This window comes from Ricinus communis, chromosome 8 (genome assembly GCF_019578655.1).
Source record: "Ricinus communis isolate WT05 ecotype wild-type chromosome 8, ASM1957865v1, whole genome shotgun sequence".
NCBI lineage: Eukaryota > Viridiplantae > Streptophyta > Magnoliopsida > Malpighiales > Euphorbiaceae > Ricinus > Ricinus communis.
The window spans coordinates 22751280-22823368 of NC_063263.1; the positions used below are offsets into that span (position 1 = coordinate 22751280).

Sequence of the window (72089 nt, forward strand, 5' to 3'; positions counted from 1 at the left end):
ATAAAAACAAGAAAGGCAGCATCTTCACAGTCTTCTTTGCTCTCATCAGGCTGGCTTTCTTAGGATCCAATAATACATATAAATTCAAAAGAAATGGATATGTATATATATGACAAGGAAGAGGTCACTTTCAAAGGAAAATTCAAAGCTCTGAACCAGCAAGAAAAGTCATTCTCAGGACCAAGTAAATTTCTGACAACTTAGTGGCACCTTTCTTTAAAGAAATTACAAAAAATGAAATGGTTAGGTATTCAATTAATTTCAATGAACAACAATGTAATTGTAGATGGCTTTCTTTCATCAACTTGGAAGCAATCATTATAGGCCCAAAATCTTTGTCCTACGTTATGATTAATATGAATATCAATTAAAAAAGAGATGGGTCCATCCATATAATATCTTTCTTATTTAATCACAATGTATTACAGTCTTCTCATATTATATCTAAATAATAATATCAATGGCAGTAATATGTTGACCTTTTGTCTAGATTTCCTTTTCGCACCATAAACCACTTACGTTGGCTTGTCATAAAAAAACGAAAGACTCGTTCGAAATTGCTGTCCCATGATTTTTTAAATTAATAAATTAAATTCTTATTTTTAATTTAAAAACAAAAGGGTTGTTAGTATCAAATTAAGGCTTATGTACAAGAAAATAATTACTGTCCAAATAGATGGCTAATTTGTTGTTAGCTGATGGACTATAGCCTGTGTGGGGATAAATAACATGTGTATTTTTATGTCGATAAAAATATATAAATGAAATTCAACGATCTTTCTTCGCATGACACTGCTGTATATTGATTATCATAGAAATTCAAAGTAAACTATAAAAGTAAAAAATATTTTTTTTTGAGAGTGAAATGTCTCAAGGTCAAATGTTTTTTGTATTAGATGAGTTTTTTTTTGTTAAAATTTTATAACAAATATAAATAGATAATTACCCCCTATTATATAGTCCATGGCTCATTAATCCTCTTATAAATAAAAAAATTATTATAATATTTATTATTATTATAATTATTATATGTAAAAGATTAATAATTGAAAAAATTAAATCTTTTAACGAATTGTTCAAGTTTGTTTTAGCTCTTTATTCTGTTTTCAAATCCGTCTGAGGCTGATATGCAAGAGGTTCTTGATGTGGTGTCTTGTCGTGTATCTGTTGAGATGAATGATCGCCTTGCAGTTCCGTTTAGTGATTTGAAATTCAGGAGGCTCTAAAGTAAATATATCCTACAAAGTCTCCGGTTTTCTAGCTCTTTTTTACCAATGATATTGGCACATTGTGGGCAAAGATGTGTGAAGGTATGTCTTAGTGTGCTTAAATAATGGGGATTCTATGCAGTATGTAAATGAGATTGTTATTGCCTTAATTTTGAAAGTGAAGTAAGCTAAGAGAATCACAGATTTTCGTCCAATCAGCTTATGTAACGTCATTTATAAGTTGATTAGCAAATCTTTGGCTAATAGGCTTTGTGGCTGCTTAGATGTCATCATCGATGAGGCAGAAAGTGCATTTATTCCGGGTAGGCTAATATCGGATAATGATTTGGTTGGTTTTGAATGTGTGCATTTTCTGAAAAGATCCAAGAGAAAGAAAAATGGTCCAATGGCTTTCAAATTAGAAATGTCCAAAGCATATGATCGCGTGGAATGGTGCTTTGTGGAGCGTATGATGCTAAAATTGGGAGTTTGAGATTCTTAGATTGGTAAGATCTTGGCTTATATGTTTTCAATTAATTTTTCTTTCTCTATTAATGGCATTATTAGTGGAAATGTTTGTCCTTCTAGGGATTGAGATATGGGGATCCTCTCTCCCCCTATCTCTTTTTCATTTGTGCGGAAGGTCTTTCATGTCTCAATGATAATGTAGAGAATTTGGGATAGCTTCGGGGTCTTGAGTTTGGTGGGTTGTGTCCGGCTATAATTCACCTTTTCTTCATTGATGACAACCTTCTTTTTTGTAGAGCAAATGTGGAAGATTGTCAAACAATAAAAAAATCCTCCAAATGTATGGTACAACCTCAAGACAAATTATAAATTTTAATAAATCGGCTCCCACTTTGGAAAGGGTGTTTTACCATTGGTTTGAAATTGTAAGAATTTGAGCCTTTTTTGAACAGAGAACAGAGCTGATAAGATCACAGCTATAGTTGTTTGAAGAATGAGTCCAAGTTTGTTAGCTAGTTTTTAGCACATGTGAATAAGTGGCACCTAGTCAAATGCAATTAGTTGTTTTTTATTTGTTGAGTCCTAATTTCCAGTTGCAGTAGCTTTATTTTCTGAAAGAAGTTGTTATTTTTCTTGTATTTAAGCTTCACCATTTCAGCAATGAAATACATCTTCATATTTTATTCAATATTCAACATTGGTATCAGAGCATTTCATTCTTAAGGGCTGTGAGTTTGTGTGCAAAACAAGAGTTAGTTTATGTGAGCTTAAACACCTGAGAGTTAACACCTAAACACTTAGAGAGTGAACCTCCTTGAAAGCAAAAATGGCCTCTAGCAATTCAAATACACCTGCTATTCCAACACTCACAGGTGAAAACTATCAACTTTGGGTAGTAAAAATGAAGGCTTACCTGAAGTCATTAGGTCTTTGGGAAATAGTTGAGCATAATACACCAGTCCCACCATTAAGAGCTGATCCAACTATAGCTCACATAAAGTACCATGAAGAAGAAAGGATGAAGAGAGACAAGGCTGTCACCACCATTCATTCAGCCTTACCAGATTGTATTTTCACCAAGATAATGCAACTGGAAGCTGCAAGAGACATTTGGGATGAACTTGAGAAGCAATACGAAGGTGATGCAAGAGACAAGACAGTCAGAATTTTAACTCTTAAAAGAGAGTTTGAATTATTGAGGATGAAAGACAACGAAACAGTTAAGGATTACTCCACCAAAGTGCTAAGGCTTGTCAATCAGATGAGACTCTATAGAGAGAATATCCAAGACTACAAGGTAGTAGAAAAAATGTTGATAAGCTTACCTGAGAAGTTTGAAGCCAAAATAGCCGCAATAGAGGAATCATATGACCTCACAAGGCTGACCATTTCAAATCTTGTTAGTAAACTTCAAGCTCAAGAGGCTAGATCATTTATGAGAAATGGAGCTGTGATGGAGGAAGCCTTCCAAGCAAGACATTACAGCAATCAAAAAACTCATAGTGGCCAAATCAAAGTTGACAAAAGAAATAAAGGCAAGGCATCTGCTGCACCAAGAGGCACATTTCTACCATGTGGAACATGCAAGAAAACAAATCATTTGGAAAAGGATTGTTGGCATAAAGGAAAAATTCAGTGCAGATTTTGCAAAAAATGGGGACATAAGGAGGTGGATTGTCGAAAGAAGAAACACCAGCAAGAGCAACAACCACCAACTCAACAAGCCAACTACACCGAAGAGCAAGAGCCAATCGAAGATCATCTATTCATGGTGACAAGAAATGTAATAGCTTCAAGATAAACCTAGTACGTAGACAGTGGTTGCACCAGTCATATGGCAAACGACTCAAATCTCTTCACCAAGTTGGACAGAACTTACAGAGGGAGTGTGAAACTTGGAAATGGGAAAGTTCTAGATGCAAAAGGAAGAGGTACTGTCACTTTACAAACCAGAAAAGGTGCAAAGCAAATCCTTGATGTCTTGTTCATTCCTGAACTTGACCAAAATCTATTAAGTGTGGCACAAAGGATGAAGAAGGGTTATACTCTTTCTTTCAAAGAAAAATTTTGCATCATGTTTGATGAAAATGGAGCTGAAATTGCAAGAGTTGCAATGAGAAATAACAGCTTTCCTATATGTTGGGATCAAATAACCCATTCAGCTTTTGTAGCAAAGCATGATGATACACAACTATAGCATAAAAGATTCAGTCATTTCAACCTGAATGCTCTTAAACATATGCAATCTAGTGGAATGGTCTCAAATATGTCAGAGATAAGTGGTGAAAGCACTGAAATCTGCAAGGCATGTCAATTAGGAAAGATTCACAGAAAACCATTTTCTGAAGCTGGTTTTAAAGCTAAGGTAAAACTTGAGCTCATCCATACTGATCTATGTGGTCCAATGAGGTGTTCATCTCTCAACAGCAATCTTTATTTCATCTTGTTTATAGATGATCTTACACGGATGACATGGGTCTACTTCTTGTCTAACAAATCTCAAACTTTTGAAGTGTTCAAAATGTTCAAAATTCTGGTAGAAAATCAAAGTGGCTGCAAAATAAAGAAGCTGAGATCAGATAATGGAAAAGAATATATTTCCGGCAAATTCAACTCATTTTGTCAAGAAATGGGGATCAATCATTAACATACTGTAAGTTATGCTCCCGAACAAAATGGCGTAGCGGAGAGAAAAAACAAAACCGTGATGAAAATGGCGCGATGCATGCTTGCTGAGAAGTATTTGCCGAAATCTTTTTGGGCGGAGGCTGTATACAATGCAGTTTATCTCTTGAATAGATTACATACAAGAGCTGTTCAAGATATGACACCAATTGAGGCTTTCACAAGTGTAAAACCTTCAGTCAGTCACTTGAGAATTTTCGGGTCACTATGTTATGTACATATACCAAAAGCAAAACGTACCAAGCTTAATATGAAAGCTGAAACTGGTATCTTCTTAGGTTGTGCATCAATGTCTAAAGGTTATAGAGTTTATAGCTTGGAGACAAAAAAAGTCATTGTTTGCAGGGACACTCAAGTTGATGAGGCTGCATATTGGAATTGGAATACTAATGAAGTTCGAAAAATTCTCAATATCAATGAAGATATAGAGGAAGCTGATCATACTCAAAAATCAGATTCAGAACTTGATGCTCCAGTGCTAAGGACCAAATCCTTAGCTGCCATTTATGATAGGTGCAGTTTTATCGTAGCTGAACCTTCAAGCTTTGAGGAAGCGTCACAACTACCAGAATGGTTAGATGCAATGAAAGTGGAAATAGCCATGATTAACAAGAACAACACATGGGAACTTGTTACAAGACCAAAACATCGACATGTCATCAGTGTCAAATGGATTTATAGGTCTAAAATAAATCCAGATGGTTCCCTCTACAAGCATAAAGCCAGATTGGTAGTGAAAGGCTATTCCCAGTTGCCTGGAATTAATTTTGGAGATACATTTACTCCGGTGGCAAGACATAAAACCATACGGATGCTCATAGCACTTGCAGCACATTTAAGATGGAAAATTTTTCATCTAGATGTAAAATCAACATTCTTGAATGGTGAGTTACAAGAAGACATATATATTGATCAACCCCAAGGTTTTATGGTTGCGGGTCATGAAAATGATGTTTACAAGCTTAAGAAAGCTCTATACGGACTAAAACAAGCTCATAGAGCCTGGTACAGCAAAGTGGATGCTCACTTTATTAGTCAAGGTTTTTGTAAAAGCCAAAATGAATCAACTCTTTATGTGAAAAAGGTTGGCAACAGAAAATTACTTGTGTCATTATATGTTGATGACTTATTTATAACTGGTAATGATTTGCTTATGGTGGAGGAATTCAAGAAAGTAATGATGCAGATTTTTGAAATGACCGATCTTGGAGAAGCCAAATAGTTTTTGGGTATGGAGGTGCATCAATCAAATGAAGGAATTTTCTTTTCTCAACAAAAATATGCAGACACCATACTTAAGAAATTCAAAATGGAAAAGTGTAAACCAGTGACAACTCCACTTGTCACAAATCAAAAATTGTCCAAGAATAATGGAAATAACCAAGCTGATGCTTGTACTTTCAGAAGTATAGTTGGCGGCCTACTTTACTTAACTGCAACCAGACCAGATATCATGTTTCTAGTAAGTCTTTTATCAAGGTTCATGCATTCCCCATCTCAAACTCATCTTTGTGCAGCAAAAAGGGTTCTTAGATACTTGAAAGGGACTCTTGATGAAGGTATCTGGTACAACAGGCATAAAAATATAATTCTTGAAGGATATGTTGATAGTGACTGCGCAGGTAGCGTTGATGACTCCAAGAGTACAACTGGTTACATTTTTTTATTTGGCAATGGAGCATTCTCTTGGAATTCGAAAAAGCAAGATGTAGTGGCTCAATCCTCAACTGAAGCTGAGTATATTGCAGCAGCAACAACTGTAAATCAAGCCTTGTGGATTAACAAAATATTGGTTGATATTGCTTAAGTAAGTCGAGGTCCAACTCAGATTTGGTGTGACAATAAATCAGCTATTTGCATGGCAAAAAATCCAATATACCATGGAAGAACTAAACACATCAGTGTTAAGTATCATGCTCTTCGAGAAGCCGAAAAAAATGGGACCATTGAAATGAAACATTGCAGATCTGAGGAACAACTTGCAGATTTACTGACAAAATCATTACCTGGTTCAAAGGTTGAAGAATTGAAGATTAAAATTGGTGTAGTCAAGAAAAGTCTCAAAGGAGGTGTGTAAGAATTTGAGCCTTTTTTGAACAGAGAACAGAGCTGATAAGATCACAGCTGTAGTTGTTTGAAGAATGAGTCCAAGTTTGTTAGCTAGTTTTTAGCACATGTGAATAAGTGGCAACTAGTCAAATGCAATTAGTTTTTTTTTGTTTGTTGAGTCCTAATTTCCAGTTGCAGTAGCTTTATTTTCTGAAAGAAGTTGTTATATTTCTTGTATTTAAGCTTCACCATTTCAGCAATGAAATACATCTTCATATTTTATTCAATATTCAGCAAAAATGAAGTATTAGAATGTTTAGGTGTTCTTCAAGTCCCTTGCCGTGAGCGCTACTTGGGTCTGCCTTCGGTTGTTAGAGAAAATAAAAAAAGACAGTTTTTCAAGTATATAAAGGATAGAATTTGGTAGAAGCTTCAGAGTTGGAAGTGTAACTTAATCTCACTTGCAGGAAAAGAAATTATTATTAAGGCAGTTATTTAATCTATTCCATCATATGCTATGCAATGCTTTAGGCTTCCTAAGAGTCTGATAGCTAATCAATAACCTTTGTAACAAGTTTTGGTTGGACAGCTCTAATGAGAAACGAAAGATTCATTAGTCAGCTTGGAATGCTATTTGCAAACCAGAACATTATGGTGGTATGGGGTTTAGAGAGCTTGAATATTTTGATAGAGCATTATTGGCAAAGCAATGCTTAAGAGTTCTCTTCAATCTAATTGTTTACTTGCCAAAGTTTTGAAATAATGTTACTTTGCTAATAATGATTTTATAAGTGCTACTTGTCTTAGAAGGTCCTCTGCCACTTGGAGGAGCCTAGTTTGGGCTAGAGATATTGTAAATAGGGGTTCAAGATGGCGAGTTGCAAATGGGAGATCTATTTCCATATGTGAGGATCATTGGATTCCTAGAGAGATTTCTTTCAAAGGCAATTCCCCTCCCATCCTTGGCCCTCGTGCAACGGTGGAAAATCTTATCACTGTAAGGGAGTTGGAATAGAACTTTAATCTTTGATGTCTTTCTTCCAAATGATGCAAAAGCAATCTTGAGCATTCCAATCAGCAATAGGGGGAGAGTGATTTCCTTAGATGGCACTATGAGAAAAATAGTCAGTTCTCTGTCATAAGTGCTTATTGAGTGGTTTATGATTTAAAGAGAGATGCCTCTTCATCAAATTCTCTTGTTATGGCAGCTTGGTGGAAATCTCCGTGGAAATGGAGAATTCCTTCAAAGATAAAAAATTTAATTTGGTATTATTTTCATGGTTGGATTCTTACAAATGCAGCTCTTGCAAAAAGAGATATGATGGTTGATACTTCTTGTTCTATCTATTCTTATCCTCTTGAGACTAGTATGCATGTGTTATGGCTGTGCGAAAGTGCTATAGAGGTTTGGGATTATTAGGATAAAAAGGATTTAATCAAATGTGATGAGGGCTGGTATTGTCCTAATTTTTTTGTTAATGCTTGGAAAATTTTGGATAGAGGGGATTCTAAGTTCTTTTATATTCTGATGTGGTTCTTATAGAATAATAAAAACTGTTATATGCATAACAACACTCGTAAGAAATTTTTTTTCTTTGGCAAGGGATTGCAAGCATGAACTAAAGAATACTACTCATTTTGTACAACCTAATAGAATTAGCAGGTCCTCTTTATGGAGATCACCTGATGCTAATACTCTAAAAATGAACAAGGTGGCTCCTGTTCTTTCAAAAAGAGCTCTGATGTGTAATGCTCCTATGAACACTTGGTAGGGTGTTGTCCCACCTGATATCTTTTTCATGTATCAGCTGAAAAAGAACAACCCTTTCTTATTTGAATAAGGAGTACTTTTATTTCAAAAAGAAAACTAAACCTTTTAAAGATATGTAAACATCTGATGCCTCATAATCCTGCTAGCATATGCTGCAACCCACCCTTTTCACTGCACCATCCAAGTTTAGTTTCAACCAAGAAGGAGGAGGACATGACCATCTAATCATAATCTCATCCTACTTTCTCCCACCATTCAGCAAGGCTAAATCATTTTAGCTTCCAGAATTTCATGAACTCTAGTGTAAATACTCCCTAGTTTTTGTAAACACTGAATTTTAGAATCATATAGTGAGAGGCTTTTAGAAATCGAATGATGTTTTTTTTTTCGACTTTCATGAAAATTGAAAAAGTTAAAATCGGGTGTTGATTTGGTTAGATTCATGGTTGACCTGGTTAAAGCTTATTAGTAGGATCAAAAACTTTAAAAACTATAGTCAAATTAAGATTTCCTCGAAAACCAAATTGTAAAGCTGTATGGCAACGTGAGTAATGTCGTGAGGCATTAATCATTGTTGTAACACTAGAAAATTCTTCATGTTTATTTATTTTACTTTGATTTTAATGTTTGTCTATTGTGTGATATGTGCATGATTGATCTTTGGATTAATGTGCCTTTATTTATGGTTTGGTTGTATGTGAATTGAATTTAAGTAAATCGGATAAAACCTAGAAGAAGAAATAGTAAATTTCGAATGAAAAAGGATTAAACTGTAATTTTTCTTTTTTATATCCATAATTTATTCTTTTTCTCTTTTTTGTTCTTTATACTCTCTCTTTCTTTCCTTTTCCCCCTCATTTTCTCTTCTTACTTTCTTTCCTCTCTTTCTCAAATTCTCAACACACCCACAAACCCAATTGCAACACTCATAATCTCAACCTAGTTTATCATCAAGAACTATCATCAACATCATCTTTGAAGCCAAAGAAGACCCCTTTCTCTCTTTGGTAATGTTTTCTCCTTTTGGGTGCAAGGTTAGTACCCTTAGTCCCTTTTTACTTGGGGAATATTAGCTTAAAATGCATTTATTACATGTTTGAAATGTTGAGTTTGTGTTAAGAATTTATTGATTTCAGTAGGAATAATTATAAAAATAGTATGTAAACTTGTTAAGATTTGATAATTAAGTATTTAAACGTTTAAATGTGTGAAATCGGAAATTACTAATTGAACTTCTTTTTTCAAATTGAAGAAGAATGCTTTAATAAAATATCTTGGGAAAGGTAGTTTTGTATATTTTGTAGGTGATTTTGAGAAGCTTAACATAAATTAAGAAGAATGCCGAAAGAAATGAACTTCTCAAGATCAACCTCAAAATAATGAGTCCTTACCACCATCTTAAGAAGAAGTATCTCAAGAACTTCAAAAGCAATTGAGGGAACCTAAGGGACATCTTCAAGGAACAAATCATAGGTGATCCTTCAAGAGAGTGTAAGTACTAGATCTTATTTTAAGCATTTAGATAATAATCTTACACTTATTTCTCAAATTGAGCCAATGAATATTAGTGAGGCTCTTAATGATGAACGTTAGGTAATTGCTATACAAGAGGCATTTAACCAAATTGAGAGAAACAAGGTTTGAAAATTTGTCCTCAAACCTAAAGACCATCCAATTATGGGATCTAAGTGGGTTTCTAGAAATAAGTTAGATGAGCAAGGTTCCATCACTAGGAATAAGACTTGATTGATTGCTAAAGACTATAGCCAGGAGGAAAGCATTGAGTATGATGAAATATTTTCTCCCGTTGCAAGATTAGAAGCAATTAGGATTTTACTTGCCTATGCTTGCGACATGAAATTTAGACTTTTCCAAATGGATATAAAAAATGCATTCTTTAATGGCTTTATTGAAGAAGAAGTGTCTATGGAACAATCTCCCATTTTGAAGACTTTGATTTTTCAAATCATGTATTTAAATTGACGAAGACCTTGTATGGTTTAAAACAAGCTCCTAGAGCTTGGTATGATAGGCTTAGTACTTCTTTTTTGCAAAATGGATTTACAAAAAGGAAGGTTGACATAACTCGTTTTGTGAAAACACATAAGCATGATACGTAAATTGTCCAAATTTATATTAATGATATTATATTTGGTGCTACTACTGAGTCTTTATATAAGAAATTTTTCAAATGCATGACTAGGAAAATTTGAGATTACATGATGGGAGAGCTCGAGTTTTTCTTAGGCTTACAAATCAAGCTAAATGCAAAGATGACATCTTCATCAACCAAACCACACACTTTAAGGAGCTTCTTAAAAATTTTAGTACGAAAGGATGCAAGATTACTAGGACTCCAATGAGCGCTTTAACTAAAATTGGACAATGATGAGATAAGTAAGGATATAGATGAGAAAAAGTATAGAGGTAATGATATAATCTTTACTCTATCTTACAGCGTCTAGACCAGATATTATGTAAAGCATTTACTTGTGTGCATATTTTCAACCTAGTCCTAGAGAAATTCATTTGCATGTCATTAAAGGAATATTGAAATATTTGTATTGCACATTGCATCTAGGTCTCTAATGTCTATTTTGCAGGTAGACACTTAGATAGAAAGAGCACTTTTGGAAACTGCTACTTTCTAGGTGAATGTTTAGTGTCATGGTTTAGCAAAAAGCAAGTCTTGGTTGCCTTATCTACTACTGAAGCAGAATATATGGTGGCAGGTTGCTATTGTACTAAAATATTATGGATAAAATAAAAACTCAAGGATTATAGTCAAGTGCTAAACTACATTCCCATCAAGTGTGAAAATAATTGGACTTAAAAAATACTTTTCTAGAATCATTTTGGACCCAATTGACAGGAAAATTAAGTTTGAGGGGGTGAAACTGCAGTTTTTACAAGTTCAGAAACTAAATTCTCAAAAATTTTAAAACTTTTGCCCCTTAAAGCCGCTCAGCTCTACACAGAGCCAACCGGCTTAGTATAGAGCCTAATCGGCTATGTGCAAAGTCGACCGGCTCTACACAGTATCGATTGGCCATTTTTTGAAATTTGACGTCATTTTATGTTTATTTTCGACCTAAAATGCCAAAATGGGTAAAAACAGAAGTTTATAGAAGGTATTTATGATAATTATTAGTTTTTGTACGATAATTGTTTGAAAATAAAATATTTAATTTTTTTTTATTAGATATTAATCTGATAAAGGAAAGGGATAACTAATAGTTTATTTTTTCAATAATTGAATATTTATATATTTTTCTAGGATTTTCTAACCTTACTACTATAAATAGAATGATATAAGCTAGATTAGGGCTAGCTATATTCCTTAAGCTGCATTCTTTAAGCTACACTCAGTAATCATTACTGCAACACACACATAACTTTTTAGGGCTGTAGTAAAAGGAAGAGTCACTAATGCTATATCTGGTTTAAATCCATAAAAGAATTCATTTCATTTAAGAAAAAGAATGAGAGAGAAAATGAAATAGAAATAATAAAGTTGAAAGAGATATTTTGGTGTTATGAAATGTATTCACTTACTAATGTGGAATTCATTTGAGAATACTACCTATTTTATTAGAATTTAGTTTAGTTATAACCAATTCCACATAAATTTGATTATGTAAAATACTAAATTAACTTTCACTACATTTAAAGCATATAAATTTTAGATTCATAAATGAATTCCATATATTTTATAGATTTCAACCAAACACTATGTAAGTAAGAATTAGAGATTTAGAAACTTATTTTCGAAAACTAGAAGATTTCTCAAACCCAAGTAGCACTAGATTCCTAACCAATATTCGATTATATCATCTTTTCATCTCTAGAGACTCGAAGATCGGCATTCAACAGTGACAACCTGAGGGTTCCCCAAATTCAACACTATCGGTATCTCCATCTTTACAAAATTGGTTCTTTTATTTTATGTTTTAGGAATATGATTAGCATTAGTTTTCTTTAATTATTTTATATGATCCATAGGATTTACTTGATCATATTAGAGTTTTTCTGAATTAACATGTTTATAATTTACTGGGCATTAAATCTGGTAATATGAACATGTTGGGAATTGAACCTGATAATAGGAGCATACAAGGTTTTAAATCTGATAATATGTTTGCTCTTAGATTTTTGAATGATTAAGGTTGCATGTTAAATTTAAGTTTTCTTTTCGTTTTTCTAATTAGTCAGTTCTTAGGGCACCATGATTAAAATATGAAACCTGCTATTATTCTTCTACTATTAGTCTTATTATTAGGGTTTGTTTGATTTTCTTAGTTTTTTTTTTATTGAATTTAACCTTATCTATACTTTGAGTCGATCGGCTGTTCACTCTTTCGCCCTAATTTCTCTACTTGTTTTATGTATTTTCAAGGTATTTGTGTACTATACTTAGTATTATGTGTTTTCTCTTCAATTTTCTTAGTTGTAGGAGGGTTGTAATAACTAGATTTAATTTCTTCCACTTTTATTTTGGATGGAAGCCAAATATCTATTGTGCCATTGCCTAAAATTGTACATATAGACATTAGGCCTTGAAATTGGACCTGAAATGAAAATTGTAGTCCATTAGGTTAATAAAATGGCATATTGAGCTTAAATTTAAAATTCATGTAGACTTAATGGACTTAGCCATGTTTTAATTGAATTAATCGGACCACATTAGATTTAAGATCACTTAAGTAGGCCTAATCATAAAAGTAGTCCATTTAGGTCTAAAGATTGGAATCCAAAGCATAATTTGTAATTGGGTTAGACTAGGAAGGTCTTGTATATAATTAACTAGTAAAATATATTAATAACTTTAAATGTGGGCTAGACTTAATAAAATAGGCTAGACTTAGGTAGACCTCACATATTGTAGTGCTTGTTATGTAGAAATATAACCGTTGCATTTATAGAGAATAACCCACTAATTAATATAATGAAAGACAAAGATACACAAATAGAAAAGTTGGCTTCCAGATCCATCTCTAGATTTATGGAGTATGCTTCCTTATGGAATCGAGAAACGTCACTCATTAGCAAAAGTGTCCCGGTGAATCACCGGGGTAGCAACTCCTATCTTCGCGCTATCTCTATGACTACTTAGCATGTTTTCGATTAGGTTGACAAGCCTTGTAGTGCCGTAGTCGCTAGACACACTTGGGTGCGAGCCCGAAACCGCCTCCCACAATGGCGACTCCACTGGGGATAAGAGAAGCTGATTCTAGTGTATGTTTGTCTTTAATTTTATTATTTAACGAGTGATTCTTACATCATTATGCATTTTGGTCCAATTAGTCATTCTTTGGTTCCACTCAAAGCTTGGAATTGCAACACTGGCTAATCATCACTTATAAGTAATGAATGAATTTCCTCTATCGCATGGACCCTTGAGTGGGGAAACGAGCCAAGGAAGAACACTTTTTATCTATGGGTGCCTTTATCCTTACCCAAGACTCAGCTCATGATAATGACAGTAGCAATCTCCCCTAGGAACCCTATTACTTGCTTATCCTAAAAACATATAGAATCATGCCCTAGACCCAAAGTATGCAGGCTTTATTCTTATATTGGTAAGCATTGCCTTATCTATTTTATCTGCTTTGAGAGTTTATGGCATCCATATCAGGCCTACTATCCCCTGCTGATAGAAAGCCATACCCAAATCCTAAGAAAAAAAGACTCACCTCAAGCCCTTTATGGAAGTAATAAGGTTAAATGGATAATTTGTATATTAATATGTGTGCTAACTATTTTCCTTCTGTCTTTGTGCATAGCACATGCATTATACATCACACGCATCATACTAACTTTTGGTTTTAGCCATATAGGTACTCCTTTAGGTTAAAGGAGACAAGATAGTGGAAGGCTAGAGAGAATACCAATCTCCCTGAGAATATGGATTGTATTAGAGCTCCTTGAAAAGCCAACACATCAAGCTTCCATAAGTAAGATTAAATCTACATCTGAAATGGCCAACAAAAGAGCTAACGTGCAAGATGTCGAGATCCTCAAAATGTCATAATTGAGGAACTGAGGGTTATGATCCGGGAGAAACTCTAATAAATTTTGATTGGGATGGCTGTAAATCAAGCCCCGCCTACTATCCCGATTGCACCAGCTAATCCCCCTACTACTGTTGATCCAATTGCGGTTGCCATTGAAACTGCTGCCCACTGCTAATGCCAAAGACCCTACTAGAAGAAGAGTGCCTTAGAATTTTTGGACCAAGCTAAAAGGGAGACTACCTTTGATACTAATGAAGCTGTAAGTGCCTTAAGCACTAGGCTTGACAAGATGTAAGGCATGTTGGAAATCAAAGGGTTGGACTCAACCTATGATTTCGAGGAACTAGTGTTGACGGGTGAAGACAAGCTATCTACAAAGTTCATGATGCCCGAGATGAACAAGTTCAATGAGACTAATGATCCAAAGGTTCATCTAAAGTAATACTTAATTACCATATGGGAACTACTCAGCTAAGTAGGACCCAAATTGTCAAGCTGTTTATATTATCGCTAGAAGGACCTACTGTAAACTGGTATCATGGTCTAGAAATATCCACCAAAGTTGAATGATGTGATTTGCATAACTCGTTATTAAATAATATGACTATAATACTCAATTAGAAGTGTCAATTAGAGATCTTAAGTCCACTAAGCATAAATTAAATAATTCCTTCTCCAACTTCTTAACCAGGTAGAGGAATAAGGCCGAGTTGATGAAAAATAAGCCCTCTAAAAAGAACTAAGTTCATATAGTGGTTCTAAAGGTTCTTCCTAATTGGGTCGAAAGGCTTCAGATGATGAACCTAAAAACTTTCATGGACTTGTATGATGACAGGCTTCAGGTCAAAGAAATAAAAAACGATAAGAAGAAGACTGTGTGAATCGGCAGAAGGCCGAATTATTAGGCTAGGGGGAGTAGGACTTTAAATATGAATGTTGTCTAGCAACCGAGAAAGTTCTCCAATTTAAAGCAACCACGCTCAAAGATTTTTTAGCATAAGTGCAGAATGACATGCTCCAACCAACCACCCTCAACAATCAACTAAATGTAAATGCACCTGTTACAAAGCCCAACACCTATTGCAAGTTCCACCAAGCACCCAACCACCACACAGAAAATTGTATCTGGCTAAAACATGAAATTCAAGACCTCATCGATGCTGGAAAACTAACTGACTCAAACTAACCCAGTACTAGAAGAAACCCCTTACTAAACTACAATAACAGACCATCCCTAAACTAAGTGTCCATGATCACCCTAAACTTCAATGATGAGGAGGTCATGAACTCTTTCAAAGATATATCCTAACTCAAGCCAGAGCTAGAGAACGAACCGAATAGCCTACAAAGAACCTTTACCGAACTAAGGGCATCACTATTCGTGGTGTTCCAACACCTAAAATAGAGCGAAAAACTCAAATCCCAATCATCAAAGAATAGTCATAAACCTTACAATGGTTAGTATTGTGAGTACCACCAGGCTTTTTGGCATGTGATAGACTAAAGCAACCATCTCAAGCACGAGATTCAAGACTTGATTGATTATAGGAAATGACAAGTTGAGCAACTTCCTCAATACGAATGTGAAGACCTATTAGGGCAACCTTCAGGCAATTTTGATTTCAAGATTCGCTATTCAATGCCTCCTTCAGCTGACATTCGAATTGAGGCTACCATGCTAAGTGGCTGAGAGTCAAACAATGGTCAAGCGGCTTATGAGCCTTTTCTTCTAGAGGTTTGGAAGAAAGGAGAAAAGAAGTCGGTCATAGTCATTAACATCTGGTACAGCTCTAAGGTTGAGTGTGAGGTCCAAGACACTAAGACAAAGGATGTCTAGGTAGACAATAACTCTGACAAAGAAGCTGAACCAATAGGTAAGAGTGAAGACACAGGGGTTTAAGAACTAAAACAGGTCGAGAAAGCTCCTAAAGGGGATAGTAGGTTACTAGAGCAACTGAAGAAAGAGAAGAAGACAATCGACATCTGGGAGCTGTTGACACACTCATTGGGTCATAGAAAGGCTTTAATCTAGACCTTGTCTAGTATAAGCATTAGCATGACAGCTATCCTTAAGGAAATGATCAAAATAGTAACTGACAAGACCACCAAGATGATCACTTTCTCGGACAAAGACTTACCACTCAAAAGAAAAGATCACAACAATTCTCTCTATATAGCAGTAGACTTAAGAGAAAAAGGACTCCATGTGTGATGGTGGATGATGGGTCAGCCATCAATTTGTGTCCATCTCGTATACTCCCTAAGTTAGAGGTGACTGTAAGAGATCTGAAGCCATCAGATATTGGTCATAAGAGCCTATAATGAAACAAAAAGAGACATGGAAGGAACGTTCTCAATATTAGTGAAGACAGGTCATATTGAATCCTCGATAGAGTTCATTAGTCTGGACATCCTAGTAACTTTTGCATTGTTATTGAGAAGGCCATGGTTCCATGACTTAGGAGGAGTTCCTTCCATTGTGCATTAGAAGGTCAAGTTCCATGATGAAGATGAAATAGTAACCATTAACACCGAAGGTGGTAAGGTTGTCTCAACTATTCAAGAAGTTGTGAAAGAGTTGGAAGCCCTTATTGGATTCCAAGTTGTTGTTCTCTATGAGGACTACATGGATCCTAAAGTAGCCAGTATGTTCAAGAAGATGGATTTCATGCTTGGAACATAGCTATGAAATAACCAGTATAGTATCGCAGAGCTGCCAAATTTTAAAGGTTAGAAGACTCGACACGAGCTAGGTTACCATGAGGATGAGGATGAGGATGAGGGAAAACCAAAGTGTAAGGCTCTAAAGACGAATTTGTTCAGGAGTACAAGAGCTATTCTAAAGAGATCGAACCTGTTACAGTAGTTGGGACTGAGGTGCCAGAATTTGAGATTTTCAAGAACCTGATGATCGACATAATGGTTGAGTTGAGCATCAAGGAAGTTCGTGAGAAGGTCATCATCAAGGTTGAGGATTGGAAGAGTTCATTTCTCTTGTTTTTCCTGATGGTAGTGTGCCTTTTGATAATCGTGACATGTGCATGTTTGGCATTAATTCCATACAGATTCATTTAATTTAGACACAAATGAAAATCCAAGAAATATTTTAATAGTTCATGATATAACTCCTGAAGAGAGGAAAGAATTAGAAAAAATAATAGAAAAAAGGAAAGAAGTATTTGCTTGGTCCTATGATGGCATGCCAAGGTTAGATAGAAAAATATCAAAGCAGCACATTCTTACTTATCCACACATCAAGCCAATTAAGCAGAAAATGAGAAGATTGAGATCAGAATAGGCAAAGAAAATTCAGGAAGAAGTTGCTAAATAGGTAAAAGCTAATTTTCTTGATTGACTATCCTAAATGGTTGGCAAACATTGTCCTAATCCCGAAGAAGGATGGTAAGGTTAGAATGAGCATAGATTATCAAGACCTGAATAAGGCAATGCTCTAAGGATGATTTCTCCCTTCCTCACATAGACGTAATAGTTGATAGTATTACTTCAAGTACGATGTAATCTTTCATATATAGGTTCTCTAGATACAATCCAATCATGATGACAGAAGTAAACAAGCTGAAGACATCATTCATCACCGAAGTAGGGAACATGCTACTATAAGGTTATGTCTTTTGGACTAAAGAATGCCGATGTTGGCGGCAGTTTTGGACGCCCACCCTAAGTGTCTTTAGCGACTACGGCACTGCAAGACTTTTCAACTTAATCGAGAACATGTTAACTAGTCACTGAGACTAGCACGGAGATGGGAGTGGCCACCGTAAGTCTTTAATTTTATTGTTTAACAAATTATTCCCTATAAATATAACAGTTCATATACAAGCATACCAAACAACACATATAGTTCACTTAAAGTCTAGCCCCTTTTATTGAGCCTTATCCATGTTAAAATTATTAGTCTAACTTGTTAGTCTAGCCCAATTATAAGTTATGTTTAACCAAGCCTTTAATCCTAGATGGACTACTTATTATGATAAGGCCCAATTGTGTGAAACTAAGTCTAATATAGCCCCATCCTAACTAAGACATGGTAAGGCCACTAAGTCTACACTTGATTTTAGAACTTAAGCCCAATTAACATTGATTAACCTAATGGACTACAGTTTTCATGTTGGGTTCAGTTTTAACCTAAAGCCTAGATGTCTCATTTTAATCAAATAGTCATGTTACAATTATTTGACATACATTAAACCAAAAAATAAATAAAAATAAAGTGCATAAAGTAAACCTAGCTATTACAACTCGGCCTACAACTAAAAATATAAAGAAAAATCCTAAAACTAAGTTACAGTATATAAAATCACCAAAATACATCAAAACTCGTAAAATTTAGGAAATCAAGGCTGAGGGTAGCTAAGCCGATTGGCTGTAGGCATAGAGCCGACCGAATCTGTGCTTATCCAGGTTGGTAACTTTAAATTCTTTGCAATTCTCATGTCCTAGAGCCAATTTTACATGCACAGAAGGTAAAAAATTAATTAGAACACGAAAAGACAAGATAAAAGATAGAAATATGATGTTAAACCAGAAACTCTAAAAAGTCAGGCAAACTTTAAAAGTCTAGACATACAATGAACAAACATGGCAGATTTCACATTTTAGTTATATAACCCTAATAAACTAATCTACTGACATAACTATGTAGAAAATGCAAATCTAATGATAATATCCTAATCATTTAACCTATCAAATTCAAAATTTAAAGGTAGACATATTATCACATTCAAACCTAATAAAATCAGCAACATATTAGTTCATAAGAAACCCTAATCTAATCACATCAAACATGAAAACAACACATAAAAGAAACCCTAATCATGTTTTTAAAAAACATAAATGAACAGGAAAACCAGTTTAAAGGGAAAGTGATGTTGATGATGATGGATGATGAGGAACCCTCAAGTTGTCACCATAGTTGATTATTCTACGAGTCTTAGGAGATGATGTAGCAGTTAAGTTGAAGATCGGTTGAGAATCCAATGCTAGATGACGTATTGAAAAAGCTCATATCCTTTCAAAAGAGTTTCCAAATCTTGAGTTCTTTCTTAGTGATCTTACTCCTCAATTACTAAAAACACCTTCTGCTTAAAATGAACATGGGTTTTTAATCACAATCTTCTTATCAATGTTGTTCTTGTTGATGTTGTTGTTGTTCACCCTTAACCCTAAGTCATCACTTTCTATTTATATAGGTAGGTTGTTAAGGAAACCCTAAAGAAACAAATAAACTTGGATTTTATTTAAATTTCTTTTAAAGAATTGATAAATATGAAATAAATCAAGTCTTTAAAGTTTAAATAAATATCATTAGAATCTATCAATTAGCATCAAATACCTTCTAGAATCTGTATCTGCACGTGAAAATGTAAAAAAGAATGACGTTGAATTAAGAAAACCCAAATCGGCACTGTCTAGAGCCGATTTACTCTAAATATGGAAGTTTGTGAAAAGTTTGCACTTTAGTCCCTAAACTTATAAAAATCCATCATTTTGACCCTCAAACTTTATTTTTCTTGATAATTAACTCCAAATTAATTTCAAAAAGGTGATTCTGTCAGATTAACCGTGATCCTAACCTCGGATTCGCCCGTCCTTCATCTCCCGAGACTTGAAAAGACAGTAACTTTCATCATAGAGTTTTCCGTAATTTCCTCGATATCTAAATTCAGAAAATGGGTATTGACAGTAGGGGCAACTTATTAGAAAACAGCCACCACCTTATTTCACGACATGATGCACAATGAGGTGGAGGTGCATATAGATGATATGATGGTAAAATTTGAAAGAAGAGAGTGGCATTTCCAAGCTCTTGATAAGTTCTTAAGACGAGTGAAAAGGTATTACCCTAAGACTCAATTCAAAGAAGAGCGTATTCAAAGTAACATCATGAAAGCTGCTAAGGCATATAGTGAGTCAAAGGTTGTTGTCCCTAGGACTCAAGAAGGGGGGGTTAAATTGGTGACCTCAAATTGTAGAAATAAAATACTTTAGGTAAAAAAAACAAGAGATTAAGGTAAAGATAAGAAGATTAAGGGTTAGAAGAGATAACACAAAGGATTTATAGTGGTTCGGGAATAAACCTCCCTACGTCCACTCCTCAAGATCACACTTGAGTGTTTCAATATAATCACTAAGATTACAACCTTTGGGTTTTACATGTTCACCCAACAACTTGGTGTTTTCAAGGCTCACACTAAACCTATTCCCTTAGTGTATCAAACTCTCACTAAGTTCCTTAAACCTTGAGTATTAATAGTTACTCAATAACCAATTCCTTATATTTTTAATGCCTAGGCTCACTCAACAATCCTTTTAAGTTTTAGTTAAACAAAAGTTTCAACTTAATACACTTTATAAAACAAGATGAATGTAGAAAGTTGAAAAATGAATTTGCTAGAGTTTTAGTATATCCAATTCTCACACTTAGTTATAGAGTTTTTAAGAGGGGTATTTATATATATATCAACCCCTTAGAGATGTTATAATGAAGCTAAAACTCATTTAATGCAAAATTTGATGACTTGGCAAAAGTTGCCTTAAGTCATGTAAAGTGTTCCTGTGTTTTCCAAGCGCGCTTGCACTTTCTAAAAAGAGGCATTGGGATTCCAACGGCTCTAACCACGTGGCAATGATAGGGTGGATGATGACTCAACGGTTACTGACATCACATTAATTGCGAAAACTGCCCCATGCCACAATAGCGCACTCGCGCTTGCCTTGACCGTGCCCTCATGCTTCTCATCCCGCTATCTTCTACCAAAATTTATCTGAAGGCCTAAAGAGAGGCACCCTCGCGCTTCTTAGAATGTTGACACTTTGACTACCAAGTGTCACGAGGCGATTGGTTTGCTGCCAGGTGGACTTTTCAACATCTTATAAGCTTTTAGGCATATGAAAAGCGCCCCCGCACCTTCACGTTTTTGGAGTCTTTTACAAGACTTGCTTTAAGGCTGAAGAATGTTTAGGATATGCTTGGTTCCTTTGATGCTCTATCACATAGGCACTCAGTCATGATGTTAGTGATAATTAATTTGATTGTTGGAATCAAAATAGAGATCAAATGCACCTTAGGTCAACAATATAAGTAAGATTTTATTTCTTGCTTTCTCTCCTCACTTAAATTTTTAATGATCTTTAAAGCATTTCTTTAGATTATAATAAGTTCTTAGTTTTAACTTTCATGAAAGAATAATTTTATTTTTTTCTTTTCATCTTTAAAATCATATTAAATGTCAATTAATATTAATATAACTATATTTATCTCCTCTATTAATTATACATCAACAACTCTTAATTTTTATATGGTGCTAATTTTGTGTCTCATAATCTTTCTTGGACTAATTTTATGTCTCATGATTTCCTCTTTGATAATTAAAAGATCACTATTTATCCCTACAACCATCTTAATAAATTACCATTTTATCATTCATATATTCTATATTTTCCATCTTCATCTTTATTTCCAGTTTTATCTTTATTTCTATCATCAAGTAAAATTAAAGAACAAGTGATAGAGGAGAATGCAAGAAATCTATATTTATATATTATCCCTTACTTTCTCTCTTCAATTAAAATTTTATTATGATTTTGAGATATTTCTTTGGATTGTAGTGAGTTTTTAGTTTACAATTTCTTTCAAGATTGATCTCTTTCTTTTTATGTTCTTTTAAATTTAATGCTTTATATATATAATATTTACGGTTAAAATTGATAATAGTTCATATACAGTAAAATAGTTGTCATTTTAATATTTTATAATCCTACCATTTTTTAATTTTCTATTCTATTATTTTTTTATACTTTTTTATCTTCTTAATTGACAGTTACCTCTAATTAATATAATAGATAAAATTAAGTACATAACATAATAATTAACCATTATGTAAGTTGTTATTTAAAATCGATTAGTATTGGAAATAACAACTTGTTTATTTCAGATAATATTTTCTGCTAAACCATTATCATGTTAAAAAATGTCTAAGTTCTTTTTTACATTACCAATTTAGAAACAATAAAGGCATATTTCATGTGATATAAATAAATATTGGTAAGAGGAAGAGTCAAATAAACATGGACTTTTCAGTTGTTACACCCTATTTATAGTCATGGTATTTGTTAGACTCTATTTTTCTAAATGAAATGCTCATACCATATTTAGTATTCTTAATTCTTCATCTTTTATTCTCTCAAAGGAAAGTCTTTATCTTTTTAAATATTTTTTTTCTTATTTTGTCTTGTTAAATATATTAAGAATTCATTTTATTTATACTGAAATCTAAATAGAGAAGACATAAATAAATGTGAGATAATATAAAATAAAATGATAAAGTATAAAGAAGTATATTGGCCAATATCATGCGTTTTAGTTTTATAAAGTGGAATTCATTTAGAAATTTTATGCATTTTATTATAATTTGATTTAGCTATAATTAATTTTATATTTAATTAAGTAGAGTTTTAAATATAGTTTTATTCAATTAAATACATGAATATTAAATTTTTATATAAATTTTATAAATTTAATAAAAATATTTTTGGCCAAATAAAATTTATTTATTTATTTATTATTTGATTTATCTCTAGAGGGGGGAAAAGGAAGCTATTCCTATTAATACTTTTATATCATATGAGAAAATGGCAATATCTAGTGAGTAGTATTGAGAGTGTAAGAATATGATATTGACGGATTTAAGCTCGTACATGCCCTTCTTTTGATAATTGATATTCTAATCAAATTCTAAGAAAAGAAATTCAGGCTGACTGGTTCAAATTCTAAAAGTCCATTTCGTTGTTTGAAATTTCTTTGTAGAAAAAGGACATTAAGTTGTTAGAGTTTAATTGGTCCTGAGATGGACTTTTATACGTTTGTATATGACTTGTTGAAACCTAAGGCAGCCAGCAAAGAAGATTACCAAGATGTTGCGTTTCTTGTGTGTAATGTTTTTACTGCAGTCATGGATAACCACCAGTAATATTTGATAAATTTTTTCCTGATAGATGTGGAAATATTCATGCTTCAAACCCATTTAGGATCGACTTCATATCTTGAAGCTTTAAGAACTTAATTATTTAAAATAAAAATAGAAATTATTATTGTTGGTTCCAATCTGATATTGTACTTTCATATACGCACCAATTAAGAAAACTTCAGATTTATAATAAATATAAGAATTAAAGTTAACTATTATTTTAATTTTTTTTATTTCTGAAAATTATTCTTTTATCAATTAAGTTATTTGACTGATTTGATTTATAAAAAATAGAAGAAGAGATAAAGGAGGGTAATAGTTAACATAACAAAATATGGCACGAGTATGAGTTTACTTTTAACAAAGCAAGATTAGCTTTGTATAAGGTAATATTAATTAACTGTTCATGCATGCAAAGATAAATATATGTAACAGATACCATGTAAGTAATTTTTACATTATATATATATATATATGACACGTATATATAAATGATTTATATTCATATTAATTAATTAAAAATTAATTAAAATATTTTCTAAAATAATAATTATTTGTTTAAGTTGGTGCTACAAACTGCAAGGTTATTCCAATATCTTTCTTTATAAGAAAAAATAGAAGTAATTTATATGCATTCGACAAAGAATCAAACACAATATACCTCATCAGATTGCCAAATCAGTATTTATTAGGCGAAAATTGGAAAGCTGCTCTAAATTGATATACTTTTGTATACTTTGTGTACCAATTAGATTCAAATTAAAATATTAGTATCAATTTAAAATATGGTACAAAGGATTGGTACCAGCTAGCCGATTAAGAAAGTGTGGAAATTGCGTTTTGGTATGCTGTTATTGTGGCAGCAATGGATATGCCATATAACAGCAGCAAATTCATCAAACCCATGTCAAACCTGGTTGCCCAGAAAGGTGTGGAAATGTGAGTGTTCCAGACCCATTTGCAATTGACAATCATGAATGTGCGTTCAATAAATTCTTCTTCTTGACATGTATTCATAGTAACACTCCTCCTCAACTGATTTTTTGAAAAAACATTCCTGTTCTGAATATATCTGTTGATGAGGGTCTGTTCTCTATCAAATTAAAAAATGCATACAAGTGCTATAATAAAACGTCGAATGCGATAGAATCCAGAGCTCGGGTGATCAGACTAGGAGATGGACCGTTCAGCTTCTCCAACATCTATAACAAGCTCATAGCTACTGGTTGTGCTTCACTGGCCTTCATGAGTGATGCTGCGGGGTAATTTTGGGAGCGGATGTGTGTCTTTGTGTAATGGACCAGTGAATTTAAATGAAGAAGGTACTTGCTTAGGTTTTGGATGCTGTCAGACGCCCATACCGCAAAGACTTAAGACCCTCAATATCACTCTTTTTAGCGCAGGAAACCAGTCGGACGTTTGGAATTTCAACCCATGTGGCTTTGCTTTCTTTGCTGATCATAGAAAATTCAAGGTTTCGGATTTCGACCTCTCCTACACTATAAATGAATTTGAAAGATCTGAATTAGTGATTGAATGGATTGTCGAAGAGAAAAGTTGCGAAGATGCTAAAAAGTCAGCTTCGTATGCTTGTGCGAGTAATTCGGACTGCATCTACTCAAAGAATGGAAAAGGATATCGCTGCAAATGCAAAGAAGGATTTGCAGGAAATCCTTATCTTCAAGGATGCCAAGGTATTTATTTTTTTGTTTTCAGTTAGATTCAAGCCAAGTTATAGATTTTATATTTTTTTGGAGGATGGCAACTGTGATACATGTGTAGTATTTTAAAGGTAAACTGTCAGTTTTCTTTCTTAATAACATATTAAGGGTTAAATGTCCTGCTGATACCAAACCTTAGTCACTTATATCCAATTGGTACTAAACCTTTAATTTGTTTATTTTGGTACCTCTCCTATTATTTCTGTGTCTTCCGCCAGTACCAATGAGGAATCCGACAGTTATTTGCTGATGGCTGCCGGATTTATAAAGGACCACACACCACTTGCCTTATCTGTTGCTGAGTCATTTACTTTATCCAAGTCAGCAATTAACAAATTACCTTTACCTTGAGCTAAACAATTGAGAAAATTATTTTCCTCCTTTAAGCTAACACAACAGTAACCGTTTTACTTCACAAATCAACGTAAACCGTTCTACTTCCACCTCCATTGTCAACACTCTCTGAACCTCTGGTCTCTGACCTTCTGCTTCATAGTTTCTTTATAGAACTGTATCTGCATATTGCGAGATTAGGGAGCAATGACACTTGACTGGCGAGTAAGAGAGAAAGCCGAAGACCCACTAGTATACTGTAATTACAAGCGCCTGTAGTTATTCTGTGGTTATTAAAAGAACTGAAGTTCTATCCATTTTAAATTTGCATCTTTGAATGCGTATTGCATGCTGCATTTCTTTAGAAGTTAATAATACAGGGGGGCTAGGGTTTTCCCTAAATCCTTTTTATTGGTTGAATGTTGATGATGTTTATTAATACTATTTTTCTTAAAGTAATTAATGTTTGTTTAATTAATTTAGGGTAATTATATTTTACAGTGCCTAATTCCGAGTACTTTAGTTTGTATTGGCATGATTATGAAGTTAGTGGTAGAGGCCACCCTAAACTATGGGATATATGAGCTGTTGATTTTTATAGTTTAGATAAGATGTCTAGGATAGAAATCGATTCAATGGCTAGAAAGCTAGGAATGAAACCTAAAACAAAGATTATTATGTGGAAGGATCCTACAAAGAGTATGAATGATATATTAAGAAGCCTTGAAACTGATAGTGATGCTTTAAAAATGGCAATGTCTGTGGAGGATTATAAATTGATGCATATATTTAGTAAGGATAAGTTTGAAAAAATAGAAGAAGCTGGAGAAGAAGTTGAGGAACCACATGCTAGTGAAGAGGCTGTGAAGAATATGTCTGAGATGGAAGGAGAGGAAGCACAAAATGAACAAAATATGGATGATGAAAGCTGTAAGGATAGTGAGAATAGTGATGCAGATTCAGAGAACAGTGAGTTTGTGGACTTTGATTATGACCTGTTGGATGAAAATGTTGATGATGATGCCATGTTTGATAAGTTTGTTGATAAGGAGCTTGAGAGGGACAGACCATCTGGATCTAGAACTGTTAGGCAACCTACTGAGGAGTTGTCTGAAGAAACAGATGCCATAATATATGCTCCATCAGATGAGCTGTTGTCATGCTCCTCAACTGAAGACAGTGATGCAAATTCAAGGTAGCATAGGTGGCCTGTGTTTAATGAGGATACTGACATGGCGAATCCCAGCTTCAAGATTGGAATGCTATTCAGTTTCTTTAAACAATTCAAGGATGTTGTTAAGAGCTCATCAATCAAAACTAGAAACAAGGTAATATTTGGTCCAAACAAGGCAGAAATGCAAGGCTAAATGCAAGAAAAGATGCCAGTTCTTCATTTGGGCTTACCTGATGAACATAGACAAACAAACAGTGCAGATCAAGTCAGCTTCTTTCACTCATAACTGTTCAAGAGAGGCATACAATAGGCATATTAATGCCAAATGGATAGCTCAACATTATGTTGAAAGGTTCAGAGCTGATCCCAGTTAGGCAATTCAAGGGATCATACAAGCTGTAAAAGAAGACTACAGTGTTGATGTGTCCAGATTTAAAGCATGGAGAGTTAGAAATGCTGCTTTAAGATTTATCAATGGTAATGAGACAGAACAACTTTCTAGACTTCATGATTACAAGCTAGAACTGTTGAGAAGAAATCCAGGAAGCACTATAGTTTTTGATTTGAATGAAGGTATTCTTAACAGTATGTATGTGTGCTTTGCTGCATTGAGGGAAGGATTTAAGTTTTGTAGGTCTTTCATATCTTTGGATGGGTGTTGGCTGAAAGGAGTATTTGGAGGACAGCTTCTTACAACTGTTGCTTTAGATGCAAATGACTGCATCTATCCAATGGCATGGTATATTGTGCAGAAAGAAAACAAGCAATACTAGAAATGATTTTTGGAGCTGCTGGCTGAAGATTTAGGGATAACAAACAGTTATCATTGGGTGCTCATGACTGACAGGCAGAAGGTAAATACTCTTCACAATTTCCTTTTCTATTCATTCATATATTTTTATAACTGATTGGCAGAATGGTATTAATTTTGTGTTGTTATTTTGGAATAGGGTCTTATTCCTACCATTGAAGAACTATTCTTTAATTTTGAACATAGGTTTTGTATTAGACATGTGCATAATAATTTTAAAAAGAAATTTAATAGTCTAGGGTTAAAAGAACTTATGTGGGCTGCTGCTAGGGCAAGTTATGTCCAGATATTTCAAAGGATAATGGAGAAGTTTGCATCAGCATCACATCAAGGACATAACTACATGAATAACATCTTCCCTCATCACTGGTCTAGATCTCATTTTAGAATTGATGCTAAGTGTGACATGTTATTAAACAACTTATGGGAGTGTTTTAATAATTTTATCTTAGATGCTAGAACCAAAGATGTGATAGCTATGAATGAGGTTATAAGTACAAAATTAATAAAGAGGATACATAAGAACAGGGATGCTATGAAAAGAGTGGCATCTGCTTACTGCCCTAAGATCTTGAAAAAAACTAGAAAAGTCTAAAGAATTTTGCTGGATGTTTACAGTAGAGTGGTCTGGAGGTGAGAAGTTTCAAGTGGTTGGCCTAGGGGGATAGTGTGTAGTTGACAAACAAGAAATGACATGCACATGTAGGAGGTGGGATCTAACTGAAATACCTTGTTGTCATGTTGTATGTGCAATTTGGTATAACAATGAAAATCCTGAATTTTATATACATGACTACAACAAGGTTAAAACATACCTAAAATACTAAAGTCATTTGCTTAACCCAACTACTAGTAAAGAATTTTGGCCCAAGGAAACTGCCCTACCAGTCTTACCCCCCCAACCAATCAAACCTAGAAAAGGCAGACCTGCTAGAAAGAGAAGGTTAAAGGAAGATGAGATGGAAGCTCTGATAAAAAATGGCAAGGTCACCAAGAAGGACTCTGTGATAACATGCACAGTTTGTGATGCTAAGGGCCACAACAAGAGGTTTCATGGTGCTGGTGCTTCTACAAGGCAACAACAAATGAGGGAAAAACTGCTTGTAAGTATGCTATTCCTCTGATTTACTTCTGCCTGCAATGACATATACGAACTAATAAGGAGTTTTTTTTATACTAGGTGATGAGAAAGACAAAAAAACAGCAAAAGAAAAAGGAATCAATGGTGAAAATAGTGCACAAAATGTGTTTGAAACATATGAAGATGATCACATAGCTTCAAATGTGTTTAATATTGACCAACCTGATCATGAAGATGACTATGGGGCTTCTACAGGCATAGCTCCTTTAGGGACAACTTCAACATTTGATAATTTGTCACCACTAATACCATTGTCACAGGTAAGTAATCTGTCACCTCTAATATTTACCAAGTAATGTCAACTAGTTATATGCTAACTTGAGAATTTATTATACAGTTATTCAATATAACACCATCAACAAAACAAGTACAAAAACCTGCAGTTGAGCTTGGCATACTAGCTCATTTAGTTGATTGTAGTGATTATGCTTCACAGTGGAAATCACATTTACACTTTATCACATGACCTTCAAAAACTACCACCAAGAAGACTAAGAGCATTAATGATTTGTTGACTGAGCTACCACCAGATTTGGGTATTGGAAGACTTTCACAAACACAAAAAGGAGGAATTGCAAAAAAGCCAGTAACTGAAGCTAAGGGAAAAAAGACTTTCAAACCCCCAAGGTTGTTGAGCAAAGATGTTGGGGCTGAAGGAGTTAGACAATAACAAAGCTTCAAGATAAAGGAAAACAAAAGATTGATGGAAGTGTTTCAACAAAGAAGAGAGCTTGGGTGCCTCCAGAAAATGCAAAGAACAAAAGAATTAGAATTGGAAAGAATTAAAATTGTTTTCTATTTTTGAAACCCCAAATAATAATGTTTGTTTTGGTTGTTGTATTGTTAATATATGTATGGACCTAACATGTGGTCCTTTGACAGATTTTTTTGTAATGGCTTTTGATAGCCTTGGGTGTAGGGTTCATGAAATTTCCACATCCATTCACTTTTTGTTCAAAGATTTAATTATTTAAAATAATTAACAGCCTCACTTATTTATTAAATTGTCATTCAATTTGTCTATTTCAAGACTCGTTCTATATGACAATTTGTTGTGCATATTTATCATAACAGTAACAATCAAATGAAGTAGTAGTAAGTAAAAACTACTGTGTTTATCATTTCATTTATTCATCATCAACTACTTTAAAAACCAAATACTCATTTATCATTTTATTCATTCATCATTAAAATACATAAGTAACAGTAGTTGTAAATACTACTGTATCCAAAGTACATCTTCAAGTTAAGCTAACAAAAGTACATCTTCTAAATAATAATCCTAGCCACAGCATAACAACCAAGCTTAGACAGGTCCCTTCTGTGCTTCATGCTCCTTTTTTCTTCTTTCATTTTCTTCAGCTTTGAATTTAGCAAACTAATCTATTCTTGTACTCATTCAACAGCTCAGTTGTAAGGTCAGATTCAACACTGTCCATTCTTAACTTAATAAAATGACAGATGAAAGACAAGTACAAGAAGAAACCTTCATTACAACTAAAAATATATCAATGTAAACTAAGAGAGCATCTCCAAAACTTGCGCCCAGACTTCCTTTCAGTTCGAGAGACGAAGCTTCACTTTCAGTTATTTTTGGCAAAGCTTCATTTGCCATTCCACATGCACATATAGGTCAGTGGCTCAACTCCAACACTAAGCACATTTTCAGTTGTTTCTTGATCCATTTATTCGACAAGATAAAGAACAAGGAAGCTTCATAATCGATTATTAGAGAAAGTAAATTGATCCAAATACAAAAAACTAGGTTTCAAAATTGGGAATCTTTTTGATTTAAGGTTATTTATTTGGGGTTGAGATTTTGTTAATCGTTGACTTGGATAAAGTAAATGACTCAGCAACATATATGGAAAGTGGTGTGTGGTCCTTTATAAATTCAGTAGCCACATCAGCAAATAACTGCCGGATTCCTCATTGGTACTGGCGGAAGAAACAAAAATAATAGGAGAGGTACCAAAAAGAAATAAATTGAAGGTTTAGTGCCAATTGGATATAAATGTTAAACTTTGATACCAGCGGGTCATTTAACCCAACATATTAATATATATATTCTGTTACAGGCATCGACAAATGCAAGGATCCGTCGAGTACCCTTGCGATGGCACTTGCAAGAACACAGTTGGGAACTACACATGCCACTGCCCACTTAGGATGCATGGTGATGGTAAAGTCGGTTGACATAGATCTCAAATCACAATAATTGCTGCAAGTAATATCCTAACCATCCCTGTCGGCTATATTTGCTATTGTCTTAGCTGATATTTGATCATGTTCTCCTACCTACAGTTGTCCGAGGAGTCATATCCGTAGTAATTATTGGTCTTTTGATTGGGATCATATGGAAGAAACACAGAAAACAAAAGAACTTTTTTTAAAATGTAGGTATACTGTTGAAGCATCAACGAGTAAGGATCTTCAAAGAGGCAGAGCTAGCAAAAGCAACTGATACTTGTACCACAGGTAATTTCCTTGGGGAAGGAGGTTTCAGATGTATTTACAAAGGAGTTTTAGCAAATGGTACTCAAGTTGCAGTAACGAAGCCTAAAGATTTAGACAACACGAAAATGAATCAAGAGTTTCAACATGAGATTGGCATTGTTTCCCAATCATATCAATGTTGTTAAGGTCTTAGGCCTATGTTTGGAAACCAAAGTTCCATTGCTAGTTTATGAATTCATCTCAAATGGAAGTCTTTACCAGCATATCCATCAAAAGAGGTCCCAATTTTTAACAGCTTGGAAAATATTCTAAGGATCGCTGCAGAGACTGCATACGCACTTGATTATTTGCATTCTTTAGCGAATCATCCAATTATTCATGGTGATGTGAAGTCAGCAAACATTCTCTTGGATGAAAATTACACGGCGAAAGTATCTGATTTAGGAGCTTCAGTAATAATTTCCTCACTCCAAGCTGATATTGCCACAAAAATACAAGGAACTTTTGGTTACTTGGATCCGGAATATCTCATGACAGGCGATTTAATTGAAAAGAGTGATGTATATAGTTTTGGGTTTGTTCTTGTAGAACTCCTAACAGGGGAAGAACCAAACTGTAGTACGAAATCGGGCCAAAGAGTAATACAATTCAATATTTTCTCTCATCACTCAAAAAACGGCAATTTAAATCAAATATTGTGTTTCGAAGTAACTAATAAAGAACAAATGGAAGAGATTGAAGTTCTTGCAGAGCTTGCTAAACAATGCCTACGCAGTAGTGGCGTAAAAAGGCCGTCCATGAAAGAAGTTGCCGAGGAACTTGGCCAGTTGAGAAAGCTCCACGAAAGTTCATGGGATCAGCATAATAGTGAAGAGATAGATAGAGCACTTGTTAGCAGAGGAAGCAACTTCTTCCTTTTCCATTACGATTGGATTTCATCACAATCTAAATCATTTTATTTAAGAAACAAGACGCGATAAAAAATTAAATAAAAATGATAGTTGAAAGAGATATTTCGATTTTATAAAATATATTAATTTATTTATATAAAATTTATTTGAAAATACTATCTATTTCGTTAGAATTTAATTTAGTTATAACAAATTTCACATAAATGTAGAATAATAAATTAACTTTCACTACATTTAAAGTATATAAATTTTATATTTATAAATAAATTCCATAAATTTTATAAATTTTAACTAAATACTATATACAATAAATTTCAATCAAATATATAAATTTTAGATTTATAAATAAATTATATGAAATTCATTTGAAAAAAAAAAGTATTTGTTTGTTTGTTTATTTGTTTTCTTTCCATAGGCCAACAAAAGCTATTTCTATCAGTATTTGTTATTAAATGAGCAAATAACAATATCTAGTAAATAATATTAATGTTATGTTTGGTTAAAATTTATAAAAGAATTCATTTTAATTGAAAAAATATAGAAAGAAAATAAAATTGAAAGAGATATTTAGAAATTTTATTTATTTTATTAAAATTTAATGTAATTATAATTAATTCGGTATAAATTTAATTATATAAAATTAATTTTATTTATATATAAATTTTAAATTATAAATAATTTTTTTTTTTAAAAACTTGTACAAAAACGAAAATATGATATTGATGAATTTAACCTCGTACGACCCCATCTCTTGAAAATTGATAATCGAGCCATATTCTAAGGAAAAAAGTAAGGCTTGACTAGTTCAACTAATTGGAGTCTCCATTAATTAATTAAATACATATATAACATCAACACCTACTTTTTTTTTTTCTTTCTGTAATTTCTTTAAAGAAAAAGACATTAAGTTATCTTACTTGGTCACGAGATTGAGTTTACTTGCTGGTTGAGACCTTTTCTTTAATATGAATTTTCCTCTGAAAATGCTGTCTTTCTTGACATATATAGGCTAAAGTGTCAAGTTTACTCATGAATTTGGAGTTAATAGACTATTAGTCTATATTTTAATTTTCTGGCTAAATTTTCCAATAACTTGTAAAAAATAGTTAATTTACTCTAATTAAAGTATTTAGTTTATAAAAAAAATTTAATTTAATCCTTAAACTTTGTATTAAATGTCATTCTATATAACAATAAAAAATAATTACAAAAATAGTGTGTGAACTTGTTAAGTTTTGACAATTAAATGTTTAAATTTTTAATAGTTATATTTTTTTTTCTGTAAACTAATAAATATTTATAATTGAGTGTATATAGCAGGTTAATAACATGTTACATATTATCTATATCAGGTTCTTCTAGAGATAATAATAAAATAGTGTGTGAACTTATTAAAATTTAATAATTAAATGTTTAAAATTTATAAGATTATAACTTAATATATAAAATTAAAAATAATTATTATTTGAGTGTATGGAATCAATTACTATATAGAACAAGCTGGCTCATAGATAAATTAAATCCTATTATATTTTTATAGTGAAATATAATATATATACTTAGAAGGATGAATCTTTTATTTAAATACTAAAAGTCACAAACTAGATAAAAATATAAATAAGTACTATTCATGTCATAAGTAGAACTACTAGTAATTAATATTATAATCAAGATTATTATCCTTAATAATAATTGATTTTGTTATATATTTTTTTAGTGATTCGTTGGAGAAGATAAGGTGTTGCTCAAAGTTTGATAGAGATTCTTTTTAATTAACTTGATAAAAATATAGTGATCAAAGTATAATGGTAGTAGTAATGAGGGTGATATATTACTTTATTAGAAGTATATACTTTTTAAAGACTTGTTCGTCATTTAATTCTTTTTAATCTACTAAGTTAATAATATGTGATTTAAGATTCTAGATCCACAACTGCTATTAACCTTCTATATGGTCAATTGTAAATATTTACTAAGTTCACATACTAAATTGTAATTTTTAAAAGTTTAAATACTCGATTATCAAATTTTAATACGTTCAGATACCATTTTTATAATAATTCAGCTTCTTTTATTTAGGTACATGGTTGGGGTCTTTACTATATTGGTTGTTGCACTCTTTTCCTTTGAAAATTTTCCTTCTTCAAGGTACTATAGGAATTCTTACATCCGAGGATCATATTCTTCAATGACTAGTACCTCTTCTTCTACTATTTTCGGTTCTTTAAGGATGTAGAATGGCATATTATTGCTCGCCTCGCCCTGCAAAGCTAGCTTAGCTAAGCAGCCTGCTTCTTCATTCTCATCTCTTAGTACTTGGACTATGTTTCATTATCCTCCATTTTGTTCAATTCTCAACATATTCTTAGCCTGATATATGCACTTTACAATGTCTTACTTTAAAACTGTCCACTATTTGGTTGACTACTAATTGTCAATCATTGATGACACTTAGATGCTCAATTTGGATGATTAGTGCCATTTTTAACCGAGCGAGTAATGCTTCATATATAGCTATGTTATTAAAAGCCTTGAAACATGTGTAGAGCTGATTTGGCTATGCAGAGAGCTGATTGGCTCTTAAGGGAAAAAAATCTAAAATTTTTGACAATGTAGTCCATGAACTTGTGAAAATTACTATTTTACCCTTCAAACTTTATTTTTCCTATCAATTGGGTCCAAATAGATTCTAGAATAAGTAATTTCAGGTTCAATTATTCCCATCCTTCTCTTAGATTCGCCATTTCTCAATCTTAGAGACTTGAGAAAAGTAGTAACTTTCATCATCGGATTTTCTGTAATTCCCTTAATATCTATATCCAAAAAATGGGTACTCACAATTTCCTTATAAGATTAGGAGATTAATTAAAATATTGTTTTAATTAATATAGGTACTATTAGTTCTTTAGGACAAGGACTTGTAATGTTAGAATCCTAGTTGGACTAGGTAGTTATCTAGATTAAGACAAGAGTCTGACTCTTGTCCTAGATTCTAGACATGGCCAAAATTCATATAGACTATAAAGGAACTTTTATTTTTTTTAAATTTCATTTAATTAATTTAAGTTCTCATTAATTTATGTTATTCTAGGAATTATGTCTCGGTATCCTAGTATGACTAGGTTGTATATCTTAAATACGACATAAGTTCGACTTTATATCTTAGTATTTGACTTTGTTTCCTAAAATAACATAGAATGATATTTTAAAGGGAATTAGTTATTAATTAATTTTAATTCTATACAACTTTCTTCAATTAAGATTAAATCTCGGTTCCTAGTATGACTAGGATTAGTAAAGTTTATTTGGTCAAAGATTGATTTTATGTCCTAAGTTCTTATTTTGGCAAAAAATTACCCTCTAAAATAAGGAGAATTTTTATTTTTGAATATAATTTAATTATTTTAATTCTACATAACCTTATTTAGTCCTAATTACATGCAGTGATCAAATAACTTGAATTATGCTATCTTGATTCTTTTATATACTTTATGTAATATGATTATATTTGGCAGATGATGGACGGTTATAGACTATAGAGACCACTGTGATTGTGTTGAAGGGTTGAATGTTTTGATTTAGTATATTTGACATAAGGACTGTGTTCCTTGCCTTTCTCTAAATTTCTCTAGGTTGTAAAACTCTTTTCTCATCTAACTCCCCTTAAATGTAATTCAAGGTTTCTTTAAATCGTATGTAATGGCTATATAGTTTTAGATTAGTCAAATAGAATTTCTTTTGTTATCCTGATGAAAATATGGCACCAAATGGAGATGAAGGGGATATTGCTTTAAGACATGGAGATCATAAAGGACATACCTAGGTTTTGACCATCTAGCTATCTTTAATGACTCGATATAACTAGTTTAGAAAGTCCATAATCATTTAGAGTACTTTGGCATGCTTAGCTTATATTATATATGTGATGTACGATATATGCATGATCATGCTAAAGCATGAAACCCTTATTTTGATATTTATATGTTCATGCCAAAACATGCGACCTTAATCGCCGGTTAATAACAATCCCACATTCAATATTAAGTCACATGTTAAGAACATGATTAAGTTGTTTTCCATGATTAAAATAGGAATGAGAGCTAGGCTAATATGTCATGCATACCTAATATTACCTATTACCTAAGTATGTTTTCTATTTTAATTGATGGATCTTACTTAACTATTTTATATAATCTGAACGGGCATACTCATGATTATATAAAGGTATAGCCACTAATTAATTTTTGGAACATCATATAATATATTTAGACAAACGTCGTTGTCGCCTAATTGATCTAGAAGTTGTATATAGATATAATTGATAAATAGTTGTTTGCCTAATTTATTTTAATATGGTCTGTTAGGCATACTCAAGGTCATATTAAAAATATATGGGATTCTAGCACACTAGGATAGCCTAATCGATAGTATCCCAAATTGATAGTGATGGCTATTAATTTATATCAAAAAATAGTGGGAGTTAAGTAACTGGTTGCAAGACCTTTACTAGTTACTTGTATAAATTAATTTATATTCATTTATCTTTATAGTAGTGTATGCAATGTTTTTAAAAAGATTAGGTTCGGAATGTTTAAAAGAATTTTTTATGGAGGAAGAAAAGATTCTTTTTTTATCTTCCCAAGAGTTTCTTCCATTTCGTGCAAGTTATATAAAGGACAGATTTGGTATTTGGATATTATTTCTATCAATGATTTGGCCAAGCATGAATGTTGGTTATGAAAACATGTAATCCCTAAATGATGAAGGGATGACAAAAAATTTATTTATTTCTCTTATGAAATGCTCATACAGTGTACGAGTAAGGATTGAGCGACTAAGTATTCAACTTATTTAGAGGTTTCATCTAGGAAGGGAACTGAGATTTTGATGTATACATAGGGAAAGCCGTGTGCAATGAAAAGTGCAAGCACGGCTTGGAAAGGGATTTTTTTCTACCTATTTTTTAACAGACAAGGAAAATTTCTACTCTATTCGACTAGTTTCGGGTTCGAGTCTTAGGCAACCCATTTTTGAGTGGGAATCTATCTTTACATAGTATCCTTAATACCAACAAGCTTACTAGGCCAAACTTTCTTGATTGGCATCACAATATGAGAATTATTCTCAAATAAGAAAATAAGCTTTATGTGCTAGACACACCTTCATTTCATCTCCCTGCCGTAGATGCAACCGAAAAGGTAATCTAAGAGTACAAAAAGAGTCAAGAAGACAACAATTAAGTTGTTTGTATGATGTTAAGAAGTATGACTTTCGAACTATAAAGACAACATGAAAATATGGATGCTTAAACTATCATCTTAAATTTGAAGAAAATGTTTGATGAGCAGTCATAGACTGAAAGGTATGAGACCTTAGAGGAATTGTTTCGATGAAAGATGGTCAAAGGTGCATCTATGAATACACATGGACTAAAGATGCTTAGATATATTGAACATCTAAGGCATCTTGGTTTTGTTATGGACCATGAATTAAGTATAGACTTAATTTTCAATCTCTACCTAATAATTATTCGCAGTCTATTATGAACTTTCATATGAATAAGTTGGATACCATGATATCTGAACTTATTCATATGTTAAGGATTGCAAAGGGCACCATAAAGAAGGAAAAAGGACTTATTATGATAATAGAATCTTCTAAGGCTACTAAAAGTAAGTTTGAGAAGAAAAAGGGAAAGAAATCTCAAAAGCCCAAGAAAGCCTTAAAGGTTATTGGAGGTATCAGCAAGGATAAAGAAAAGTATCATCATTATGGAAAGAAAGGATATTTGAGAAGGAACTGCAATGTTTATTTTGCTGCTTTAAAGGATAAGAAGCAAGAACAAGCTTCTATTTCTGAAAAGAATGAATAGACTAGCCTGAAGGCAACTGTTTCTATTTAGTTTAGTTATTAGTTTTATTTTCCTTATTAAGAATTTAATAATTGTTATTAATTTTTTTCTAGAACAATTGTTTTTAATATTTCATTTATAATATTCGGCAATTGTTGCCTTATTTAGTTAAATGATTTATGTTTCTACAATGTCATATAAAAGGTTGTATAAATGTAAGAAAGCAAAACTTATTTTGAGAAATCTAAAGCAATCTTAAATAGGCATAATGATTATATTATTGATACTAAGATAAATAAGTAACATAAACAAATTATGTAACTTATAAATCTTATAAAAGCAATATTATAATTAAGATGTCTTTGAGAAAGACACATGCCGAATTCTTAAGCGATACATAGAGTGTATACTTACCTTTAGGAAGAGTTATGATAATATATCATATCATGATATGGAATACTTAGGTCATCACTAGAATGTCTATAACTTGTAATTACTCAAATTGATAAAGTTTTATAAGATGATAAAACCTAACTTTGCGTGACATAGTTGTATTGATAAAAAGTGTTGCAAGCTGTCTATACTCTTATGACCATTAACTCCAATATGTTCCATTTATGATACGATCATAATAAAGTTTATATAGGATATAGACTAGTATGTGATGTTTAAGAGAAACATACACAATTAAACAAAACTGAAAGGCTTGATCTAATAAATATAAGTTTATAAGATATCCAAAAGGATTTTAGTATATCAAGACTATCATACTCTTGAAATAAAAGTGTTCATTTGGGATATGCTGTCTTTCAAGAAAAAGGAGTATTCTGAAAGAAGCAGTAAGAGTTTGATAGATCTTAATAGAGATCAAGATAAAAGAACTAATATTAAAGTGAAACAAAGCTTGAAGGTGCTTAGCATAAGATGCATAATCTTAAGATATTTATATACACAATTTTTGGTATTGTAGTAGGATATAACATATTTATAAGAAATGGAGATATCTTATGCAATATGTAATTATATCTCATTGTTGATGAGACTATTACATTAGAACTAATATTTAACATTAATTTTTAGAGTTGGCATCAAGCTATATTATTGATATCATATTGTTTAACTAAGTAAAGACTATGGTGGATGATGTGCGCTATCTGCACATAAAAAAGTGAACTGATCGTATCAAGTAATAAACTAAATGAGTACAAGTATCATTCCACTAAGGACTTAATTCTGAATACTATTTTCAAACTTTGTCTAATGTTTAGCAAAGAGAATGTTCATTTATTGTAAATAAACTAAATTTAAAGCAATAATAAAATTTATTAGTAAGATTTATCAAGAAAGAGTCTATTCAAGTGTTGAATCCTTTTGACAAGTTAAACACGTCATGAATCAAATATCAATTAAATCAAACCCAATAGATAAATTGGAATTCTATAACTTTAGGTAAAAACCTTCTTCAAGTTATTAAAACCCTAATTTCTAAGAGGAGGCAAATGAATCTCTTCTCAAACTCACTCATTTAGGTCATGCATTAAGATCAAGAAGCTTAACTACTAAAGAATCTTGTAGATCTATCTTTGGTATCCTAGTCAATTCTCCATTTCTAAGAGTGATCAATTCATGAAAATAATATCCAATTGATACATCGACTTTTCAATTGAAATAAATAATTACAAAATCAAAGGAATAAGACAACTCAAGAGAAAGATCTAATTGTATAAAATTGGAATGAATCCATACACAATAAGTTAGGGTTATGAACACCTAGATAGCAAAGATATTTAGTTCCTACACATTGCAACTACGAAAGAAGAAATAGGGAAAGAAGATCTCAAACTATTCATAGATGAAAAGCAAGGAAACTCCTCTAACTTGAATCTTCAAATCTTGAAAATAAAGATGGAATTGATGTTTCTTCCTTGAATAATCCTTAACAAAACACTAGAAATTGAATTACTAAAGCTTTCTCTCTCTAAAAGTAATATAAAAGTTGAAATCCCCTAAAAATAAAACCTAAAAATCCTTAAATACTAAAGTAAAACAATGCCACACGGGCACCCACACAAGGGTGTGGTGAGGACTAAGTCTTTCGGAGCTTAAATTTTCTTTTGGGTCACATGGGAAGGTAACATGGGGGTGTAAGCTTCCCGTAAGGAATTCCAAGAATTTTGCACTTTTTGCCTATACTCACACGGGGGTGTAGGCTTCCCGTGTAAGTCTACCAAGTTTTTTTCCATATTGTGCAAGATCCACACTAGGGTGTAAGCTTCCCGTGTGAGTTTGCCAAGTTTTTGTGCACTTCAGATTCACTCCTTAAATTGACACAGGGGTGTGGCTTCCTGTGTCATGCCTGTGTGCACATTAAACCTTGACTAAACTGCTCTTCCTTTGCTTGACTCTCAAGCTTTTCGATTTAGCTTTACTCCTTGACAAGTATTATCCTTAGAATGCCTAAAAGAATTAAAAAGAAACCTAAACAAACAAATCAAACTCAATTAGAGGTGTGAATAAATACAAAATAAAGCTCAATAATAAGTGCTTTTAGCACTTATCAAATTCCTTCACACTTGAGCAATTTGTTTGTCCACGCGAGAATTGAATAGAATAAAAAACAAAAGAAATAATGAAATCTCTCTCTAACAAATAGATATTGAATAATTTAGAGGTTAATCATCCATATCACTGCAACCTAGAATCATTAGCTGAAATTCGATTCTCAAACAAAATACTAAAAACTAGAGAAATTTTATAATAGGAAGCAAAAAAAATTAAAGACTTGACATCTAAGTTTAGGAGAATGAGAATTCTTTCCAAACAACTCAAAAACTTTAAAGATTTCCCTTAAGCACAAAACAAATTCTTCATGAAGGCAATTACTTATATCTTTTTATTTTTCAAAGATTTAAGCATACTCAAAATTGTCATTCTAGCTTTTTGACGCGAGTGCAGACATAGGTGATGTCCCGGTTACTTAACTAGAGTCACAAATCCTCTACTCATATTCTCGAGTTTTCCTTAATTTATTTCTTTTTCATTTTGGACCCTTTTGAAAACAGCAAAATAGAGCAAAAAAAACTCTTAATATTGTATATTTTTCTTTTACTTATATTTTTTAGACATTGCAAAAGAAAAAGAAAGAAGCCAACTTCCTTTTTTAAAGATGGATCCGGAAGTCAACTTCCTTATTTGTGTATTTTAGTCTTTGATTTTATTATTTAACAGGCTATTCCCTATAAATACGATACTTTATATTTTATAAGTATCCATTACAGCATGTGAGGCCCCTTAAATCTAGCCAATTTTTATTAAGCCCAACCCATATTTGATTTGTAGCCTATTTAACTAATTGGTTGTGTACAAGGCTTAGTTAGTCTAGTTTAATTACAATTTATGCATTTAATACCAATCTTTAAGAGACAGCTAGTGCCATTAGAGCAGCAAGCAGGCTTGATTCACAGCCATCCCAGCCAGAAATTGTTAGAGTTCCTCTAGAATCACTCCCCTCAGTTCTTCAGTCACAGCATTCTTAAGGATCTCGACGTCTTACTTGTTAGCTCTTTTGTTGGCCATTTGTGATGAAGCTTCAACTTTGGTCACAAAAGCTTGATGTATTAGTCTTTCAAGGTATTCTAGCACTGGCTGGATCTTCAGTGAAATAGGTATCCTTTCTAGCCTACCACTCTCTTATCTTTTCCAACCCAAAGGAGAATCTATATGGCTTCAAAAAATAAAGTTAGTGCGATGCGTGAGATGTATGATGCACATGTAATGCACAAAGACAAATAAAAGGAAGAAGGTTAGCAAACACAAATATTATAGTTCATGGTGACTTTTCTCTCCTAGGATTTTGGGTCTAAGCTTTCTATCAATAGAGGATAGTAGGTCTGACATGCATGCCATAAACTCTTAAAGCAAGTTTAAAACAAACAAGACAATATTTTTCAATATAAGTATAAAACCTACTTTCGGGCTTAAGGCCTCACATCACATGTTTTAGTCCAAGACTTTCCAATTATGGGCTTAAATAATTATAAGGAGAAACATCTTAAATAGCAAGAATATGGGTTCCTAAGGGAGAATACTACTATCATTACCATGAGCTGAGTCTTAGGTAAGGATAAAAGGCTCCCATAAATAAAAAGTATCATTCCTTTGGACGTCCCCCACTCAACGATCCATGCAATGAAGGAAATTTATTTATTATTTATGAATGATAATTAGCCAATATTGTAATTTCAAGGTTCGAATGGAGCTAAAGAACTACTGACTAACCCCATTAGGGCTATAAGGACCAAAATGCAGCAATGCAAGAATCACTAATTAAATAATAAAATTAAAAATAAAGATGCACTGGAATAAACTTCTCCTATCCCTAGTGGAGTTGCCAGTATGGGCGGCGGTTTCGAGCATGCATCCAAGTGTTTCTAGTGATTACGACACTACAAAACTTTTCAACCTAATAGGAACATGCTAACTAATCAAAAGACTAGCGTGAAGATAGGAGTCACACCCGGGTAATTCTCTCGAATACTTGTACTAATTGAGTGACTTTTCTCGATTCCATAAGGAAGCTTCGCCACATCTAGAGATGGATCCAGAAGCCAACTTTCTTATTTTTGTATTCTTATATTAATTATTATTTAATGAGCTATTTTCTATAAATACAATAATTTATATTTTAACAAGCCAACAATACAACATGTGAGGTCCACTTAGGTCTTATGCCATTTTGATTAAGTCTAATCCCCATTTAAATCGTTAACCTAATTAGCTATTCAATTTTGCACAAATACTCATCTTAGTATAACCTAATTACAATTTATATATTTGATTACCAAGCCTTTTAACCTAAATGGACTACCTTTTAAAATGCCAAGACCCAATTGGGTGACCTTACTCTAATGTGATCCACTAATTAATTAAAACATGGAAAGAGCCTATTAAGTCTATATGGATTTTAATTTAAGCCCAATTTACTATCTTATTAACCTAATGGACTATAATTTTCATGTGAGGTCAAATTTTAAGGCCTAATGTCTGTATATCCAATTCTAATTAGGCAATTAGATGCTAATTATTTGGCATACATCCAAAATAAATAAAAAATAAAGCACGGGAAATTAAATCTAACTATATAACCCTCCTACAACTAAAGAAATCAAAGAAAAACAACTAATACTGAGTTATAGAGTATAGAAACTGCCAAAAGAGGACTATTAGCACTAATTCTTTTCAAATCAAAATTTTTATAAGCTCGATGCTGAGACATTTTAGTTGGTGGAATACTTTTGAGGGACTAATTCATGTTAAACCTATGGAAACAGCCTCGAGGATGGACCCTGAAGCCTTGGAAATCAAAAAACCACACTTTAGCAAAGCTGCCAGACTGACCTCGCGCTAGCTCAGGCTAAGCTAGCGCAACTAACCTTGCGCATGCTCAGGCTAAGCTAGAGCAACTAACCCCGAGCATGCTCAAGCTAAGCTTGTGCTAGCTCAAGCTTAGTCAACGTGCTTTCAAGCTAAGGCAGGGCCTCTTCAGTTTTATATCATGTCATTTCAAGATAAAAAATTTATCGAATGACATGGCACCATCCTGGCCCTCCAATCTCTAACCCTAAAACAAATCTTAACGCTTCATCTTAAACCGTAAAAACCTATATAAAAACATCTCTATCTTTCCCTTTTCTCTTTAACGTCTAATCTTTACACTGCACATATACACATGCATAAAAAACTCTAGCCCTTATTTTTCTATCTACACTCATTCTTTCCTTAAACATAAACACTAAAATAACCTAACTCCCTTCACTCTCAAAAGGATCTTAGGAAGTGTTTTCAAAGGTTTTACATTCTTTTTCTTTTATTTAAAAGCATCCTTTTGATTTTCATACTCAAACCCATCACTTGAGGGCCAAATCTAATTTTATTTGATATTTGTTGCATATTATGTATATTTTAATTTTATTCTTCATCACACTTTATTCTATTTCTTTTATTTTTATGATTTGGGGTGCAAAACCCATTTGTTTCCCTTTGTAAGTTGAACATGCTTGGGGTCAATATACACGCGCGGGTTCAACGTAGACCCTTTGGATTTAAGTTATTAATAATAAAATGCAGTCATTTTAGCACTGTTAGGTTTGTAGATGCTTGAACTCGCACGGGGCTTAGCCTGTACTCGAGTGAGTTCAACCTTAATAGCCTTATGCATTGTTATTTTTGGTTTTCTCTTGTCATTTTAGCAATTTAGGGCTTCTACAAGTCTGAACTCATGCAGGTTTATCCTGTACTAGTGCGGGTCGGGCTTTAATAGTTCTTATTTTGTTGTTTCTACTGATTTGGTCACCACTATATTTTTTTAGGGTCTTTGGAGGCTAACCTCATGCTAGCTCAGACTGACCTCGTGCCAACTCAGGCTCACCTTGCGCTAGCTCAGTCTAATTCAGCACTAGTTCAATTTGCTAAACCTTCTTTTAGTTAATTTGCATTAAATTTTAATTAATTATGTACTAAATTATTATGTTTTACTTCCGGCCATTTAATTTCCCTATAATTGTGTGCTTTATTTATTATTTGTTGCCTTTATTTATATTTATCTATTTTGAGGCTGTAAGGCCGTGGTCTATAATAATTTTCCCCTAAGCCCCCCGATCTCCCTAATCCTTTCTTTATACGCTTATCTTATTGCTTTCTAGGTTTCTCACTTCACATGATTAAAGAACTAAAATCAATCTAACATTTATGTGATCACCTCATATGTCAAATGTAAAATAAATTGAGCTTACTAATGTAAGCTCCACATGCTATGTTATGTGTTCATCTCCAATGCTAAGATAAAATAAATCTGACACTTAGACTTAGGTAATAAAACCAGATTCTGATTTGGTCACCTTTCACATGTAAAGATAATAAAATCTAAGGTGCTAAAGTACCTCTCGATTAAGAATAGAAAAGGCATTAATATGCCTCCTATCTAGGACTAGTTAAGGTACCAAAGCACCTCCCCCTTAGGCTAGTCTCTTGGGTTTCTCACCTCACATGATAATAAGATAAAAGAAAAGGTTGATGTGTAAAAGAATATAGGTAAAGATTAGGCTAAGACAATATTATTAAGATAAGCAAAGACTTGTCTGCTCTAGTGGAGGCTAGGCTTCACTGCCTAGGTGGATGTGGGTGCTTTCGTAAACCTTCTATCTATACCTAACTTTCTGAATCTAGAATCTTTGATTTTAGGGAGGGAGAAACTTAGGCTCTCCACGAGGGGTTCAAAGCTGTCATCTTCATTCCCAAATCTATCCTGATCTCATTGGGTGTCAACTCCATCTTTGATTAGTCTTAAGAGCTTTCAAAATCCCTTAGGGCACTCAACCGAATGGTCATTTTGAAACGGGCCTAGTACGGAGAGCGGACCCTGGTCCAATAATAATCTCGGTCGCTCATAGTGGCGACTCCACCAGGAACTGAAAGGTTGACTCTGAGGAGTGAATGAGTTTTTACCTTTCCTAACATTTTTGACTTAGCCTTGCATTAAATTTGAATTTGAACTAAGGAAGGCCCTATATTCCAAGTGGCTTCGGTATAAGGGATATCCATGTTCCACTCGAACAGGAGACAACTTACATTGATGATGATCACCCTTGACTCGTACCAAGGATGCTATAAACTCATCGTGTTGAGTAGTGACAACATAATTCCCCACTAAAACTGAAAAAGGAATAAGTTTCTCCGAAGTATAAAAAGAGTACTCCTCGTAAGGGGAAACTCAGCCTTATTATCCTAGCCAAAGCTCATGTAATGAAATATAGTTCCTTCCTATAGGATTTACCATATCATATACTTGCACGATAGCTGGAATATTGATGGGAGACCTCGGGATTAGCCTAAATGCCCACCTGCTCAATCAAGAATCTCTAGTTTCGGTATGACCCTAAATTGACACCTTCAATGGGTAAAACCTGAGGAGACTTATTAGAAAATGGGTGAGCATACGGCTAATCCTCAGATTCTATATCAACATCCCAAGTCTTCCGATGTGTAAACATGAAAGTATTTTAAAATAATCGACCCATTCCCCACTAATCAATATAGGGCTTACCCGGCTCCTTGTTGAGTACCGATGAATCGGTCGTCTATTTTAAGGAAAGTCATGCTTGCACATTAGAAGAAAGAGAGCAGACGTGAAAGCCCCCCATCTGCAATCACCTTAGAACCCAAAAACCTAGGGAAGAACGAGATCGTGCCATAAACTTCAAAGTAAGGGAGTTTTGCATGTAAAAATTGATAAAAAAATTTATTCTCTTATTAAATCCTATCATATGCTTCTAGTTTTTGTATATCTTGACTAACTCCCTTCTTTGTTTAATGTTTCTTTCCTTTTGCATACCATGCATATATGCATTTGCATTAACATTCCATGCACACCTTTTTAATCCCTTATGGTTGCAGTCACATCATCATTACTTGGGTTAGAAGAGAAGAGTGACCCATACGCGAATAAATAGAAATGGCGGGGAGTAGTTCTACTATTTTGCAAACACCATAAGCTAAGATGGCTGCCATTATAGAGTAGAAAAAAGATCCAATGAAAAAAGTCAAGCAACAGCTAGATCTCTTAAAATTAGTCATGGTTACAAGAAATGCAACCATCAGTAGTGTTTTTCCAACCGATGCCGACAATGCCAACAACGATGGACAACAACACATTACTTTGGATTTCACTACTCCTATTGTGGAAAAGGATAGAGGAAATGGCAGTAATCCTAATCCTAATGAACGTGTCGATGGTGATGCTAAGGGGCAAGTCCTTCTAGCATCATTGCTAAGTCCTACCAACGCGTCTCCTGCATCTTCAATAGAAAACTCTAAGCTGAAGAAGGTTAGAAGGTCGCTAGATATATTGCAAAAACTGCTCAAGTTGAAAGAATGAGAAGCCATGAATACATTGATGAGTCGTGCTAACCACCTCCAAAGGAAAAGTGAATTTCCTAGACTTGCCAAAATTAGATGGGTCTGGCAATCCTCAAGCTTTGATAAATGCATACTAGGTCGGCATGTCTACTTGTTCCAACCTGACTAGGCAACAAATAGTCCAGTACTTCAGTCTCTATTTAGCTAGAGCTACGGCGTGCTGGTACTGGCAATTGGATGAGAAGGTTAAGAAAGATTGGAAAAATATGGTTGAGAGATTCATGGGCCAATATGGGTATAACATCGAGGTTGAAGTGAGCACATGAGACTTGGAAGCTACCTGACAGTCTCTTTGGCGAAATTGCATCTGACTACATCTTGTGATTCTGCACTATGGTGGCAAAGATGACCACCCGTCCAATAGAAAAGGATCAAGTGTGCTTTGCCATCAAAGGTCTGCTATCTCACCTATCCTATAAAACTTTTTTAAGGATTTAAGGGATTATGCTACTAATGTTGAAGAGACTGAGCTCAAAAAGAACTCCTACAGAAGAAGCAGTATAAAAAATCGTGGCCCGAAAGAAATGAACGCCCTGTACATGACGTTTAGTATAACCTATTTGCCCTTATGAACTAAGAAGGGGGGGTTAACTTGGTGAATAGAGAAAGGATAGTAAGTTAAAAGTTTGGTTAAGCAAGAATGAGTAGAGAGTAAGGAGAATAGCACACAAGGAATTATAGTGGTTTGGGTGTTAACAAATCCTATGTCCACTCCCCAATTCATAATTGGATATTTACTATACTAGTATCTTTACACTTGGAGTTTTTCAAACTCATTCCCAACTTTGTGTTTTAGGGCTCATACTAAACCTTACAAATTGTGTTTCTTAGGCTCACACATAATCTTTATAAGATTTTTCCTAGGCTAACCTTAAATCTTAACCCAAATATTTTGGCTAACACTCAAACCTAATAAGAGCATTCGAGCTCTTTCAACAACGAGAAATATTAATTGCAAGAAAGAAAGAATTAAAAGCGCAATAATGTGGGCTTAAGAGTTTATTGATCAACTTTAAATGACCTTTTGATATTATTTTTATAGCCTAAAGACCTTAAAGATCTGTTATGAGTACATCCTTAAAAGTACACATAATTTAGCTTTAAGACAGTGCATTAAATGCACTTGTCAAGATATAAATCATGGTTGTGATTCTTGCCTCACAATCACAATTCTTGAAATGCCTCCAACGGGTATCTAACGTGGCAACATGGTATTGGCGGCTTTATAATAATGACCATTGGAGGTTTCTAATGGTTATTTCAGTCTTCAATTTTCATAATCGGGCCCTCTTAAGGTGCAATCACGATTTCAAGCTTTTTAAGGCTAGAGATTTCTACCTTCAAACCTCCAATTTTTGCAGTCGCACCATGTAGGGTGCGATCGTGATTTTAGGTAATTGTAGACTTAGAGTTGCTGCCACCAAAATATTGATTTTTTCAGTCGCACATATGAATTAAAGCACATCTAATTCTAAGCAAAGAAAAAAACATAATTTTCAAAAAGAAAAGGAAATTATGTAATTGATATGCGTAAAATACATACATCTAAATGGGGTTTTTAAGATTGATTTTATGTATATTTGGATGTGAATTGGTCCCAACACTCACCCTATGTGTCTGTTTGTGTGCATTAGGTCCAAAAGAAGGCAAAGTATGATAAAGGGAAGAATTGGAGCATAATTGGATGTCAAAGCTACTGAAACAAGCTAAGTATGCCAATGAGAAAGGTCAACACAGCCGTGTTGGATTCAACACTGGTCGTGTTCCCAACACAGCCACCAACATGGCCGTGTTGGATGCAACAAACATCAAAGAAAAAAAGGTTTTTAGGGAGCATGGCCACAGAGAGTAACACGGGCATCAACACCAGAACGTGTTGGGAACACAGGCATCAACACCAGAACGTGTTGGGAACACGAGCAGCAACACGACCATGTTCATGGCAGCTGGTCAAATTCATTTAAAAAGAAAGAAAAGAGAAAAAAGGAGGCAGCTAGGGTTAGAACGTCCAAAACTCATCTTTTTCTCTGTCTAAGGGTTTTTTGAGCTGAAACTAAGAGAAAAGGAGACTTGGATCAAGGTTTCACTTGGATTCTCTTCGAAGATCAAAGATTGGCGAGGATTGTCGATTGGTTTCAATCCGAGTAAGAGGAACAAGAATCGATCCAAAATTGGGCACGAGGAATTGGAGCTATTCACTCTCATCCAAGGGTGTATTCGGGTTCCTCTACCTTTACTTATTTTTTGTAATTGAATTCTTATTGGTTGTGATTATGAACATGATTAGCTAAACTTATTAACCCATTGGGGTTCTTTATCTAGGGATTTTTGTACTTCAATTTTGAATTGAATGTATTGATTGTCAATATTGGTTTGCAATGGAAGTATTTATTGATTTGTTCTTCATATCTTGTTGAATGATTTTTTGAAATTTGAATGATCTTGAGAAAGACGTTTAGGTTTGGATTGTCCTTTGCAACCTAGAATTGAATTCGCCTAGAGATAAGGTGTTCGTTCTACCGGATTGAGAATTAACAACTCTTAATAGTGTTAAATGGTACATAATGCTAATTTGGGAAATTAGAGTTAGGAAGAGATTTCAGCCTAATTAATCTAAGTTAAGATGTTAGTGTCTTTAAGAAAGGCATTAATTGTGTAGAGATTTTCCCACAGAAATTGGATTCAATCAATCAATTCCACCCTTAGTTTCCATTCCTTAGAGACAAGAATTCCCAAAGGGTTATTCTTTTACTTGAATTAATCATTCCCTAGTATACGTAGTTCGACAACAATTAGAGTAGCTATTAGTTAATTTAGAAATTATTCATCAACACCATTTATTTTCTATGATTAGATAACAGAGAAGATTGAGTAGATTTAGGTTCACACATTCTTTGGGGAATATGACACTTGGTACTCGCCGTTAGCTATACTCCACTGATAGGTACACTGCCTTAGATTGTAGCTAACACAGATAGCACACATCAAGTTTTTGACGCTGTTGCCGGGGAACGGTTTTTGTGAACTAAATTGAAATTTTAATATTTGTTAGTCTAGTCATTTCTCTTTTGTTCATAATTTATTTTCTGTGTATAGTTTTGTTCTTATCCCATTTGTTAGTGTTGTTGTTCTTTATTGTGCTCAAGTAGTTTATGACCAGGAGCTCTAATCCTAATCTTACAGAGCCTTTATCTGAACCCGAGCGCTCTCTTAGATTGCTAAGGAGGCGTATGCAGGCAGTAGAGGAGGAGATTGAAGCAAAGATTCCTGTTCGTGAAACTAGTGAGATGGAGAACCACAATGCAAATTGAGGTAATGATGAAAGGACCATGTACGAGTTTGCTAGGCCCTCTCTAGCAGGGACGCAAACTGGGATAGTGAGGCCTCCCGTGGCGGCCAATAATTTTGAAATAAAGCCGAATGTAATCCAGATGATCTAGAATACGGTGCAATTTGGAGGATTGGCGAGCGAAGATCCGAACGAGCATATCGCCAACTTTTTGGAAATATGTGATACCTTTAAGATTAATGGAACAACTGATGATGCCATACGGTTGAGGCTGTTTCCTTTTTCCTTGAGGGATAAAGTGAAAAGATGGCTGCAGTCCTTGCCACCGAAAACGATCACTACTTGGACTTCTTTGGCTGAAAAGTTTTTGAATAAGTATTTTCCTCCTGCTAAGACTGCTCAAATGCGAAATAACATATCTTCTTTTGTGCAGGGTGAAGGAGAATCGATGTACGAAGCCTGGGAGCGCTTCAAGGACTTATTAAGGTGTTGCCCACACCATGGTCTTCCTTTTTGGATGCAAGTGCAGACATTCTATAGTGGCATGAATACAACCACTAGACAAATGGTAGATGCAGCTGCAGGGGGAGCTATCAATAGCAAAACACCTGAGCAAGCCCAGGATTTGATAGAAGAGATGGCCACCAACACTTATCAGTGGCAAACTCCACGGGCTAGAGGTCCAAAGCCCGTTGTATATCGGGCTGAGGCAGATCCTACAGCAGCCTTGGTGGCACAAGTAGAGCTACTTTCTAAAAAGATAGAACAACTTCAGATGCCGGTCCAAGCAGTTCAGCCCGGATGTGAATTCTGTGGTGGACCGCATTACAGTGCCAATTGTAAAGCAGGAGGTATGTTTGCATCTTCTATACCTACTAATGTTTCTAACGTTGAGCATGTTGTTTATGCAGGTAGGCAGCATAATGATCCCTACAGCAATACATACAACCCAGGGTGGAGGAATCATCCTAATTTTGGATGGAGGAATTCCAATAACCAAGGTCCACCAGGATATCAGAGGTTGCATCTGCAGCAACATGCATTTTGTTCCCCATTAACCAGGAGGTAGTCAAGAGAAGAAACCTAACTTGGAAGAGTTGATGACGAAGTTCATTGCAACTTCAGAGAACAGATTTCAATAAACGGACACTGCCATTCGGAATCAATAAGCTTCAATTCAGAACTTAGAAACTCAAATTAGGCAGTTGTCTTGGATGATGGCTGAGAGGCAGCCAGGCACGCTTCTAAGTAACATAGAGTCTAATCCAAGGGAGCATGCCAAAGCAATTACTTTGAGATCAGGTAAGGAACTTCCTAGTCCATCTAAGCCTTTCACTAATGATGATTCTGATGTGCAGGTGGATGAGTCGAAAAAGAAAGACAAGCTTGAGGAGAAAGAAAAGGGAGCAGTTGAAGAGAAGGAGGATTTGAAGAAGATCCCCTCGAGGCCATACCAACCTCCCATTCCATATTCTGCAAAACTCAAGCAGGATAAAGTTGATCAGCAATTCGGTAAATTTTTAGATCTTTTTAAACAATTGCGGATTAACTTGCCTTTTGTTGAAGCTATTTCGCAGATGCCAAAGTATGCGAAGTTTTTAAAAGAAATTCTAAGCAACAAGAGGAAGTTAGAGGATTTGGGATTGGTGACCTTGAATGCAGAATGCTCAGCAGTGTTTTAGAGCAAGATTCCAGTCAAACGACGCGATCCAGGGAGTTTTACTATACCTTGTTTGATTGAGGATAAATTGAAATTGCTAGCATTAGCTGATTTGGGGGCTAGCATCAATTTGATGCCTAGTTCATTGTTTGAGGAGTTAGGACTAAGCACTTCTAAGCTAACTCCTACCAGGATGAGTATACAACTAGCGACAGGCTCTAAGTACCCGAAAGGGATTATAGAGGATGTGCTAGTTAAAGTTAACAAATTTATATTTCCTGTGGATTTTGTTGTCATGGATATGAATGGTGAGGGTGATGTCCCATTGATCCTAGGTAGACCATTTTTAGCTACATCTAAAGCTTTGATAGATGTTAGTAGCGGAAAGCTGGAACTTAGGGTAGATGATGAGAGCATTACATTTGATTTGACTAAATCCTTGAGATACCCATATGAGCATGATGGTACTGTCTGTTCGATTGATTTTATCAATGATATTGTGGAATCTTAATTGCAGGAAATAATGATTGATGATCCTTTGCAAGTGGCAATGCAAGAAAATGAGGATAATTTATCCAATGAATAAGTGTTGGAGCAGCTAGAGCACTTATTAGCTGCTGATGTTGATGATGAAAAGACTGATGGTTTTGTTGATCTTGACAGGTCAGGAGTAATGAAGCTGAAGCCTTCTTTGGAGGACCCGCCTGTTCTTGAGTTGAAAGAGTTGCCAGCGCACTTAATGTATGCCTACCTAGATGAAGCAAAGTACTTACCGGTTATTATTTCCGCTCCACACCTGAGGAGAGGGAGATGGTGCTGTGTATTTTGAGAAGTTATTCAAAGGCATTTGCGTATAAGATGGCTGACATACCAGGAATAAACTTGAGTTACTGCCTTCATAAGATTTTGATGGAGGATGAGTTCAAACTGGTGGTGCAGTCACAAAGGCGGTTGAACCCTCATATGAAAGAGGTGGTTAAAAAAGAGGTAATTAAACTTCTTGATACAGGTTTAATTTGCCCTATTTCTGACAGTGCTTGGGTGAGTCCTGTGCAGGTGGTTCCAAAGAAAGGGGGCATGACGGTGGTGAAAAATGAAAAGGAGGAGCTGATCCCTACACGAACGGTAACGGGCTTTCGGGTTTGCATAGACTACCGACGCTTGAATGACGCAACCCGAAAGGACCACTTTCCCCTTCCTTTTATCGATCAAATGCTTGAGAGGCTTTCAGGCCATAAGTATTATTGTTTCCTTGACGGGTTTTCTGGTTATTTTCAGATTCCCATAGCACTAGAAGACTAAGAGAAGACGACATTCACTTGTCCTTATGGCACTTTTGCCTATATGAGGATGCCGTTTGGCTTGTGTAATGCGCCTGCGACCTTTCAGCGGTGTATGATGGCCATTTTCCATGACATGATAGAGGAGTCGATGGAGGTCTTCATGGATGACTTCTCTGTATTCGGTAACTCTTTTTCCCATTGTTTGCAAAATTTGGAAAGGATGTTAGCTAGGTGTATTGAAGCTAATCTTGTGTTGAATTGGGAAAAATGTCATTTTATGGTCCAAGAGGGTATAGTCTTAGGACATAAAGTGTCAGATGCAGGATTGGAAGTAGATAGAGCTAAAGTAGAAGTTATAAGTAAACTACCTCCCCCTACTTCGGTTAGGGCTGTTAGAAGTTTCTTAGGGAATGCAGGGTTCTATAGAAGGTTCATTAAGGACTTTTCTAAGATTGCTAGGCCTTTAACTCAATTGCTAGTAAAAGATATACCTTTTGAATTTGATGATGATTGTTTAAAAGCTTTTGAGTTATTAAAGGAAAAACTAACCACGGCTCCCATCGTGGTTTCTCCTGATTTGGAGCTGCCCTTTGAGCTCATGTGCGATGCTAGTGATTTTGCAGTTGGAGCTATTTTAGGCCAACGAAAGAAGAAAAAATTCCAGCCTATTTACTACGCTAGCAAGACACTTACGAATGCCCAAGAACACTATACAACCACAGAGAAGGAGCTCCTAGCTGTCGTGTTCGCTTTTGACAAATTATGTTCCTACCTTGTGCTGTCAAAGACAATTGTTTACACGGATCATTCTACTTTAAGGTATTTATTTTCAAAGCATGATTCTAAGCCAAGATTGATTCGTTGGGTTCTTCTGTTACAGGAATTTGACTTGGAAATTAAGGACAAACGAGGAGCTGAAAATCTTGCAGCAGACCATCTTTCTCGATTAGAGAACCCACACTTGGAGGAGCTTAATGAGAAAAAGATCGATGACTTCTTTCCGGATGAGCACCTATGCTCAATGCAGGTGGCAAATGCTATTCCTTGGTTTTCTGATTATGCAAATTATTTGGCTGCAAGGGTACTCCCAAAGGGTATGGCCGGACGAAAGAAGAAATTCTTTCTTGACTTGAAGTATTACATTTGGGACAACCCCTTCTTGTTTAGAATTTGTGCAGATCAAATTATTAGGAGGTGTGTATATGGGGAGGAGATCATTCAAATTCTCAAGCATTGTCATGAGGGACCGGTTGGTGGACACCAAGCCGCAAACCATACGGCCAGGAAGGTTATGGATGCTGATTTTTATTGGCCGACTATCTTCCAAGATGCACGAGCATATGTCCAGGTTTGTGATGCATGCCAACGGTCAGGTAATATTTCTGCCCGAGATGAAATGCCCCAACATAGTATACAAGTGTTGGAAATTTTTGATGTTTGGGGCATTGATTTTATGGGTCCTTTTCCTTCTTCGTATGGATGCAAGTATATAATGGTGGCTGTTGAATATTTTTCTAAATGGCCTGAGCACAAGCCTTGCCTACTAATGATGCTAGGGTAGTTGTGAGGTTCCTTAGGAGACTATTCTCTAGGTTTGGAACACCTCGAGCATTAATTAGTGATAGGGGAACCCATTTCTGTAATTCTCAACTTGAGAAAGTGCTTAAAAGATATGGAGTATCTCAACGATTCTCCATGCCTTATCACCCACAAACGAGTGGGCAAGTAGAGGTTACTAATAGGGGGCTTAAGCGCATTTTAGAGAAGACTGTAGGAGCCAATAGGAAAGATTGGACTACAAAGCTAGATGATGCTTTATGGGCATTTAGAACTACCTATAGGACTTCTACAGGGTTCACTCCCTTTAGGCTTGTGTATGGAAAAGGTTGTCATTTACCTGTGGAGCTAGAATATAAAGCGTTATGGGCACTTAAATCGTTTAACTTTGATTTGGATAGCGCAGGTAGACAAAGGCAGTGGCAAATAAATGAGCTAGAGGAGTGGCGTCAACAAGCCTATGAAAATTCAACAATCTACAAGGCGAAGACCAAACAATGGCATGACAAGCGATTGAAAAATTTGAAGGAATTTAACGTAGGAGATAGTGTGTTGTTATTTAACTCTTGTGTCTGTTTATTTCCAGGGAAGCTGAAGAGTCGTTGGTCGGGGCCATTTATAGTGACGCAAGTCTTCCCTTATGGTGCGGTTGAAGTGCATCATCCGGAAAAGGGAAAGTTCAAGGTTAATGGGCAGAGGTTGAAGCATTACCTTGGAGGGTCACTGGATGTGGTGGAGCGTGTGAATTGGGCGCTCCATTTTTTATTCAAAGAAAAGAATAAAGTCTAGCTTATGACTTTAAAGAAGCTTGTTTCTTTTATTTTCATTTTAATTCTTTAGTTTTCATTTTTTTTTCTTTCCATTTTGGGTATTAATTTTTGTTTGAATTATGTGAACTTAGGTGATTAGGTTTTACAGTTGGTTTTTGCTCCTGCATGTGACACTACTTCCGACCCTCAAAGAGCAGCCACTCCTCTACCACAGACTAGCCAGCGCCTTGATATACCTGATGATGCACCTCTTTTCACTCCGGAGCCATAGTTAGGGCAGTATTAGTTCTTTTCCCTTTTGCATTTCTTATATTTTTTACACTGAGGACAATGTGTCCTTCAAGTGTGGGGTGGGTGATATTTATCCCATCATAGTTATTTGTTTATTCTTTGTTTATTCTTTGTAAAAGTTTAAAAAAATTTCACTTTGTTTCGATGCTCTTACTGTTGACTTGCTTTTGAAATCCTGTTTATGTCCATGTGATCGGGTAAAACCGATAGTGTTGAGTTTTGCGGAAGAATGTAAAATAATTAGTTTGAGTTTTGCACTAAGTTGCTTTGGTTTATTTAATTCTATTTTGATGATTTTTGTTTGGAACCTCCTAAAAAACACACTTGTGAGAAACTGAGCATAAATTGTAAGCATACACTTTATATGCTTGTATTTATTTCTTATTGAGAGTGCCAATTACTGTCTTTACTTTTAGAACTTGCTCGGTAGTGCTTATGAGGGCCACAAGGAGAGTTTAACACTTTGGTATGATAGAGGCACTTAGGTTTTTCATTCTAGCCAAATAGCCTTCATTCGTTTATTGATTCTGTAGATAACCCCCTCTTTCACCATTTTTTTTATCATATTTCATTGCCACTTAGTTTTATTCTGCTTTGGGTTATGATTTTGCACATGAGTTGTTTTTATTGGGAATATTTATCTTGGGAATAGCATTGGAATCTTGTAGTAGCTTACTTCAATCCAAAAGAACATGTTCTTCCCTTATGAAAGAAAGAAGAAAAAAAAGAAAAAAAAAAGAAGAAAAGAAAAGAAATAGAAGAATAAGAGGGAAAGGTGATGAAAAGAAAGAAAGTAAGTGAGCTAAACATTTTGACTTGATTCCTATTTCCCACTTTAGACTACTGTCCATTGTTTACCCCTTGTGATCATTGTGGCTTGTGTGCAGGTCATGTATTTCATTGTAGAACACCATAGGTTCAACGCTAACCAAATTTACCTACCCCTACCTAATCCTCATTACAACCTTTATAAAGACCTCTTGACATGGTTGTTGACTCTCCATAAGTGGTAGGAGTAGGATTTAAGAGCAAGCATATAGTAAGTAAGGCAGTAGTTGATGCATTGAGCGATTAAACACTACCCTTTAAACACTTTGAGTGATTTAGAGTGAATCCAGTGAGGAGTTGGTTCTGAATAATTTTATTGAGACAGTGTTTTGCGAATTATTGGCATCTTGGTTGTGACACTTGAATTGTTGCTTCATTTCTTTTTGTTTGACTTGCGCTTGTTAAGGATATGTGCAGGAGCTCCCTAGCTTGTCTGTCAGTTCAAGTGTTGTTCCTTAGTGGTTTATTTTCCTTATTTTACTTTTGATTGCTTGAGGACAAGCAATGAGCTAAGTGTGGGGTTATTTGATGTGCGTAAAATACATACATCTAAATGGGGTTTTTAAGATTGATTTTATGTATATTTGGATGTGAATTGGTCCCAACACTCACCCTATGTGTCTGTTTGTGTGCATTAGGTCCAAAAGAAGGCAAAGTATGATAAAGGGAAGAATTAGAGCATAATTGGATGTCAAAGCTGCTGAAACAAGCTAAGTATGCCAATGAGGAAGGTCAACACGGCCGTGTTGGATTCAACACTGGCCGTGTTCCCAACACGGCCATGTTGGATGCAACAAACATCAAAGAAAAAAAGGTTTTTAGGGAGCACGGTCACAGAGAGTAACACGGGCATCAACACCAGAACGTGTTGGGAACACGGGCAGCAATACCAGAACGTGTTGGGAACACGGGCAGCAACACGGCCATGTTCATGGCAGCTGGTCAAATTCATTTAAAAAGAAAGAAAAGAGAAAAAAGGAGGCAGCTAGGGTTAGAACGTCCAAAACTCATCTTTTTCTCTATCTAAGGGTTTTCTGAGTTGAAACTAAGAGAAAAGGAGACTTGGATCAAGGTTTCACTTGGATTCTCTTCGAAGATCAAAGATTGGCGAGGATTGTCGATTGGTTTCAATCCGAGTAAGAGGAACAAGAATCGATCCAAAATTGGGCACGAGGAATTTGAGCTATTCACTATCATCCAAGGGTGTATTCGGGTTCCTCTACCTTTACTTATTTTTTGTAATTGAATTCTTATTGGTTGTGATTATGAACATGATTAGCTAAACTTATTAACCCATTGGGGTTCTTTATCTAGGAATTTTTATACTTCAATTTTGAATTGAATGTATTGATTGTCAATATTGGTTTGCAATGGAAGTATTTATTGATTTGTTCTTCATATCTTGTTGAATGATTTTTTGAAATTTGAATGATCTTGAGAAAGACGTTTAGGTTTGGATTGTCCTTTGCAACCTAGAATTGAATTCGCCTAGAGATAGGGTGTTCGTTCTACCGGATTGAGAATTAACAACTCTTAATAGTGTTAAATGGTACATAATGCTAATTTAGGAAATTAGAGTTAGGAAGAGATTTCAACCTAATTAATCTAAGTTAAGATGTTAGTGTCCTTGAGAAAGGCATTAATTGTGTAGAGATTTTCCCACGGAAATTAGATTCAATCAATCAATTCCACCCTTAGTTTCCATTCCTTAGAGACAAGAATTCCCAAAGGGTTATTCTTTTACTTGAATTATTCATTCCCTAGTATACGTAGTTCGATAACAATTAGAGTAGCTATTAGTTAATTTAGAAATTATTCATCAACACCATTTATTTTTTGTGATTAGATAACATAGAAGATTGAGTAGATTTAGGTTCACACGTTCTTTGGGGAATACGACACTTGGTACTCACCGTTAGCTATACTCCACTGATAGGTACACTGCCTTAGATTGTAGCTAACACAGATAGCACACATCAGTAATTAACAAATTCCTTCCCCACACCTAAACTATACATTGTCCTCAATGTATCAAAAAGAAAATGGCTCGAAAAAGAAATGAAAAGAAATATGAAACTCCCCTGATTTCCGAGCAACCAGACTGAGTAGTCTATGATGATGGTAGGCAAGGAGGTAGAACCCCCCCAGTGCTTCAATAAGGCGTTTAAATTTTTCTCCATCTTTAAAATTTTATGTTCCGTCTTTTTCAAACGAGCTTCAAAATTTGGTTCAGTTAAATCATCAAAGGCATGAAAAAAAATATATAAAAAAATGTTAGAAAGAAAGGGTACTCGGAAAAAAAAAGTAGAAAATAATAATAAAATAAACTTTTTTATTTTTTTTATTATAAATAAAATACCCTAAAGAAAATAAAGTAAAGAAGTCAAATTTTTAAGGGATATTGCTCAAAACAAAATTATAAGGTGGTTTGAGATAAGGTGTGGTCACGGCTTATCAAAAACGATCGTCTGGAAAAAAAAATTTGGTTGATGCATCTCGAAGAGCTGTAAAAAGCGTGGTCACGCCTTATCAAAATTAATCTCCTGCCCAAAAATTGAACTTCTTCATTAAAAAAAACTAAAAACTAAGAACTAAATAAACTAAGTGAAAGAAAATAAAAAGTATAAATAAAAATAAAGAAAGCATTTGGGTTGCCTCCCAATAGCGCAATTGTTTAATGTCGTTTTGCTCGACAGAATGATGAAACATTTGAGCCATCCAAGTAAGTAGGGTGATCTAAGGGAAAATTAATAAGACATGGAGCAATTTCACCCTCATGGAAGACCTTCAATCTATGACCATTCACTTTGAAAATTTTATCCGAATCCAAGCTTTTAATTTCCACTGCACCATAAGGAAACACATTAGTAACAACAAATGGACCGATCCATCAAGAACGAAAGTTATCAGGCATAAGCTTCAATCGAGAATTATATAACAATACTTTTTGACCAATCTCAAATTGTTTCCTAATAAGTATGTTATTATGGAATAACTTGGATTCCTCTTTGTAAATTCTTGAATTCTCATAAGCATCCAATCGTAACTCCTCCAATTCTTGCAATTGTAGTCGCCTTGACATCCCAGCTTTGTCTATATCCATATTGCACCGCCGAACAGCCTAATAGGCTTTAACCTCCAATTTTGGTGCCTGCACAATTGAAGGTAACATCTTGTTATTAGTATTAAGAATTTCAGCATTGGAATTTATTGGTTCAGATAATGTTGCTGAAAATAATTCTTCTACACCAATCTCATAATCAATTCCTTCTAAATTAGATTGTGCATCTAATTCTTGCTCAGTACCAACACTTTCTTTTGCAAATACTTCCTATAATTGAATCAATCATATCAATATGGCAAAGAGAATGTACATCATTAGGATATTTCATTGCATCAAAAATATTAAATTTAACAATCTCTCCATTAAACTCTACGGAGAGAGTACCCTCATCTACATTAATGTTTGTCTTATCTATTTTCATGAATGGCCATCCTAACAAAATCGAAGCTGATTTTGGTGAGGAATTACCATCCATTTTCAAAATGTAAAAGTCAATAGGAAATATGAGCTCATTAACTTGCACTAAAACATCTTCAACAACATGGCACTCTCAATTTCCATATTACCAATAACATAAGGTAATGAAAACATACCTGGATCCTTGCATTTTTCTGTCATATTCTTTTACAAGATAGCCGACACATTTTTACTTACCACCACTTTCTCCTTTTCCTTCATCCTTCTTTTGTTTGTGCACAATTCCTTCAAGAACTTTGCATATTTAGGAATTTGCTTGATAGCATCCAATAATGGGGGATATTTATCTCCACCTTCCTAAATGTATCCAAGATCTCCTTTTCTAGCTCATCTTCTTTTGGCTTACCTAATCTGCTAGGAAAATGAGGTAATGGAGTGTGAGATGAACGAGATAGAGGAGGATCAAATTTTACCCGACGTGATGCTTTAGAGGAAGCTTCTTCTTCCTTTCCCTTGTTCGATTCACTTTCCTTAAGTGGAATCGACCTTGAAGGAATCTCCTTTCTACTTCTTAGAGAAATTGCACTAACCGATTTACTAGTTTTCCAGAATTTTGAGCCTCCAATTTACTAACCAACGTAGCCAATTGAGTAATTTGATTGCTTAGATTCTGAATGCTTGACCTTGTTTCCTGTTAAAATTGAAGAGCACTGTTAGCAAGATTTTTAACAATATCTTCCAAAGACATACCTGAATTTGAAGCTTGAGGTTTTTGAAGAACTTGAGATGGTCTAATGAAGTTCTAGGAAGGATACTTTTGTTATCCTCCTTGTTTTCCATAGCTTAAATTCGGGTGAGCTCTCTATCCAGGATTATATTGATTGGAAAAGGGATCATACTTCCTTCGAGGTTGACCAGTAAACCCGCCTAAAGCATTAGCCTCTTACATCGAGTCTTGTTGTAATGTTAGGCACATATCAATGGGATGCCCTTGAACTGAGCATATTCCACAAACTTTTGCCATTTGCAATTGCCCTACAGCCATTTGACGAACCAAAGCAGTTAAATCAATTTGATTTTCAAGATTTTTAGTGCTTACCTCATTAACTCGCCTAGTAGCTCCATCAGCTCTTGTACCAAATTGCTAAGAATTTTTGGCCATGTTTGAAATCAATTGGTTGGTTTCTTCAGGTGTCTTGTCTACCAAAGCTTCACCACTTGTTGCATGAATCATACTCCTATCCATTGGCAACAATCCTTCATAAAAGTATTGGATTAAGAGTTGCTCAGAAATTTGGTGATGGGGACAACTAGCACACAGTTGCTTGAACCTCTCCCAATACTCATACAATGTTTCTCTAATGAACTGTGTTATGCCACAATCTCTTTTCTGATTTTGGCAGCTCTTGTTGCAGGGAAAAACTTATCTAAGAATAATTTTTTCATTTCATTCCATGTTGTTATTGAACCAGAGGGTAGATAATAGAGCCAATCTTTTGATTTATCCTTCAAAGAAAAGGGAAAAGCTCTAAGATTTACTTGCTCTTCGTTCACACCATTTGGATTCATTCTAGAGCATACAATATGGAATTCTTTTAAGTGTTTATGAGGATCTTCACTTGCACATCCACGAAAAGAAGGGAGTAAGTGAATTAAGCCAGATTTTAATTCAAAATCAACTACAATATTAGGAAATGTAATGCATAAAGGTTGTTGATTCAAATTCGGCGTGGCTAGCTCTTTAAGAGTTCTGTTCGCCATATTTCCTGCAACTTCTTGAAAAATTGATGTGTCACCAATAGCCAAATCTGTCTCCAATTCCTCTTTGAGACCACTTTTTCTTTGCTTAGTCTCCTTTCTTAATCGACGCGCTGTCTTCTCAATTTCAGGATTATACTGCAAATCAATAGCCTAAGAAGAACGAGTCATAAGCAAATAAATTAAACAATAAGAAACTAAATTAGGCTCCCCAACAACAATGCCAAATTTTAAACAGGTTGTCGAAGCCCTTCAAAATAAATTGCTGATTTTCCTAAACTAACTTGTAGAAATAGTGAAACCAGGTCGAATCCCAAGGGAACCAACGTGAATAGCATCTCAAAGTTAAATAATAAAAATGGGGGGTTTTGAATGTTTGAACCAAAATTATAAATAAACAAGAAAATAATAAAAGCTGAATATTAAAGTAAATAAAAATCAATCTTACCAAACTTTCAATTCAAGAGTGCAAATTCCATCCAATTGTAATTTTGATCATAGGCTTAAATATCAATTTTTCTATTTAAGTACTTAGTCTACTTATTCGAAGAAGCCGCAACAATTGTAAATTCTCCTAATTCAATTGACTTAAACCCAGCATCCAAATCAAAATTTACCATTAGTCAACTAGGCACGATAGCATTCTATATTAACTCAATAATAGCATTAAGAATAATGAGAATGACTAAACCAATATTAATTAATTGAGATAGCTACAATTGAATTAATCTTGTTCCTTTATTTCCCTAGAGCCTATCATGCAAGCTATGTAATTCGCAAAGGCCGCAATCACACACACATGAGCCAGCTCCGTGCTACTTGTGTCAATCGTTCATGACAATTATGGATCACAAACTCAAAGTTAGCAATAAAAAAATCAATATCAAATTGAGTCGTCAATTCAATCAATATCGAAAATTCATAAACAATAAAAACAAGAACTAAAGAATACTTGAATTAAAGAAGCATTCTGTTAAGCATAAAGCCTTACAAAATCACAATTGGAATTTATTCACTCTTGAATCAGAAACTAAAAGCTTAGCCACAGATGGTGGAGTAAAAATTCACAAGAGTTGTAGGGAATAGAAGAAGAAAAATAATAATAATATCAAAGCTCTCAGCCGTCCCTCTCTTTGTAGAACTATCCTCCTTATGTAGGAAGTCAAACCTAAACCCTAATAAGATAATCCTTATCCAAAAAGAAATAAACTTCCTATATAATCTTAATCCCATAAGGAAAGATAAGATAAAGGGTAATCTAAGCAAATAAAATCCTAAATAATATAGGAGTTGGTTTTCCTTATCCACTACTTCCAAAATAAAGGAAATAACACAAAAGTGGGTCCACCACGAATTTAACTAAAAATTCGAAATTCTCTTCAACAGATTCCAGCAACTCATAGATTGTAGGGTGTGGTCACGCCCTATTGAAAATGACCTTCTGCATAAATTTTCACTCTTCCTCCAAAAGACTTGGTTTTTGACAAGTGATACTTTAAAACATGTCTTTAGGCTGAATTCCACTCAATCCTTGATATTTCACCACCTAGATAAGAACAAACATAGTTTTCACAATTAAGCACAATATACAATCAAAATATAAGAGAATTAAACACAATAAGTATAACTATTTATGATCTATCAGTAGACTTAGAGTTGTTGCCACCAAAATATTGATTTTGCAGTCGCACTCTCTTGGGGCTATCGCAATATTGAAGAATTCTTACTTAACTTATGGTACATTAATGAAAATCAAGGAAATATTAGTTGAAACATCAATTTGTTTGTTCAGATCAAAAGATAAGAGAATAAGCCATGTGATAAGACACTTAGGCTAACATAACCGGTCAGCTATGGAAGTTCACCAAGTTCTCGATACCCTTACCTTAAGTCATGGCTAAGTTACAAGAGCATCAACTACTGAAGTCACCTTCCATAAGACTAGGGGTGGTCAGCTCTACATTGTGTCACTTTAATTTTTGGCGTTTTAAAGTCAAAATATGCACAAAATGACATCGAACTTCAAAAATTAGCCAATTGGCATTGTGTAAAGCTGGTCAGCTCTATATAGAGCCGATTCGGCTCTATGCTCAGCTGATTAGTTCTATGTAGAGCCGATTTGGTTGTATGCAGTGCCAATTGTCTCTAAGGAGCAAAAAGGTTTAAAAAATTTATACTTTAGTCCCTGAACTTGCAAATATTGTCATTTCACCCCTTTAAAGTTAATTTTTTCAGACAATTGAATCTAAATTAGTTCCAATAATTCTCACCTTTACTTGGATTCACCCGTCTTCAATCTCCCGAGACTCGAGAAAGGCAATAACTTTCATCATAGGATTTTTCGTAATTCTCTCGATATTTAAATCTAGAAAATATGTGCTCACACTCATTCTTCCTTTAAACACCAAAAACACTAAAAACCTAACTCCCTTCACTCCCAAAAGATTCTTAGAAAGTGTTTCCAAAAGGTTTTACATTCTTTTTCTTTAATTCCAAAGCATCCATTTGATTTTCACACTGAAGCCCATCACTTGAGGCTAAATCTAATTTTATTTGATATTTGGTGGATATTTGGTGTGTTTTAATCTTGTTCTTCATCACACTTTATTCTATTTCTTTTATTTTTATGATTTGGGGTGCAAAACCCATTAATTTTTACCTCTGTAAGTTGAACATGCGCGGATTCAACCCTATACTCACGCGGGTTCAACCCAACCTTTCAGATTTAAATCATTATTATAAAATGCAGTCATTTTAGCACTTTAAGGCTTTTGGAAGCTTCAACTCACGTGGGCTTAGCCTATACTCACACGGGTTTAACCTTAATAGCCATGTGCATTATCATTTTTGGTTGTCGTTTTTAGTTTTCTCCTGCCATTTTGGCAGTTTGGGGCTTCTAGAAATATGAACTCGGCCTCGCTTAGTCTGACCTAGCGCTCATTCAGTCTGTCGAACCTTGATTTATTTAATTTCCATTAAATTTTAGTTAATTGTGTGCTTAATTATTTTGGTTTACTTCCTACCATTTAATTTCTCTATAATTGCATGCTTTATTTATTATTTGTTGCCTTTATTTATATTCATCTGCTTTGAGGACCTAAGGCCATGGTTTGTAATAATTTTCCCTAAGTGCCCCCATCTCCCTAATTCCTTCATTATATGCTTATCTTATTACTTTTTAGGTTTTTCACTTCACATGATTAAAGAACTAAAATAAATCTAACATTTATGTGATCACTTCATATGTCAACTCTAAAATAAATCAAGCTTACCAATGTAAGCTCCCCATGCTATGTTATATGTTTACCTTAAATGCTAAGACAAAATAAATCTAACAACTAGACTTAGGTACTAAAACCAGATTCTAATTTGGTCATCTTTCATATGTGAAGATAATAAAATGTAAGGGGCCAAATCTTGGGGATTGAAATTAAAACAAAAGGAAAGGTGCAACAAAAGCAATTTAAAATTCTTCTTAATTCCCACCAAGGATCTCATTGATTTAGATAGTCATAACATACAAAAACAAGAAAAAGATGGAGACGGCTTACAAAAGGTTTGTGCCACCTATTCCAATGAGTGTTTCTTACTTTATTGATTCTCGATTCTTCAAGGATGATTGATGCACTTTAAAGCTACTCAAATGATCAACCTCTAATGGTAATCCACAAAAGCTTTAAAGTTGGAATCTTCTATTAACAATCATTCACAACAAAGAGAGTGGAGATGATGAGGAGTGAATGCTAGTTCCAAGCTAGGTTGAATCTTAATTATGTTGATGGCATCATTCTCCTTTACACATGCATCCGCAACCTAGCCGCCCATTATACTCCATATATATTTACGTGGGATTTAACCTAGTCTTATAACAAGGAAGGCCTTACTTACACTTAAGTTGGGCCTTAATTGGGCTTGTTTAGACTAAGTTAACTTAATTAATACATAAGCATAGTTATAGGGTCCTTATAGCCGGATATCATAGCCCAATATGTATTAGATTAATTAACTTTTAATTAGGCCCAATGTATATAAGCTTAAGCCCAATCTTAAGCCTTATTTTAGTCTCAACTTTAAGCCAATTTGTGTGTGACCCAAAAGGTTTCTAACATGTTGGCAATGAATTATGAATTAAACCCTTTTAATTCAATGTTAATTCTCTATTTAACTTAATTCATATTTCATCGATCAAGATTGGTATCTAGCAATGCAACATGACCACCCAAAAAGAAAGAAGGATTAAAGTGCTTTAGTCAACCTTTATAGTGAACAATCTCACAATGTAATTCAATCCTTTCATTATGCTTTTATCATAATTGATTCATATAGTCATGGATGTAAGTGTCAACTCTATAATTGAATCACTCATATTTGTTCTTGATAATTGCATGCAACATCTTGAATAAGATCTATGAAATATGATAACGCAATAATATATGCATTTTATATGCTATATAAATACATTGTTCTTCATGTTATCTTCGCATTTTTAATCTTTTAAAGCTATTATTCATTGTTTTTTATATTTCTATCTTCGGGTTCATTTTGTTTTGTTTCTGTAGGAATTGGCTCGAGTTGCTAGGCGTTGGCGAAGATGTTTGTAGGGTCGTTCATGGTCAAGCGCGATGTCAAAGAGATACTCAAGCCTAGGAGGATCTTATATCGCGAAACGAGCAAGGGAAGCTATCCCGCGACCATTCTGCGACTTGGCTTTCAAGACAAACGATAAAGCAAAGGAACAGTCCACTCCGCCCCCTTCTTGCAGCCTACAATGCCACGTTGCGGCCTGCCCATGGTTGGATCTTTAAAATTGTGTTTTAGACACCTCTTTGGTCGAATTTTTAGAGTGAAAACCTAGCCAAACTCCTGGATATTCTATCATATAAATAGCTTGTGGAGAGGACTTGATAAGGCCCCCTTTCTTATTTTCTCCTTAGTTTTTGGCTGCATTTTTTCTTCTTTATTGTATTACTTTTCTTTGTGCTTTGAAGATTTATCAAGGACCTCATCATTCAATTATCAATCTAAGTATATCCCTTTTCCTTTTTAAGTTGTTATGATGTTTTCTTTTATAATCTATTTTGTTTACTTAATTATCATGAGTGAGTAGTTTTCTAATCTAGCCATGATTGATGTAAGATTTGTTCCTTTAATTCCTCAAATTAATTATCTAATTGCTCTTGCTTAATTGATTGTGCATATTCCAATACTAGATTAGGGATAATTAGTATTGTTATGATTCCATTGTCTTTATCATAACGGGAGTTGGGTTTGACGGATTTGAATTTTCCAATTAAAGACATGAAATTCTCTATGGGAGTAGGTAGATTGGATTGTTAGGAAGTCAAGGTATTGAGCTTAATGTCTTTAATTTGCATGATTCCACGGGAGTAGGTTTTGATTGCATATTAGGAAAGCCATTAATACTCAGGAGAGATCTATGGTATTTTATAGAGTTTACCTTTCCTTATGAACATTTATTTAATTAGTTTGGGATAGGAACTTATCTTTACGTTAATTATGCTAGTGAGGATACTTAACTCTAGGTGCTTTTTATCCTTGAATTTATTCTCATTATAATTAATTGCATTAATTAGACTTAGATTAATTCTTTCTCAATCATTGATTTGGTTACTTACTTATCATTAATTAAAGTTAAGATTAGCTAGTTTTTATTACTTTAGTCTCTAGGGATTCGACCCTTACTTGCTCGACTATATAGTTAGGAGGTCTAGTTAGGTTATTTTTTATAGGCACGCGACAACCTTGTCAAATTTTGGCACCATTGCTGAGGACTGACAGTATTAAAATAGTTAATTTTGGTTTATTTTTGCTAAGCTTTGGGTTTAGTAGTGTTTCGGCTATTGTTCCTTTGGGTTTAGTAGTGTTTCCTTCTTATTGCATGCAAACTCGATGAACAGGTTCAAGAGATTTAATCCCTATTAATCTTGAGATACGAGGCTACTGTACGTAAGGAAGGAAGTAAAAGGAGAAGGAATAAGAACAAGCAACAAGAAACAATGGTTGAACCACCGGCTGCTAAACCTCTTTGGGAGTATGGTGTACCGGATGCAACTACCGGTGCGATGTCTAGAATTCTTAGACCTGCAGTTACTGCAACACACTTCGAACTGAAACCTCAGTTCATTCAGTTCATCTCCAATGATTCCTTTTCAGGGGGAGTAAATGATTGTCCTATTAATCATATTGATAGTTTTTTGGAGAAGTGTGACACTTTCAAGATTAATAATGTCAACGATGATGCAACTAGACTTCACCTTTTTCTTTTTTCTCTAAGGGATAGGGCAAAGGAGTGACTAAAAGATGAAGGCATTGGTACTTTTGATTCATGGGACAAGCTAGTAAAAGCATTTTTGGCCAAGTTCTTAGGTCAAGAGAAAACTGCAAGGCTAAGGACCGATTAAGCACTCTTCGTCAACTAGATGATGAGTTATTGTATGAGTACTGGAGAAGGTTCAAGCGTCTGTACAGAAAGTGCCCTCATCATGGAATTCAAGAGTGGCTATTGATTCAGACCTTCTACAATGGGTTGACGCATGAGTACATGATTTACACTAATGCTGCATTGGGTGGTAATTTTGTTGAAAAGGTCCCTACTGAGGCTAAGGCATTGCTTGAGAAGATGGCTGCTAATGATAACTTTCACTCAAGTAGGAGAAACAGTGTAAAGAAAGGGGGTAAACATGATGTTGATGCAATGACTCTCTTGACTAGTACTGTGCAGGCTTTGTCACTTAAGGTTGATCAACTTTGATTAGGGCCATCTATGGTAGCATCTTATGAGACATGTGGGGTACAGGGACATATTACAAGTGAGTGTCAATATGCTGAGATGTTAATAGAGCAAGCTAACGCTCTCTATAAAAACAACCAGCAAAGTAGACCCTATGATCCCTACTCCAACACTAACAATGAAGGTTGGAAACAAAACCCAACATTCTCTTACAAGAACACTCAAAATCAGTTGAACCCACCACCACCACCACCTCAAAACAACTTCAATCATCCTCCAGGTTTTCAAAATAGACCACCCTTCAATCATCAAAAGTACAATCAATAGCCTCCTCCACCACAACCATAACCACAACCCAAGTCCAATATAGAAGCTTTGGTTGAAACTCTTGCAGCCTCATAGGCTAAGCAAGATAAGTATTGGGAAGAGCAGTTGAAACATAATAGTCTTCTTACTACTACAGTTCAACAGCTTCAAGGTCAAACCAAGCTCATGGAGAATCAGAAAAGCCAACTTGCTCAATAAGTGGGTCAATCTTCAAAGGTTCCAGGTCATTTTCCTAGTAACACCGAGCAACCACCTAAGGATCAAACTAATGTTGTAACTTTAAGGAATGGTAAAGAGCTAGAAGACTTTCCACTGAAGGTAGTTCAAAAGAAAGTAGTTGCAGTAGAAGAAGAGATGGTTGAAGCTGAGAAGATGATAGAAAGGAAGAAAATTGAAAAGAAGAAGGAGCCCATTGTCATTGAACTTTACAAGCCACCTGTACCTTTCCCATAACGATTGGTATAGGCAAAGCTAGAAAAGAAGTATGGAGAATTCCTAGACATTCTAAAGAAGTTGCAGATCAACATCCCATTCTTGTATGCAATCTCATAGATGCCCTCCTATGCTAAATTCTTGAAGGATATGCTCTCTAACAAGAGGAAAATCGAAGAGAATGCAACAGTCTCACTGACAGCTGAATGCAGTGCTATATTGCAGAACAAGCTTCCAAAGAAGCTAGGAGATCCAGGGAGCTATTCCATTCCGGTCAAGCTAGGTGACATCGAAATAAAGAAGGCTTTATGTGATCTAGGGGCAAGTGTCAGTCTTATGCCCCTATCAATTTGCAAGAAACTTCAGATAGGTGAACTAAAAACCCACGCGCATCTCCCTACTGTTGGCAGACATATCAATGAAATTTCCTTTAGGTATTCCTGAGGATGTGCCACTTAGAGTTGGGAAATTCTTCATCCCTTGTGATTTTGTGGTTATGGAGATGGAAGAAGATGCGTAAGTCCCTATCATTCTAGGGAGACCCTTCTTGGCCACTGTTGGGGCCACTATTGACATGACGAATGGGAAAATCACCATTGAAGTTGGTGATGAGAAGACGGAGTATTCACTCACAAGTTCTATAGGTTCTCTTTCTAAGGAGGAAACAATCTATAGGGTGGATGCTCTAGATGATGTAATGGAAGCTAAGGCCGCACATTTACAACTCGATGATTCATTGCAGACGTGCTTAATGGGGAATGCAGATGATTGGGAAATAAAGGAGTATAAGAGGCTCTTAGAGGAGACACAAGTGCTAGCAGCTGATAAGCCTATCAAGGAAGTGTTGAAACTAAGGGAGTCTAAGAAGAGTACTACGCCTCCTGAGGTAGAATTAAAATCCCTTCCCTCTAACTTGAAATATGTGTTTATAGGTCCTAATAAGACATATCCTGTTATTGTTAATGTTGAACTCAATGACATGCAAACTAAGTAATTGCTTGTGATTTTAAGAAAATATAAGAATGTTGGGTACACTATTGATGATATTAAGGGTATTAACCCATCTTTCTGCATGCATAAGATCAATCTTGAGGACGATCATACCTCTTCTATAGAATCTCAAAGAAGGCTTAATCCAAATATGATGGATGTAGTAAAAAAGGAGGTTCTTATATTGCTTGATGCAGGGACAATCTACCCTATCTCAGATAATAAGTGGGTTAGTCCTGTACAAGTGGTTGCAAAGAAAGGAGGTATGATCATTGTCAAGAATGACAAGGGTGAATGAATCCCCACTAGAACCGTGACAGGGTGGCGAATGTGCATTGATTATAGGAAATTAATAAAGCCACCCGAAAAGACCACTTTCCTCCCCTTCTTCAGTGAGGTTTTGTGAGTACCTCTCCCCTTTACTTTTATTTATATTTTGCTTTTGCACTATGAACACTGCAACATTCAAGTGTGGGGGAGGGTATTAATGTAAGTACTAAAAAAAATTTGAACATTCCAAGCCAATTTATGAACCAAGTAATTTCAAAAGAAAAATGTTTTTCTATAGTTCTTGTCATGAGTTGATTGATACTGGATTGAATAATTCGGTATGATGTGTAAATCCTTTCTTGGCAATAGGTTTGGCTAGAATTATCTTCCAAGCCCCGACTCGACTAATGCATGTATCTTGAGTAACTTGTGAGGGATTTGAGCCATTTAGACTGACACATCTGAATTAGTCTCTGTTTTTCATGTGTGATTAGATATTTTCCTCTTATGTAGTACGATTCTTGGACTTGCCTTGGTAGTTAGAGCCTCAAATTACACATATGTAAGGGGATGACTGAAGATTCCTTAAGGTAGTTAGAGCCTCAAATTTTAGGATTAGGATTATTCGCTCCTTTTTCTTTTTATTTTACATTTCCCTCTAGGTTGAACCATGTTGAGCTTCGATCCCATTTCTTGACGCCCTACATTACATGCCTTAGAGCCTTTTTATAGGTTTTGTTTGGATTTCGCGGAGTATGCTACTACAATGTATGCTTTATATGTCAATATGGAGATTGTGATACGAAAGAAAAGTTGCAAAGTTTGTTACTCAAATAAAGTGTTAGTTTATTTTCAAAAAAAAAAGAAAAAGAGAAAAAAAGGAAGTGAAAAAGTTCGGGAAAGAAGCACATAATTTCCTAATATAAAAAAGGGAAAAGAAAAAAAAAGAAGGGTGGAGAATGAACCTAACATTTGGAAATAGTTGTGTTGGTCGGAGTAGCTTTTATTTTCTTTTATTAGGATTTGACCACCACATCCCCAAATGACTTCATCTTACCTTATTCTAACCAAGCCTACCCTATTACAAGATGAGAGGCAAGTCTAAAGAGGAAGACTACAAAAGTGTCGACGCACATAAACGAAGAATAGGTTGAGTGATGATGCTGCTACCTTTTTAAACACATGAGAGACTCAATTTGTTTTCTTTTACATAACTAAAGTGAGAAGCTACATGCATATGACCGAGTTAGGGGAAGGAAGCGGTAAGATTAGTTGGCCATTAAAGGGTGTTATCAACTTACTGTTTCATTCCATGTTCGTTGATTTATGACATTAACATAGTTCCTAAATGATTTTAAGTTTTCATAATTGTTACTTGATTGAATTTATTGGTTTGGATGTTCATTATTTGACTTTGTAGGTATGCCATCTGAAAACCTTCACGAGACCTTACTCGTCCGCTAGGGTAACCTAGGGGTTTAAAGGGCTTGTTGCACATGCTAAGTGAAACCGTGATTCCTACGACAATGAGTTAGGATTTTATTGCTTATTTAGTATAGTCTTTCTTATTTTTGTTTTGTTTCCTCGAGGACGAGTAAAGGTTAAGTGTGGGGAAATTTGATAATGCAATAATATATGCATTTTATATGCTATATAAATACATTATTCTTCATGTTATCTTTGCATTTTTAATCTTTTAGAGCTATTATTCGTTGTTTTTGATATTTCTCTCCTCGGGTTCGTTTTGTTTTATTTTTGTAGGAATTGGCTCAAGTTACTAGGCATTGGCGAGGATGTTTATAGAGTCGTTCATGGTCAAGCACGATGTCAAAGAGATACTCATGCCTA

The 72089-nt window shown here is 34.5% G+C and overlaps 5 protein-coding genes, 1 long non-coding RNA gene, 1 other non-coding gene and 2 pseudogenes across 7 annotated transcripts in view; 7 read left to right on the top strand and 2 right to left on the bottom strand.

The window, feature by feature from the left end:
• The window catches only part of LOC8289533 (wall-associated receptor kinase 2), a 2602-nt gene extending 2524 nt beyond the window's left edge, over nt 1-78 (bottom strand). Inside the window, exon 1 of the mRNA XM_002527510.3 lies at nt 1-78. This exon is cut by the window's left edge and continues 876 nt beyond it. Within this exon, the coding sequence (XP_002527556.3) occupies nt 1-46 (46 nt within the window). The 5' untranslated portion in view covers nt 47-78.
• A 2424-nt stretch (nt 79-2502) lies between these two features.
• Nucleotides 2503-3477, top strand: LOC125370944. Its single transcript, XM_048378408.1, has one exon. It carries the CDS (start codon nt 2503-2505, stop codon nt 3475-3477), a length of 975 nt encoding a protein of 324 aa, XP_048234365.1.
• A 2193-nt stretch (nt 3478-5670) lies between these two features.
• On the top strand, nt 5671-6168 carry LOC125370945 (secreted RxLR effector protein 161-like). Its single transcript, XM_048378409.1, has one exon. The coding sequence runs from the start codon at nt 5671-5673 to the stop codon at nt 6166-6168; it is 498 nt and encodes a 165-aa protein (XP_048234366.1).
• A 19536-nt stretch (nt 6169-25704) lies between these two features.
• Nucleotides 25705-28136, top strand: LOC125371004. Its single transcript, XM_048378680.1, has 2 exons — nt 25705-27264; nt 27840-28136. The coding sequence occupies exon 1, from the start codon at nt 25848-25850 to the stop codon at nt 26433-26435; it is 588 nt and encodes a 195-aa protein (XP_048234637.1). The 5' UTR covers nt 25705-25847; the 3' UTR covers nt 26436-27264; nt 27840-28136.
• A 21-nt stretch (nt 28137-28157) lies between these two features.
• Nucleotides 28158-29330, top strand: LOC125368591. Its single transcript, XR_007217167.1, has 3 exons — nt 28158-28324; nt 28402-28622; nt 28700-29330. It is a non-coding gene; the product is annotated as an uncharacterized LOC125368591 (long non-coding RNA).
• A 1120-nt stretch (nt 29331-30450) lies between these two features.
• On the top strand, nt 30451-37602 carry LOC107261631 (annotated as a pseudogene).
• Nucleotides 37603-50244: 12642 nt separating this feature from the next.
• Nucleotides 50245-50350, bottom strand: LOC112535578. The gene has a single exon (XR_003079674.1). It is a non-coding gene; the product is annotated as a small nucleolar RNA R71 (small nucleolar RNA).
• On the top strand, nt 50247-55252 carry LOC125370946 (annotated as a pseudogene).
• A 13003-nt stretch (nt 55253-68255) lies between these two features.
• Nucleotides 68256-69501, top strand: LOC107261630. Its single transcript, XM_015722226.2, has 4 exons — nt 68256-68502; nt 68773-68987; nt 69102-69351; nt 69416-69501. The coding sequence occupies exons 1-4, from the start codon at nt 68256-68258 to the stop codon at nt 69499-69501; spliced, it is 798 nt and encodes a 265-aa protein (XP_015577712.2).
• Nucleotides 69502-72089: the final 2588 nt, after the last annotated feature.

Coding starts and splice junctions, on each gene's coding strand:
- LOC125371004 (XM_048378680.1), top strand. CDS start 25,848: ATGTCTAGGATAGAAATCGATTCAATGGCTAGAAAGCTAGGAATGAAA.
- LOC125370944 (XM_048378408.1), top strand. CDS start 2,503: ATGGCCTCTAGCAATTCAAATACACCTGCTATTCCAACACTCACAGGT.
- LOC107261630 (XM_015722226.2), top strand. CDS start 68,256: ATGGTAGCATCTTATGAGACATGTGGGGTACAGGGACATATTACAAGT. Junction 68,503..68,772: donor CAACTTCAATCATCCTCCAG/GTTTTCAAAATA, acceptor CAAAGGTTCCAG/GTCATTTTCCTAGTAACACC. Junction 69,352..69,415: donor TTGCAAGAAACTTCAGATAG/GTGAACTAAAAA, acceptor AATTTCCTTTAG/GTATTCCTGAGGATGTGCCA.
- LOC125370945 (XM_048378409.1), top strand. CDS start 5,671: ATGGAAAAGTGTAAACCAGTGACAACTCCACTTGTCACAAATCAAAAA.